Source organism: Porites lutea, chromosome 3 (genome assembly GCF_958299795.1).
Source record: "Porites lutea chromosome 3, jaPorLute2.1, whole genome shotgun sequence".
Classification (NCBI taxonomy): domain Eukaryota; kingdom Metazoa; phylum Cnidaria; class Anthozoa; order Scleractinia; family Poritidae; genus Porites; species Porites lutea.
The window spans coordinates 36,355,035-36,427,123 of record NC_133203.1 but is presented as its reverse complement, the minus strand read 5'-3'; the positions used below and the strand labels follow the sequence as shown (position 1 = coordinate 36,427,123).

Genomic DNA, 72,089 nt, shown 5'->3' with positions numbered 1-72,089 from the left:
AGAAAAGCTGTTTTTGTCTTGTTACACATTTTGATAAGGAATCTGAGTTCCTCTTTCTTGTTTTGTAGGCTTGCCAGGGATTAATGTTTTTGTGTCATTACCAGTGTCTGTGTTCTTTGTTTTTAACTCAAAGTAAGTCAGTAATAACTGACAGTATCAAAGAATTGCTCTCTAGAAAAGTAATTATCTCCTCGTCATGTCTGGAAGTTACCTGTAACAAAAAAGAACTGGAATGTTAACACATGCAAGGGCAATATGAAAAAAAAGAAATAGAACATGTAGAGCTCAGCTTCTCTTAACATATTTTCATACTGGCTTGTTGAGTCTGTTAAAGGTCGCAACTAATTGTCTGAGGCTAATTTCACAAGAGTGTGCAATTGAGATAAATGCATGGTATATAAAGTGAAAGAAACGTGGTTTGACATTAGCCAATTTACATTGCGTTGTTCGATGATATTTACACGCTCTTCTACCGCGAAATAAACCTTTGCATTTGGATTTGCAAGTCAAGATTATACCGAGTTTGACTGACACTTAATTGAACAACAGTTTCATTTTTAAGCAGGTAAGGTGTAGACCCGTATAAAGCCGGAATATGTAAAGGAAACTCAGCGAAAACTTTTTCGCATCTTTTTGTGGCGATATTCTCTCACGGCCCGTCAACTGATTAGGGGTTGCGAAGAAAAAATAAATTAAGACCAAAGGTTAAAGCCTGTCCGGTTACATCATTTTGTATGTTACCTAGAGTTCTAATAAATAGGTCATAAAATAGGATTTCACGAGAGCGAATTTGTTTCTCAATCGGTGGATAAAAAAGTGAAGCTATCAAATGAGAAGTATATAGAGTATCAAAATTATTAAATTAAAAGCTCATATAATTAGGAAAATTCCTTTACGAAAACAATGCTAGTGACATTAAATTGATCAGATAAAATTCTCAGAAAATATGTCGAATAAAAGCCTCAATGTTTGCTTTTGTTTTTGCGTAAAGGTAAATTTTTCGGCCCACAAAGCAAAGTTGAAAAAGCGACTAAATCTTAGTTTTTTTACATTGAACATGTTTATTAGCTTAATTTTCGTCCGTTTTAAAAGCTTTATAACCCAATCATAATTTTCGGGTTAAAATAGTACAAAATCATTTCAAAAACCATGTTCATTTAAAGTAGAGCCGGCAAACGTGAACATTTTGTAACTCAAAAGTCGGACCCAGCCAGGTTGTTTAAGCTTAGAATTATTTGCATTTTAGCGTCCTATAAATTTACCAGAATCGCCTCTCAGAGGCTTACTGTAGCAAAGCTTTTTGTAGTACACCCGTAGACAAGCAATGTAAGCCTTAAGACTTTGCTTGGATGAGATGTCCAAAAGAAAAATTAGTTTTGTGGACCTAAACACACATTCACAGACTGTTTATATTGAGTTGTTTACAACTTTGCATTGACACCTGCAGCATGTTCATTTTTTTAAAGCGAAATCCAAATCTGATTTTGGCATTTGATTAACGGATATTTTATTTTGTCTCCAAAAGTGATTGTAATATCCGTTTTATGTCTTTCAAACAACAGTCAAACTATGCAGCAAAAATAAGTAACTTCACCAGTACAGTGAAAAAATATGACCGTAGGTGCCAAAAATAATTATACTCGAGCTATAAAATTAGATCTGACTTTTTTTAGCTTTGGTCTCTATATTTTTGAAGTTTTCTCTAGTCTTCTTAGCAGCAGAAGAAGATTACAAGACATACAAACAGAAACAATCCGAAGTGAACGAGTTGACAACCACTTATGCCGAAGTTCTTAGCCACGCTCAACAGCAAGATAAACTGAATGCCAAGAGGATAATTCACGGGATTTGTTCGATATTCAGGCTTTTTCTTTACCAAATTAATACTAAATTTGTACTTACAGTCTCTCGCAGAATCCATTTCTTGTCCAGCATTCACCAACATCTAAACCATGCACCGCAGAACTTTTACACCGCAGAAAGAAAAAGACAAACAAGTGCGAAGAGACATGACGACATCGCGACGCCACAACTGCCACGCTACAACCAACTAGATTCATCGTCATCCGAAAACACTTCTGCGGAAATTCGGCCGATTTCGTGCGTGCTCGGGGTATCTTCGGATGACGCAGATGACGTTGCTCAAAGGACTATCAAGGAGTAAAACAGTTTGTGAGATTCGCATAGCCGACAAGAAGCGCACTGAAAAACTAAGCAAAATTTCTCTGAGAAGGCAGTCCAAATTCACCAAATCAGAACGTCTTTGCAGTATTAACGTCGTACTCTCGTACTGACTTGAACGACCTGGTAAGGTTAATTTTCACCAGTCTTTTAATGCTGTTGACCGGGAAACATTCCGACGCGATAAAACTTAAGCATGAATAAGTTTATACTGAGAAGATTTGTTATCTTATTGTTTAAGACGCTTTTCCGCGATCAAATTTAAATCAGTATCGGTTTGAAATAAAAGGATTAATCTTTGATTGCAAGTTAAGTATTCTATTTTATGCATGAATAATGTTGTTTTCTTGTGCTTTTTATTTATAAATCCAGTCTTCAGTTTTGCCAGTCGATCCTGTGACACACATTGTGACAAACATGACTTTTTTTGTTATAATCTGCATTTATTGCCAGGCATGAAACCTGTAACTTCAAGCTCCCTAAGATATATTTGGCGATTATATGTGATTCTCAGGATATGATGCTGAAGCGAACATCAAAATCAGTCTCGCTGGGCATGCCAATTTCTTGCCTGGCATGCCGGGCATGCCAAACCAACTGGCTTCACCATCGGCATGCCCGGCATGCCAAACCAGAGGAGCTAAGACTGGGAATGAATTATAAACCCGGCGAGAGATCTGGGACCTAAGTTTAGCTGGGTCAATTTTGGGCTGCGAGGGGATGAACCCATTTTTTCCATGCCTATGAGATGTTATTTCTAAGTACCAATGTTCCCTTGAATTTTGTCATGCCTAAATATATAAAATTTTCCCTCTCTCATTAATCCTCAGACTGGAGGCCATTTTTACGCTCGCTAGGCATGTTCAACTGAAAATCATGCCCATACCCTTATTCAAAACAAAATGCTATCAAATTTTAGTTTCCAAGCCGTTTCGGAAGAGAAATTTAAAAACATATATTATTTTTGCTGTGCCCTTTACCCCCTGGGGAAACTCCTATGCAAATGACGGGTTCTCTTCGTCTCGCATAGGAATAAAAATTACAGATTCATGCTCTCACTAAAGGTATTCACAAAGGTAGAAAGCTAAAGGAACCATGGGCTCATTTAAGCCTCGCACTCCATCAGTGCTCCGGTATTTTAAAACTAGTTAAACATAAGAGGAAAGAAATTGAAACATGGATGTGATGTCACCGGGGATTGAGCTCGGGCCCCCGCGAACCGAAGGCCCCACTCTAAACAAAAGTGCCATCACTGCTCTTAACCTTATCGTTTAGTGTTGTTCGTAAAGAAGGACATAAAGAAAGGCATATCACATAAAGCGTGAGCCAAACCCAGTTTGGGTTTAGGGATTTAATCTTCGTTTTCTGACGAGTAAACCCGTCATTTTCATACGAGAATGCCTTCGGTGCCCTTGAATGTCAACAAAACATGTGAAATTTTACCGGGGGCGTCCCTTATGTCTAGGTTTGTTCGACGCCAAAGAGTACGGTTTTGATCCCTTAAACATGTTGAGTGTGGTACCCGATCTTTCAGTTGTACGTAGACCTAGCTGGATCGAGTGCAAACAGCTTTAATGCAAAATGTATGTAAACGGTAAACTGATCCAGAAGCAAAGCGATGAAGAAGTAAACACAATAGTATAACAAATTAAAATATATATATATTTTAACAAATTTATTCAATATTTTCGGTTTGGAAGACAAAACTTCAGACGAAAAAGAAAACTGAAGGATCTAGTATATTGACCGTTTGGTTCTGAATTGGAATGTGCTTTCGAGTCTGGAACCAGAGTCTAATGTAGGGGTGTGTTGGTTTTAAAAAAATTCGTTTCTTGAGAACTATGATTCAGGTCTGATATTGGGTAAGGATAAAGGGACGAGAATCCCGCACAAGCCGCCCTTCCCCCCCCCCGCCCCGCCCAACTGCACCTAGAATTTCCTAGATTCGCGGTACTATCACACCTGGTACATAGTCTCCCCAAAACCGAATAAGATTTTAACATTTGTTGTGAACTTCTATTCGAACTCGTTGTGTTGAAAGGCTCCGTAGTCATCATGTCTTTCATCTAAACAAACGATTCGGAACGACAGTTCAATCGCAGTCATCAGCACGACTGTGCAACCAGAAGATCAATGACTTCTAAGAGGTCATTTGCAGTTTATTTACGATTGAGGATAAGGACACATTGTCATGTAAATGTAAAACTCTTAGATCAAATTTGGATGTCGTCTAATCTTTACGTTATTACGTTCGGAAGCCTTTAAGCAAATTTGCTGGCTATAAATCAAGTCTGCAAAGAGATCCAAACTGATGTGTAAGGAAAATAAAGCGATCAAATGGCACGAAACATAAGACGCAATTTTGTCTGTCGTGGTCGTAGTAGGCGCTAGTTTAGACTTTTTTCCAAGGGCATTCACCTACATTTAAACAAGTCTTGCATCAGGTCCCCCCGCCTTGCATTAATGTGTGAAAAGAATACATGAAAGTATAAGAAAAGAGAAAAAAGAGGGATTGCCGTAGAAATCTTCAGAATCAATTTCGGACGGCAGAGTAGAGTATAGGGAGGTGAAATTGGCTTCATGGTCCCCCCCCCCCCCCCCGCAAGTGCTCTCTATCTACTGTCACTTAGTAGCCTACGTGTAGCCGCACCCAAAGGAAAAGCGGGAGGAGAGAGTGTCTACACGTAGGCTATCACTTAAAAGAAAAATATTGCCCGGAGTTTACGAGTCAGCGCGGCAACCAATTTCATATTGGGTCAGAGAAATTGATACAAACTGTAAAAACTGCTGAAGACTGAGGCCTGGCTACAAAATCCCAAATTAAATCGCAGACAGTGTGATTTTTTGAGTGGACAATTATGCGGCTTTTCCCCTAGTACACCAAGTTTTAAAGTCTGCCTAGACCTGCACCAGTGAAAAATGGGCATTGGTGGGCCCGTGAACATGACTTTTGCTTCATGTTTTAACTTTGCTCGTGCCCTTTGTTCGTGTTCTGTGGCTGATTATACTTTGGAAAAAAATGATTTTTTCCGTTTTTTTGTTAACGTCTTTTACATTAGGAGGTCATGTAGGCGTTTGGTTGACTGTGACGTTTCGGACTGTCCACATAGCCTCTACGATATGCAAGCGTGCGTTTTCGTTGCGTTTGATCCACTTTCAAGAGCGTTTTCAAAAACGGTCATCGTATTGTGTGGACGGACTGGCCAAAACGCATCGAAATGAACGCTTTTTTCAACGAAGCGCAGAAGCGTGGACAGGGCCTTTCAACCCTTTGACGACAGATTGCTTCGGTCGTTTTCGTTCCATATTGAACGATGCCTATTTTCCTGCCTAGACCCATTTGGCTTTCAGTTTAGTAACAAGTTGGTAAGAAATAATGTCAGAAAAGATAATTCTTTACACCGATACCTAGTTTTGAATATTCTGCCCAATCCTTTGTAAGTTACACACACCAAAAGTTTTTGGGGAAAATCTCCACCGCCAATTTCGCTGTTTATCTACTACTCTTTGAAGTTTAAATTGGCCCCCTTACTGAATAGCTAGCCAGCCACAATTCCATGCAAAAGAAGGACGGTAAACTGGGCAACAAAACTGTTTTTAAAGAGGACCTTACGAAAAAATAACTTTTATAAGAAAACAAGTCCAAATTTTAGGTTATGCGATGCGCATGCACGAATAACAAATTACCTATCCGGATTAGGCGTAAAATATGCCCTTTTCGATTTTTAGCCATTTTTATGCTAATTAGCCGAAAACCAGTCCAAAAATAAAGAATGGACCGTCACCAAAGGGTTAAACTCCATATCTGATAATAATATGAAATAATATGAAAGTCTACATGCTCTGACAAAGAGTGCCAGTCTTTCAATTTTATTTCAGTAAAAGTTAAAGAAAAAATCAAATAAAATGAGTGAACAAATATCAAAAAGTTAATATTTCAACGAATTCTTATTCTCTTTTATTATCAACATCACATAGCCAGAAATAGACCATTTTACAGTTGCGGGATTAGAATCCTAGCCTTTGAGTGAACTGAGATGAGGCTGAGGTTGACTTTGTTTTGATACAAACCTCTTTCCTTTTCTTATGAAAATTATGCTTAAAAATATGCTAGTTAGCATATGGACAACATGATCTACCTAAGAAAGTGGGGAGGGTTGTATCAAAATATGGTCAACTCCAGGGTCCAGTTGCTCGAGGGCCGATAAACGCTTAGTAAACCCAGGGTTTTTTTTTTCAAATGTTGATCCCGGTGACTTTCTTTTTTGTTCAAAAGCATTTTCTCGAATAATTTTCTACGTTTTTTTAGAGCATCCTGTCATCAAATTGAAGACAATAAGAATGAAACTGAATTGGCTTTTTACACTTTCATATCACTAAGCCTGAGTTATCATAACCCAGCTTTGAACAACCCGGCCCAGCCTCATTTTCACTTGAAACTGTAAAATGGGCTATTCACCCATGGAGCGGTTGAAAGGAAATGGGATGGGTACATAAAAGGAGCTGTGTCACGAAATTCAGCCAAATTAGGAAATTACAAAGTGCCCGTTAAATTAAGAGAAACACCGCTTAAAACTTTAAAGAAAGGTTAAAATAACATAACAGAAACAACAGATGCCACGGATGGGCAAAACTGAAGAAGATTGAAACGGATTGAAATTCGGGTATTTGAAAACTATTCAGCCTAACAGTTTTTCAAAGTTGATCCCTGCTGCTTACAGCTTCAAAAATAATACTCAGGAGACATATTTGTTTGTCTCGGATGTCATTGACATGTAATTTCTTTGCCTACTTTAAGTTCCATAGCGATTAAGGACAAGTATATTGGCAAAATTATACAAAATGAACTGGACTGCCGTGACACATCCCCTTTAAGAGGTTGAACCAGTCCTAGGTGAATTGAGCAACTGGGCGTTGAACACGTAACTGAATTCCTTGTTTTTCTTCTTCAAAGTCGCACGTCATCTTACAGAAATACATTCCCTCATCGCCAGCTGTTAGGTTGTTAATTTCGAGAGAAAACTCGGCTTCCAGAAGTCTATTTCTACACTCACGTTTTCTATCACGCTTCTTAATTGTATACTTAGTATTGTTTTGGAGGGTGCTGTTTCCATATTCCCACGTCAACTCGACAGGACCAAACCAGCAGTGTGACCAGGACAATACAGAGCAATGTAAACTTGTGGAAGAGAACTCCTTGGCTCTGACCCTTTTGGAAATTGGTGAAATATAGCCCTCGGGACCTGAATACAGAATGCAGTTGTATTAGATTATTGTTACACCAAGTGGCAGAGCTTGAACGTTTTATCTTGTTTGTTATGCAATCTCAGCTAGTGACACCAACTGTGCCATCGGCCGACACATCTGGAGGCAAGAGTTCGTTGGAGTTTAAAGCCACTAAAGCCGTTCCGGACAGACCTAAGCATGCGGCCCCCTTTATTACCGACTCTTGCTGCGCCCCGCCTTTGTTTCTAACACCCCGCTTTTTAAACGCACCCTCTCAGGAGAGTCAGTGGATGCGTAAGGCAGGCAAGAGTCAAGGAGTTTATGCACCATTCTTTGATGGCTGAAAATTGAAAAATCGCCACAAGAACGCTACGTCAATTTTTTCCCGTGTAAATCAACCTTCCCAGCGGGAAAAATCCATGTCACCTACATTTAGAGAAAAATGTGATATTCTCTGATATGTCATTTGCCAGTGCTGGACTGAATGCATAAATAATAAAAAAGTAAGTAAATAGAAAAGTAAAAATAAAAAATAAATAAGTAGGTACATAAATATTTAATAGTACTAATAATGCAGACCTCCCCACAATATTTGTTTGGGCGCTCTGGTCACTATACCACTGAGAAACCCAAGAAGTGCCAAGTATTTTTCATTTGAACTTAAGCGAGGCTTCAGGTTCAAGGGCGGATAAAACATTTTTAGCGGAGTGCCGGTGCCCCAAGCTGAAAAAGTCTAAGATGGAATCGCACAAAAAGGTCGTTGGTGCATTTTTTTTTATCCTTGAGTCTAAACTTCGTTGTCAATGCTCAATTTTTTTATGACAGGATCATGTAACTCGTTCTTCACTAATATATTTTTCATGACAAAGTTGCGCATGCTTTTTTTTCTGCCGACTTTAGGCTGAATTGAATTTACCGCGGCAGGATTAGCTCAGTTGGTAAAGCGCTTGACTGCACAGCGGAAGGTCGCGGGTTCGATTCGGGACCGGACCAATACTCAGGGTCTTAAAATAACTGAGACATGAAGGTACTTGCTTTGCACTTCAAGCTGCTAGACCTTCACATGGCTCGGATGACCATGTAAAATGGCGGTCCCGTCTCCAGTAGGAGACGTTAATATAGTGTCCCTTATTAGTACTTTCGTGCTAAATACCTTGACACTCAAATAAAGTAAATATCTTTTTATTCTTGTGTGGCCTCGACCACACGTATCCGTTTTTGTTTGAAAGCGTAACGGAGATTTTTATTTCCTGCTTGGCTTACCCTCCGCACGTAACAGGCGAAACCGGTCACGGAAAACGCAACTTTTCAAAAACGCACTTCAGAGTGGAGGTTTTTGAAAACGCCGGCTTCTCGTTCACGTGTGGACGGACGAAAACGGAGGTCATTATAATACGATGATGATGTCATACATCAGGAGCCGATTTGTGCAGACTTCAGCATATAGCGTTATGCATGCTCCGTAAGGCATGCTATCGTATTTTCATCGTTTTAGCGTTTTTGTGTGAAAACTATGCGAATGCATTGCAGGTGGACGTGTATTATTATTTTGAAAAGGGAGAAAAATGGGGCTTTCTGTGCGCACATGCCCTTTCGCTTTTAAACCTTACAGCCGAAGGATTCAAAATCATTGATATCCGTATACCGTATATCATTGATGCCAACTGCTGATATACTGTTCATGTCAAGTGACAGTTTAATCGTTGTGTTAGAAATGGAAAGGATACCACACTTTTAAATGGTATAATAACGTTCATGCGAAAAAGTTTTGCGAATATATTGTATCGAATTTCCTTACTTCCATTGACACTCGAAAACGTCTTTGTCATGCATCCTTAAAATTTCGTTAATTTAACCCACAATGTTAGTATATAAAAAGTTTCTTATTAAAAAGAGTTTAGGCCACGCATAAAATGTTTATACTTTGACATGTGTTATACTGCGCAATTTAGCCAGATCCAACATTATCAGATTGCATAAATTCGGTGAGATATATCTGTGGACTCCAAGTTTGTACGTAGCCTGCTTAAACAGCCGACATTTTGCGACACCACGTCTGGTTTCCCCGCGAAATGACGTCTGAGAAACGAGGGCAGAAATTCCATACTGATGACGCGTCAGTCCCTAGATTCTGATTGGTTGAAGGAATTTTCCCACCCGGCACGACCAAGCAGAAGCACTGCTCAGATCTGGGTAGTGATGCGTCATCAGTTCGGAACTTCTGCGCTCGTTTCTCAGACGTCATTTCGCGGGAAAACCAGTGGTAGCGTCGCAGAATTTTGGGGTTTTCCTCTGGCTGGTTTTAATTATACCCACCGACTAATTTGTTATTCGGTTAAAGCCACCTGAAAGTTAATACTTACAGAGAACTATAACTTGTACTTTACAGCTTCTTGTATTGTTGTGACTTGTATTTGCCTTACAAGTGTAGAATCCAGCATGCTGCATGCGGACAAAGGAGAAGAAAAGCTTGCTACGAATATTACCATTGCTTAACCGTTCCTCTATTTGATATAGGTCATCCGTTCCATTAATAATTGGTTTATTATCTCTGAACCAGGAGACAATTTGCGCAGTAAAGGGACATTCGATTTGACCTGTATAATCCCTTCCAAACAACTGACGACTGTTGCATGCTTGTGAATGAGTACCTACAAGGGACAGAAAGACAGCTGTATAAGAGTCAATCAAGCATTTAGGCAGCAACGTGACCTGGCAAGAGGAAGCTGTCATTACACTCATTTTTAAAAGAATATTTTTAATAAGAATATCGAGGCTGAAATTTGCGTAATTTTAAGGATATTTTAAGAACAAACCCAAGGCCTTAAGATTTCGAAAATGATACAATTTTTCGTGTTGAAAATCTGTAAATACAATACAACCTTTTAGCTTAACCGTATAAAACTTGAGCGGCAAAACTAGCCAACAAAGCGATTAAAACCTGCACCAAGAGTAATCTATATCCCCAATACATTCTAAAACAGAAGTGTCTTAGCTTTAATTTTAAAACAATGCAAGGAAATTTTCAGCTAAAACCGGCAGAAAAATGGAGAATGTTTATCCTCGGCCGCGAAAAGACATAGAGCGTATGCGAATTAAAATGCCGCCACGAGGCAGTTTAGATCACCAGTGTCCAGATGTAGTTTATTCTAAAATGTATTCCGACTCAATCCGATAGACCCCAAAGTGGAAATAATGTAACCTTTCACTGTCTGATGTATTTGTTATTTTTGATTGATTATACCTTTTATCATTTGTTACTCAGCAGATTTTAATCATTTTTTTGTTCACGGATTTTAACAGGTCGTGCCACGTCATAATTATTTTTTTTGTATGTGAATTCGTGATTCCTGCAAATTATTCATATAACGACAGGTGCTGACCAGTTTAGATATTACAAATTACAAATAAAAGTGTTGGTGATAGCAATTATTTTTGTAGCTTCCAAAAATTTAAGAGAATGTAAGGCTTTGGACCAAACTGACTGAGAGAAAACCCCACAAAATGAACACATCTAACTTACTTGCGATAACGAGGCATGACAAAAAGCAAAGCAGCAAATATTTCGGGGAAAAGAGCCCAAAATTTTCTTCCAGGTATACTTGTTTCACCATGTTTGCTTCCTTCGAGAACGTTAACTGTCGTTAATTCACTCTGCTGAGGGATCTCCAAAGCCAAGTTCGCTCGTGTTCTGGCAAAACCCCGCAACACGAAGGTGTACCTTAGTCCTATTGGCCTTCATTTATATACAGTATTATTTGATGGACCCTCTGTTGGCGGGTATCCGCCCTTTATAAACACCAGACAACTGAGGATAACCACACTTTGTTAGATATAAAAATACCGTGATGAAATAGGAAGGGATTCCCGGCCCTCCAACTTCCCTTTATTGTTAGAATTGCGCCACCGCAATCAGCAAGATAACCATTGATATCCGCCCCATTTTTATTGGCTTCCTTTTGGTGCATTAATGCAATCATTAAATTACAAGAATTTGCTTTCCAAGCAACGAGCATAACCAGTGCAAGTATCTGCTCTAATCTGTCTTTCTAATTTGTACCTCGACATGATTTTTGTGGGCGCTGCTCCTGCTTTGGAGAACAATACCGTCAGATTGTTTGTATTCTACCGGAGGACGACATCGTTTTGAATTTATAAAAGATCTCTGAACTTTGCCAGTTGAAATGAAATGTCTTTGAACATTACTTTAGTATCAAATGATACCATGGTACGTGTTTATATTTGTAATAAGAAAGTTGGATAGTTTCTCTTTAAGTCTGTTTGGGATTGACATCGGCTACGGAAATAAGCTGGTACGTCTGCGCCAAGGAGACGAAATTAAGGCAAGATTCCAAGGGCACTCGGTCATCCCTCAAATTTATTTCGCAACAATGCTTTTATTATTATATTTTTGCTTGCATTGTTGATTGTTCATTAGAATCCTTCCTTCTGTTCTTTTTTTGCCCATGACAATAGAGTTGTCGACAATTTCGTTCAAAAATAATAACAAACATTACCACATAACATACAATGATCGTACATTTCTAAATTTAGTGTTTTCTACCATGGGGAAAGTGGAAGCACGTACTAAAAAACTGCTCTTAAACATTGAATTAGGCATGGAAATAAAAATAGTAATAAAAAGATTAGTATGACAAACCAGAATTACCGGATTCAAATCGTAAATCTAATAAGTTGTATAAACAGTTTAGATAAACATAAAAACGTAGGGCTGTAATTTATCGACATTTGAGAGTGAAGCAGCTTGAAGAACCTTTCAAAATATTGTCATTTATATCAAGTTCCTTTACTGTAAAACCAGCTTTGCCTTTTTTTCGTTCATCACCAACACTCCTCTGTAGTTAAATAAGATAATTACAATACTTTCTTGTCTTTATTAGATGCTCCACGACTGGCCTCCCCCGGACCCAAAATCAATGGAATAATTGTTCATTCAGTGTTTTTTTTTTTTAATCAACCCTTTTCTTCGCGAGGGCATGGTTAATTTCTTTATATCATCCATGGAGTGGGCAACCCACATGGAGTGATTAGAAATAAGAGCATAATTGTAACCGTGTGACTGTTCAGCAGAAGTAAAGTTCTCGTCGCTTCCTAATATCAGCTTAGTGGTTTTGTCATTCATGTGACTTGAAAATAACCCACAACATAATTAAATAGTTTAACTTCTGCAGACCCCATAGTGCAAACGCGTCCTGCATAAAGTAGATACCAGACCCTGCAGGTCTTGTATTTCACCATTCGCGTACTTCCCGAAATCGGCTGGACGAATGCTTCTGGGGCTTTCTCCACCCTCCATCGGAAACCCGCTCATATCTTAAACTCTACACCATCATACTTCAACAGTTCTTGTTTAATTTTTTGAGGGCAGGAATTATCTCTAGCCTGCGTAGCAGGCGTCGAAAGGGGTAGGGGGTAGGGGATAGGGAGGAAGGGAAAAAGGGGAGGGGGATTGCCACGCAGGCTAGAATTATCTCCTGCTCCGTCCGCGCTTGCCCAACCCTTATGTAAGTAAATCCTACTTACACAGTTTCCATTTTTAATTGGATTTGTTATTTCCTTGTACAACTCTAGAGATCCTGCATTTTAAACGTAACGAATTTTGTGATTTACCAATTAATGAAAAGTTCGAAGGGAAAAAAGGATTAAATTTGTTATTTTGCATTCCAGACTGGATTAAGATGATATCATTAGCAGTCCATAAACACTAGCTCCATGTGATACAAGAAGTATTACAAAGCCACAGGTTCAACTTCCTTACGTTGGTTTTAGGAAGTCACAGTGAAAATCGGCTTAAGCAGTTTGATATCTGCTCTGCATCATTGTATTGTGGTTTCAATTCTTTTTTGCTTACAACAAGAAGTTTACCAATAACGAATTCCTTGCGAAGACTAGGATATTTAAGATGCGTTATTTTTCTGTAGCCATACATGAAGTTTTTTTTTGTGCAGGATTTGAATTTTCACAAGAACGAGTATTTTATATGTGCGATTTAACGCCGATAGAACAGTGGTTGGGTTCCGAATAAATTAAAATAGGGAAAAAGGTGCTTACATTTATGGCCTTCAAGTACTGAAACCAGCTTTAGCAAAATGACATCTCTCTTATAACAAATGAGGCCTCTTTCTTGGATCACTGTTGTAGATGTGTTCACAGTTTTAGATCAAAGTAATTTATCCACAGACCCAAAGTTAGAATCTCCTTCGGTTCTAGTCTAACTTTGAGGGTGGATAACCACGAAGACCGCAGAGCATTTCATTTTCAAGAGGTTAAAGTGCACGTTTTATAAAGTTGGGCTGTATTAATGTGGGAAGACTGCTCTGGTAACTTCTCAGCTCCTTTCAAGACAATAGTAAAGATAAGTTATAAAGCTCGTAGCAGTCAGTAAGCTAAGGAAGGTATTGCTTACAATACAAGATTTCAGTATTTCGCAGACTCATATTGACCTAGCATCAAGCTACTGAATTAACTTGACTTAGTAGTTGAATAACCCATTTTAATCACCTATTTTCGCGGGACCATCAACTCTGCCGGCTTTACTGCTCACCTGCCATTGGTGTAAGTTTGTTTATTCCCCTGCCGGTTTAACTATAGCTATCATGATTTCCCTTCTTCGGCCAAGAGAGTCACTGAATAAATGCAAGACCACACACGCACTTAATTTGCCCGTTGCTGACTCCAATACCTGCCTTGAAGTGTTATCAAAGGTTTTCGTGGCTTCAAACCACTTCCTCGCCCTATAATAGTATTTGCCTCAAATACAATAGGCTCATTCCCCTTATTTATCAAAATATCACGAATTAATAGTTCGATTGTCTGAAGCAAAAATAACTCGTGATGGCTTTGTTTGACCCAGAAAGGTACAAGGTTACAGTATGATCGATTAAGTTCTTAGCTCGTACTGACTTGATTTAAAACGAGCCTGCTAAATTAGCGGAACTCGCGTTGTTATGAAAAGTCCATACACGTTGTTGTGACAGGGGCACCCAACGACAATTTTCGGAAGAATATCTGTTCGGAAGACGATTTGAGATATAGAATTTTCGAAACATTTGTTGCAAAATTTCTTGCTTGCCTGCCTCTCCTAGGATTTTCGAACATCTAAAAAATTGTATAATTGCCCATTTTTAACGGCTTTTTACCATAAAAAGGTCACCTAGAATTTTCGGGAGCCTCTTTTCTGGCTGAAATTTTCGAAAAGGTCAGTTTTGATCCCTATAATTTTCGGATCACTAGACGTTCGGCTAGGAAATCCGAACAGATGAAAAATTTTTAGGGGATAAAAATATGCCTATATCTACCGTTTAAATACTAAAATACGTTTAACAATGATATGTTTAAGTGGTTTTGAACTATATTCTCATTGGGTGCCCCTGTTATGATCAGGTCTGCAGTTGTCTTTCGACTTCTCGTTTTTGGGAGCATGAATCAACTCAACAAGGTTAGACTGTAGACGTCAGTAGGAAAGATTCCGGAGCATTTTTTTCTTGTTGATTGCTCAACAACCGGGAACGAACACTTCCGTAATGATTTATTTTGCTGATTCATAATTAGAGATTCTGGCATTTGCGTTCATAAGATAACAAAAAATCTAAAACAAAAACAATGTAGCACAGTTGAACTTGAGCTATTTTACAATTCAACTCAAAATCAATAATCAGTTTCGTCATCTAAATCTCTGTAAAAGACGATTAGCCTAAAACGACGCTTTCCGGAGTTAAAGAACGGGCGCAAAAAGGCGAAAAAGGCGAAAAAGGCGATTACAAAACTATCTTATTATGACAGGCTTCCAATAACTGACCTTTTTAAACCCACAGCCGAAAGAAAAATCCCACCTTTGTATAAAGAAAAAATATTTTCAAATCACCAACTTCCACCTAACATGACATAACGCTGCTATTGTGTTTATTTTAAAGCGATCAAGAAAAACTTCGCCCACATCAAAACCAGAAAGAGAAGAGAACGTAAAACAAAGAGACGAGCATTAAAACAGGAATTACAGCAAGTGCTTGGAAAGCAGGTGTAACTGAGTTGAAACGTTTTATTCCAGGCTTTTTCAAATATCCAAACGCGATAATTTATTGGGACTCTCTTTTCATGGCGTTGAGTAATAATGCTAAAAATAATTATGATGATTAAAACAAGTTTATTCTCAGATATGATACACGACTTCCTTGTAGAGACCCCAGGGTAACAAAGTCGTGGTCATCGAGGCGTGCGCAGCCGAACGAATACATTCTACCGACTTCCTTTTGTTAGACAATACACTAAGTTAGCAAAAAAACTAGACCGTCGTGGGGTAGCAATTCTGCGGTTCGAGGCGTGCTCAAACAACAAACAGTCAAAACCTGGGTTGTCAAAGATTTATTGGAAAATATTTAGCTAACTTCTAATTTTAAAATCCTGATGCAGCGCCTCTTTCAGGGCAAATGGTATGCGATCTGTATCCCTTATAAAAACAGACAAAACAAAAAAACAAAGAACAAATTCAGATGCTTCTATTTCTGAGATAGCACTTTGCTTGAATTTCAAACAAAGCGTTTGCTAACATCGAATGATGAGTGACGACTAAATTTATGGAGGCAGAGTCAGCATAAGGCTCATAAAAGATAGTAGTTTCAGCCCTAAATCAGTGGGGTTTAAAATAATTTTGCACATGCGTCACACATGCGTCATTTCTCTTGTGCCGCAATCTCGTACCTCGAGTCTTCGTCCCTTACTTCGCATGCTGGCTTGACGACCGGTGGTCAAGGGGAACGAAGACGCTGGTTACGAGAGTTTGCCTTGTGCCCTCACTGCACGACAACGACGTGAAATTTCCTGATATGACATTTCATGGATAGCGTCCAATTCTTCTTTCTCGTTCTGAACTTGGATACATTCTCAATATATCAATTCCAGGGATTTTGGCTACACTGGTCAAATTGGCTGAGTTGGAATAATTTGGATATGTGAAATCACTTTACAAGGAACTTAAGTAACTCTTTTCTTTCGCGACTACAAAACATAGCTGAAATGCGAACAAAATTAGTGAACTAAGATTTAAGACTTTAATTTGAAGTCATGTGACAACAAGTGCCTAAATTTAGTTCGATTTTATGGATAGGCCGAAATGGGAACAAAATTAGTCTACCTGAATAGACGGCGGTCACGTGCACGTGGTATACTTGCTACAAGTCGGCTTCACGAGTTTCTTAGCAAGCGGAGCGAGCTTCTTGCGAGCGACGAAGTCCGGCGCCATATTAAATCTGACTTAGGGCCCTTTTGAGAATCTAGTCACCTGGCAGCAAATGACTGAATATAGATTAAAGAGCGGATTTTTTAGCATATGCGTTTGCATACACACGTATGAAACAATGCAAATTTACAGCGGGAAATGCGAAAACTCAGTAAGCGCATGTTTTTTTCAAATCTATTCTATATAAATAAGGCCAAACATATGTTCATCCGAGTTCACAGGAATTTTTTAACGAAATATAGAGCAAGCAAGGTCAAGGTTTTTAAAAAGAACAATTTCATATGTACTGACAGGGGAATTTTGAGGTTTTACAGCGGGAAAATCTATTTTAATACGTTCCAACGCCTCTAGGCGTGGTCGCCGGTCGTATTGGACTCTTTGTTGATTAAACAGTTAGTCATTCAGTTCTAAAAAAAACTCAACCAAATTTTTCCAAGCGTTGTGGATTGAAATTTCCTTTGTTGAAAATAAAGCGTCATATATCATAAGAACACAATTCTTGTTTGATTTTTCTGAAATAGCATGTAAGATACGCATCACAAACGTTTTCCTCAGCGGGAAAAAACATAATATGTCTTTTGGGCAATAAGGAAGCAAGTAAGCTATCACCGTTGCTTGATATTCTTCAGACTTCAGACTAAGCTTCCTATATATTTGAGAGTGGACAAGATAATAGTGAGAATATAATGACCTCCTGCTGTCCCTCCCCCGCTTAATTTATTTCTAAATGATACATATTGTATCATATCTTGAACATTTGCTATTTGCATAGCCTGTATACAAACGTTGTTTTATTTTTCTTTTCTTCTTTTGGAAAACATCGGCGTGCGCGAGAGCGAGGCGAGCACGCCAGCGAAGCGAGCGAGTAAGAGCGAGCACGGATCGCGAGAAAGAAAAATAAATTCTACTTCCCCGACCCCTACCCCCTTGCGCTGGCGGTCAATAAATCCCTGCGGTTTATATTTTATCACGCGCGCTCGTCGGATTTTGAAGAGAAAATAGAGGGTCTGTGAAGAGGCTACTATTTGCCGGGCAGCTTTAAGAAACCTTTTTATAGTTAAGTTCTAAAGCCTGTGAAAGTTGCAGTCAAGGTTGAGGTTCGACTTCACGTTTCATAAAGAGTTTCTTTCGAATCTTATAATTTGTTTCGACGAGTCTGTTTAGTATCCTCATTTATAAGGTCACATCTCATTGAGTAGCCTGCGTGGCAGGCGATGTAGTACAGAAAGCCACATTATGCGAGATTGTCCTTAACTGGTCAAAGGCTCGATTTCTTAGTTTAAATCCAACATGGCGGATAAAAAAGAATTCGAGAGTTGCTTACTTTAAGCTGCCGAACACGATGGGAGATTCGTAGCTATAACTGAGGGATGAAAGCTTGAGCGATGCAGGCTGACTTTTAATAGCTGATGTAATTCAACTCTTTCGATTCTGAGTAAAATAAATAACGCTCAATTATTAACTCGTTTATTATTTCCTTTTTCGTAAAACAGGTAGCAGGCGTAGCAAGTTTTCAAAAATGTTCTACTGGCCTTGACGTTTTATGAAGCAGATACAAATATATGTATACAGTTTTTCCGCTCATTTTAATTTCTTAACAAATTTGTCGTCACTTAGTGAAAACTCTTTTTCCAAACTTTCGACAGAAACGAAACGGGTTTCATGCATCCGGTACATTCGAAACAACAACAACAACAACAACAAAACAAAACAAAACATTATTACCGCTTTATTTCTACTCGACTCAAGAGGTTTCAATTACGTCTGGCGAGGTTATGATGAGAAATGATCCCAACACTTAAGAAATTGAACACTGTAGACATAAAGGAATGCCACCTGTCCAGTTTTAACATTCAAATACAAGGCTAGGAAAGGAGGAATTCATGAAACCGAGGAATATTAGAACTGACCTTTAGTTTCTTGCATCAGTTTTTTGCCAAAACTGAATTACCATCGTAATATATGGACAAAAGACATTGAAATGTTTAATAACGATATCTTTTACAAACACGCAAAAACTTTAAATTTTAACGATATTATGGCTAACTGAAATGTTAAAAATGAAATCCAATATGGCAGTCAAGTAGAATGAACTCATGTGAGTTCCCACTTGAACCTTGTAGAGCTCGTCACACAGTTATTATCTGGGAGGCATACGATGACTGTGGATAAGCACGCACTTTATTCATGGCCGAAATATTATTAAGGAGGCGGGTATATGATCGCGTCCGGGAGGGTGTTGGTTGAAACCAGCAGTTACTCAAAAACCTATTGTATATGAAGCCTTAAAATCAGCATGTTATCTTTGAAAGAATGAACACCTTTCTATTTCTACATATTTCTAGTTATTTAGGTATTTTGTTATGGTGCAACACATATTTTTTAGAATTAATCTATCTCGGTCAGCAGAAGAGTTAAGCTCTGACTTGAAGTCGGCTTAAATTGTCACTGTTTTGTCAAAACTGACACCAATCGTTCATACGTGTGCTTCTTGAAAGCATATTCAGCTTACTGCCACAACGAAAGTAAGAACAGTGATTCAAGCTATGTTTATCGTTTCCACAAACTTCTTAAGCAGATATGGGTTTCTCTTGAATCTTCCCGATCAGCTTTTTTTCCCAGTGCTGTTTCTGCATTTGTTCGTCAAATTGCAACACATTTTTGTTTCTCAAAAGGAACGGCAATCGCTTTTTCTTTAGCTTGTTAATCAACACAATTATCAGCGAAGAGTCCCCCGTGTAAACCCTTTTCTCGACGGCCATGTGCAGCTCTTCTCGGCAAAAGTTGCTAGCGAGGTAGTTGTCTGACAAAACTATCAGCACTTGTCGACTGCCGTAGATGGTGTCCGCCATGTTTTGGATAAAAGGCTTTCCTAGCTCAAAGTCTCTGAAATGGATGGTGTAAGAGATGGAATGTTTCTCAAGAAGAGTAATCAGATTATTAGTGACCCAGGCAAGTCCTTTGAGCTGTAACTGATGAAAAGCTTGTCGCTCACGATTTCTTCTTGGTGATTACCTGTATTGTTAAAAATTAACATTAAAATATCATATGTACTGATCTTTTTTTATTGCATTCTCAAGGAATTCAATCTGCATTCAAACTGAACACTTTGTTACTGGTTGGGTTCCATATTACAAATTCAAGAACGGTCTGTGTTTCCATCAGTTGTTTATTATTTCTTAACTTCAAAGTTGAATCGAATTGTTTCCAATTTGAATTCAATAGCTTTTTTTGTTTTTGCCTATTAGCTTGCGTGGTCGATAGTAGGACTGAATGAGAAAAGGAAGGAAGAGAGGCGAAGGAAGAGTGGAGATCGGGAAGGAAAAGGGAATTCATTTCCTGTGCTTAGCATGTTTTCAGTGCGCTTTTCCCTTCCTTCCCTCGCAATTAACCTCCCACAGCAAATTTAGGAACTAAACCTTAAGGGGACAGTCTAGTTAAAAGCCTTGGTTTTCGTCTATTTCCGCCCTTTTTCTTCCAAATCAAGTCAAGTTTTCATTCAATTAAAAATGACTCAAAAGGGCCAAAGTCTATTTTACTAGTTTGAAAAGTTTTTGGGATGATTTTTCGAATGTTTTAAATGAATAAAAATTATTTGGGGCGGGGATAGGAACCCATCATTGGGCCTGAGAGTGGAAAAAGTTGGATTGGGGGTTGTTGAAATTTTTAAAAAAATGTATAAAGTGAATAATTTGTAGACAAACATCATAATTATTATTGTCTACCACCATAACAAGGTACCCCTAAGCTCAATAGCCGACTAACTGGTTAATGTAATGTTTTCATTCTCAATTGAATCATTACTGAAATCCACTCCCATTTTCCCCCAAAAACGACCAGACTGTACCTTGGGTGCCAGAGACTTTTCATACGCGGTTTCCGGTCTCGGTCAAGCGGCTTGTTGCTTCGGCCTTGGGCCGAAGATCTGTCGGCTTGCGGCCGACACTGAGGCATCTCGTCGCATGCGATAAAAAAAAGCTCTGGTACCCAGGGTAACGAGACTGCCCCGTTAATTCGTTGCATTCGATTGAAGAATTTGACAGAGCATGCGCAAGTTAAATGAACTTACAATTGTAACGCCCTTTTCTTGAACTGTTTCTCTTTTTCAGTGTACAAAACAACGCCAGAACGACAGCAAAGACAGAAAGTGCTACACAGGCAACAATCCAATCCTTCACAACGCCCACAGCTTTTCCACCTGTAATTTGAACAAAATAAGTGATAACAGAACGATGATGGGACGCACAAAGCGGTACTATTTTTTTGCGGGAGTTTATCTAATTTTGCAGATGGGTGATTGTTCTTCTATTTTTCGGGAACTGTCTGTGATCAGTTAAGTGTGTTTTTTTTTCATGGGGAGTTAATTTTTGAAATTTTTAACAGACTTGCGTGCAAAATTCCTCATGAGAAGCATAAGTTGCCAAGAACTACTACAGACGTTATTTTCCGCCCAATGTGGAAAAAAGCGGTAGTGATTTAAGGATAAAAATGCAGCTATATTTTTCGTTCTCTATGCCTTATGCTGCGATTTGCATGCAGGAGAGATCTCACAGCTTGCTCTTCCGTCTTTCACCATGCGTATGCATGCGACTAACACAACAATGCATCTTTTCTTGGGAGTAAAACCATACGTTTGCCTCCTTGGGTTACTCATTCAATCGTTGACTTAGCCTATACGTGTAATAATTTCAAGGTCAAAGGGAAATTGCTCAGCCACAGATTAGCATCTTTTCTTGGGAGTAAAACCATACGTTTGCCTCCTTGGGTCACTCATTTAATCGTTGACTTAGCCTATACGTGTAATAATTTCAAGGTCAAAGGGAAATTGCTCAGCCACAGATTAGCAGGTTCGGAGCGGCTAGCATGATGGTTAGCGAGCGGCATATTGAGCACCAGAAGTCGGGCTTTGTCAGTTCCGTTTTCTTTTGCGCGCTTTCTCATTTGACTTTGTCTTTGCTCAAATCTGCCTGAATATAGAAACCTTTAGATTCGAGGACGAGATTTAACTTCAAGTTTGTTCGCGTAGTATCTCAAAGTATTCACCCCAAAAAGGTTCATTGTACTTTTTCCACCAGAAAAGTTAATACGCCTTTTTCTATTGAAGGGGGTTAAGCCGTCTCTCAAGCGCACACTGATAAAATTTCTAAAATTTGATAACTTGTCTCCATTACTACGACATGCTCGCTAAAACTCGAAATAGAATGGCGACAGCTATCACATTTTCCCGCGAAAAAGACGGTGGTACACGCGTGCGCACTACTCAGTCGGTAATGGGAAAATCTGTTTCTCTTAGTCGTCCTCGTGTTAAAAGCTAAAGATATCTAATACAAGCCAGCACCGACTACAAGTAAAAGTATGAGTAAGGGGTTTGTAAGCACGAATTACTGGATGGCCGTGCGCTCTCAGATCAGTGCAAGCTCGTATTGAAATTGTCAGGGGCACCAAACGACTGTTTTCTGTAAAATATCTTTTCGGAGAAGCAATTATTGCCTAGAATGTTCTGTTGAGGAAGGCTAAAATTCCCAGATGACCGTTCCATTCATGTACAATTATCGAAGCTTATCTAATAAATTCCCTACGATCTTCTGAGGTGTAATTTTTCACTTTACACTCCCCAGGTTAGGCTTTTTTGTAGAAAAAAGAAAACCTATAATTTTCGGATTCAAAAATGTGATTGAAAGAGGAATCAGAGAAATTCTCACTTTCGTAATACGTTAAACTCCAGCTAAAATTTTCGGAAAATAATACCGACAAATCCAAATCCAAGATTTTTGTGTAAAAGAGCCACAATTTGGTCTCATGAAGAATTAATAGTTTCGCACTGTGCGAAAGTGTGTCGTGCAGTTACGATGCCATGGCAGCGAAATCACCACTATTTTAAATGAATTCAATCAAAGTTTAGAGGGAAAGAAAAATTTAATTGTCGTCGCTTGTGAAGAAAAAAACTTCCCACCATGAAATTTCTTGCAGCAACGGCAAAGAAATCCGACCGAAAAGCGTATGTCATCATGTACGTGCAGTCCGTACAGAGTAATGTTTTTCTTGTTAAAACCCATTGCTTGAATTTTTTTGACTTTTCTAAAGCTCCCTAATGAAACCAATTGGACGGATATAAGCTTCTTTTTAATGGCCTTCTTGATCAGTACTTATTCAATAAAGTGCAGTGCTACTGGGAAAGTCTCGACCAATATATTAACTTTAACACTTCATGCCGTTTTTATTATTTACGCCACTCCTTGAAAGTGCTTTACTTAAAATGTGACTCAAAGTTGAAAGATCCTCACTTTAATTAATAAATCTTAATTTAAGAACTAAACGAAACGAAAACTGAACTTCCTGAGGCTCTCCCTTTTCAATCGCTTTTTGGCTGGTTTATGTTATGGTCCGGTGACCGGACCAAGGACCTAGTACGCAAAATTTACTTTGGAATGTTCTCTAAAACTTTGGTTTTAAAATTCAACCTGTCGACCGAATTTGTTTGCAATTCGAAAGAACATTTCTTATACACCACGTACACTAAAACTATATCCAAGTAATTCAAGGCGCCATAAAAAGACAAAAATTAATTAAAGAACAAAATTCACCTACGTTCGCATGAACTTGACTTTCCAGCCTTTCCTAGCATCAGGAAAATCTCGACTCGAGTTTAAGAAGGCAAACAGATCAATTAACACTCGGAAAGTTTCGTTTGTATTGTAACCTTATTTTCTTCCCGAAAATTTCATCACAAATTAAAGTAAACCGGCCGGACCAGGGACCGCGGCCGAACTTAGGACCGCATACTAGCTGTACTGCTTTGATTGGCTGAATCAAATTTCCCACGCGGCACGACCAATCACTAAGAAGCACTACCTAGATCTAGGTTAAGTGACCCGTCATCGGTATAGAATTTTCTGCGCTCGTTTCTCAGACATGATTTATCGTGACGTCGCGAAACGTAGGCTGTTTCTCAGGCTAGCCCCTATCAAAACATGGCTCGATTCTAAAATTAATAATAGTATGATTTTTTATACTTACGACTTGAGGTAGCTTCTTCTTCTTCCGTTAATATCGTGTGAAGAGTTGACTCCTCTTTGTCTTTCTCTGTCAATTAAAACATCTAATTTATCAAATGAAAGCCAGACGTTTACGCTAGTTATCAAGCACTACTTCTAGCTGCCTGGAAGTTAAAATTAATTAGAGCGTCAAACTGAATTGAAGTAGTCTCAAAATTAAAGGATGATCTTAAACTGACTTTTAAGCCTCTTTTCAGGCGCGTCACTTTTGACAGAAATTCAAACAGTTCTTCTTTTTGCATATTACCGATTCTCTGAGAAAAGTTTCAAAGAAAAAATACTTTCCTGGTCAATTCTTCTTCAAAATTTTTATTATCGGTTTAAGTTGTGAAACAATTAGCATTAATGAATGAGGCTGAGTAGGATATGAAGAATTAAGCAGATCGAGGAGGGTGTTATCCGTCGAGGCCGTAGGCCAGGGTGGATAACACTCGCCGAGATCTCCATAATTCTTCATATGATACGAAAGCCGAATTTAATAATTGTTTTATTATTCATTCAAAATAATTCCTAGTTTAAAAACATAGCTAAAACATGCTTACCCCCCTCGGTGTTAAGTTTATCTTCGATAGTGCACGTTTAGGGTTGTTCAGCTCCGCAAATATTTTTCAAAAAGCAGATGTCGCCCTTCGAATTGTCTTCTTGCTGTTCTTGCATTGTTTTTACTATTATTTCGCCTAGTTCTTACTCTTGAAACGAATGAAATGTCCGCCATTTTTGTTTTCACAACCAAGACAACTCAACTTCGTCCCAAGGTCTTCTCGGTTAATGGTGCATTAACCTGCAAGGAAGCTTCACTTTTGACGTCATCGGTTGATTAATCGCAAATTTTTTCCAAATTTGGTCATCAGTAACTGGTTATGGTGAATTATGCGTGTGCTTTTAACCAATCAGAATCGGGAATAATTATTATTCATTCAAAATATTTCCCCGATTCTGATTGGGTAAAAGCACACGCATAATTCACCATAACCAGTTACTGATGACCAAATTTGGAAGAATTTTGTGAAAAGGAAATGACGTCAAAAATGCAGCCTTCTAAAGGTTCTTTGAGATTCGCCCCCCCTTTTTCTCAGGGTCTGGATGACCGCCCCCACCCCCCATATCTCAGGGTCTGGATAACCGCCCCCACCCCCCATATCTCAGGGTCTGGATGACCGCCCCCACCCCCCATATCTGAACGTCTGGATCCACCACTGTATTTTACGAATGCCGTGTTTAAGTTCAGGATGGAGGTTTTGGTTGTCGTCAAAAGGATTCAATAAAGTTAGAGCGGTTTTCATTTGAGTGTCGAAAAGTAATTGGTTTTGCACTTTCTACACGATGCGATTGGCTTAAAAGATTCGCGCCACCTTTTCATCCAATCAGAAGTAAAACCAAAGCCAATTGTGACGCGCTCACATGCATTTTCCCGCACTTTGCGTCAACCACATGTAATTACTTCGAGTTTTGATTGGTTCAATGTATTGTCTGTGTCCTTTGTGATTGGCCAGAGTAATTACTTTGCTTTTGGTTTTACGACACTCAAACCAAAACCAACTCTAACAGTTAAAAAACAAAACAAAACGGACTGACCAGTTAGGGGGTCATAGTATCCGCAATGACATTCTTTAGGATTTGATTTAAAAAGATTAAAAATGACCTCGGGCCCGAAAAGTTACCAAGACTTTCGACAAACGGGTCTGGAAAAAAGCGGTCATTTCGCGACGCCACCACTGTTTTCCCCGCGAAATGACGTCTGAGAAAAGAGCACTGAAATTCCACAGTAATGACGTGTAACTACCCAGATCTGGGCTGTGTTTCTGAAAATTTCCCGCGCGGCACGACTAATCAGAAGCACTACCCAGAACTGGGTAGTGACAGTGGTGGCGTCGCAAAATGTCGGCTGTTTCTCAGGGTAGTAGGGAGCGTAAGCAACAAGAAGGGCGACGGCTACGAACATGTCACTTAAATAGCGAATTCGCGCTGCCTTAAACTTTATCACCCTTTTTCCATCTTGTTTCATTCGTCAAATGTTGGCAAAGTTTTTTGGAGTTGAATTCTAAAGGACTGTATCAAAGTTCAGAAAAAATAAAAAAGAGAAAGTTGTTGTCTTGTCTTCCCGGCCTCGACAAAACCTGAAATCAGGCACTTTCATGTTGCAATCGTGCAACGAGGGCAAAGAAATATACAAAATAACTGTGACACACGTGCAAAGTTGTTGTTTTGCTTAATAAACTTATTGCTTTTTTGCCGTTTTCGATGCCGTCGCCGGCGTCGTTGCTTAAGCTCCCTTAACCACGAGGACGGGTTGTTTCAGCTCACTGAATAACTGAATATGTTACCTATGGTACCGTTGGGCTGCGCGCGTGCAACAGTTCTCAGCTCAATGGCGACTCTTTTGGGATTAGGCCCGTAGCGACAAGACATCTGACAGATGTAGATTCCATCATCTTCATGTGTCACGTTGATAATGTCAAGAGAGAACTCAGCTTCCAGACGTTCTTTACACTCCTTCTTTATATGGTGCTGCCTTATTGTATACTTAGTGCTGTTTTGGAGGTTTCTTTTAGAAATATAGTGCCATGATAACTTGACAGAACCTGGCCAACAGGTTGTCCAGGATAGTGCCGAGCAATGCAGGCTTACGTTGGAAAACTCAGTGGCAGTGATTATGTCGCGGTGAGGATAGCCTGTGCCAGGCTCTCAGATAGTACAGTGGGAACGTATTAAAACGAGCAAAGCGAAAATAAGACGCGCACGACTTGGGAAAGGGGACGGCGGCGGCGGGAAAAATGGGAGAGAGAGCCTGTTAGCATTTCTTTAACGACCCTCTTCCGCCCATTTTTGTCACGTCAGGATTCGGCTGTCAAAACTGTTAACACTTCAGTTAGCTACAATCATTCTCAAGTTTCTCGCGTGAGCATTGCACGCGACGCGAACTCCTTGTGCGATGTGTCATGTGTGGAAATTTATGTCTTCGAATTCGTTATCCTGTGAGAGCATCCGTTTTTTTTGCTCTAGTTTATAGCAATAAAAGGGGGCAGTAAGTTTTTTCTCTGATGGGTACTGAGGTTATGCTCTGGAAGGTTCTACATTGTCACTGGGCAAATGTGACTTTAGCCGCTTGTTTCACACTGAGAGGTCATGGCACACATATCGATTTACTACGGCGTTTGTTTCTGGTCGGCAGGATTTGCCCTCTGATGAGAGAGCATTTTCTTTGATCATGACCTCTAATTAGAAGCGTAAAGCTTTTTATTGCGGCTGAATAAGGGTTTTAATTTTCTCCAAAGTGCCTTCTGGATCTGACTAACTAAGTGATTTTCTTTAGTCCGTGAATTAATGTAATATTTTTCTGCAATGTTGTATCACGCTGGGCCCAGCTCGTTAGTTTTCTTTGCAGAATGTTAAATTATCACGGATAGTGATTTACAGATCCAGAATTATAAGAATGAAGTGCAGCTTAAACTTAAGCTACATCAACTAAGGAGAATTGCATTGTGACTTAGTAAACTCCAGCTTGATAGTGTTTCTCTGGAAATAGTGTGAGTCTTTTGACTGGAGCGCGTAGTTTCTCCCTTGGTAACAGCGGAATATTAAGCTTAACAGTCTTTGGACTGTTTTGTTATTGCCACTTTGTGATCAACCAGGACTCCGGATTACCGAAAATGATTTCGCACTTTTCTTCTCTCGCTTTCTTCGCGTCCTCCTTTCCCTCTTCACCGATGCCAAATAGTTGCGGCCGGACATCCAAGCTTTTTCAGTTGTTCCACTCGGTCTCGCATTATAGATATCAGCGGCGAAACGACTATTATCGCAGAGTTTTCTAGGATTAGAGCAGCTTTAGCCAAGCGTGGGAATAGCTGAAAGATTAATCTTTTGCGGCAACCGGTGGGCATAATACTGAAAACATCTTTACCGCGAGCCAAGTCGCAGACACTCGTCTAAAGCGCAAGACAACGCCGATTCATGAAGATCACACGCGAGATTCGCGTTAGCCATCTTGGTGATGACAAACTAATGACCACGCTACTAGGTGATGATGTTAACTGTCACAACTGACCAATCAGAGGGTATATCAGGAGCTGATATACCGGAACAGGCCGTTAAAAAAATGCGTACAGGCTCCGCCGCCCTGTCTCTCCCCAGCCCTCGCGCGTTTTTCGCATTTTTTATTACTGAACGACTTTCCACCACCATCTCGGAGCCTGGAACAGGCTACGGTGAGGAGTGATATAACCTTCCTCACCTGTGTAAAGAATTTAAGTGCAAATGTGTCACACTACAGAACATAAGAAGTAGTACAGTAAAACCCGTGACTAAGAAGTCAACCTAAACAGGATCTTACGGTAATTAGCACAGATTTAGGCTATGTGGGTTGTTAAATAGAATCTTATTTTCGGAAGAAAAATACACCGAAGCTAAGAGGATTTAGTGTTATATTCAGTTTATTCCTTATATAAAAATCTGCATACGATTACATTGCAGTTGGAGTGATAAGACTATGTCTCCAAAGAGGATTCTAAATGTTGACTTAATATCTTATTTGGGCAAGTGTAGAGAATTTTTTTTATAGCTTTTAGAAAATAAGAACCTGTTTCAAATTTTAGGCTAAACAAGTTCTTGTGAAGAAGGGGTCTAACTGGCAAATTTTAGGCTAACAGGTTCTTAGAAACCAAGTTCTTGGTCGCGGGTTTTTACTGTAAAGCTCAATCTTGTTTCCAGAGGCGTCGATCCTTTTGATTAGCAGCAAGGATACCACTGGACAAGGGTAATGAAGGCTTCGGGGACGAAATTGCAGGATAAGCACATATGCGCGACGTTTTTCCTCTTTGTGTTGGCGCATTACCTCTCATCCCACATGACAAGGGTTAATACACGCTCAGAGGTAATTGTGAAATCATTATCGCACTCAAAGTTGCCTGCATCATATTGCTGGCTTTTAAATCACCAAATGATTTCCAGGTTTGAGTTACAGGAGATTTTAGAACTGTTAAGCACTTACCCTAACACACGTTGCAAGTTCGACATGGTCATTCACCTCGAAGGGGAGGTAATTAATAAGTTTTATGCGCAGGGGAACTTCGCTTCGCGGTTTAACCCCGCGTACTTGCAGCAAGTATTACTGGAAGCGATGCTAACCGAAAAACAATATTATTTATTCAGGTCTTTGTGATGGGCCCTTTTTGCCTGAATGTCAGATTTGACTTCTGTTCCATATTCTTCAATTGAAATAATCCTTACCCCTCTATGGACCTGAAGTCTGAAAAAGCACTGGCACTACGCGGCCACTACGGGCAACAAGAGCCATGTAGGCAAGTTACCCCTCCCCCGCGTTTACTCGTTTTCAAACGAGTAAACAGTTTTATAAAAGCAGATAAAGATTTGAGCTTACCTTTTGAGCTTTTTGTTACCTAAATCGGCCCCTTGTATTTGAATAAGGGGAGTACTATAGTTTTAATACTTACGAACTCTATAGAGACTTAGGGTGTCTCTGTAAAAGGCACTCACTGATACAGCGTCCACATACTAAGCTCTTCAAGTTAAATTTGAATGAAATGTTCTTGATATTCTTGCGCATAAAGCCCGCAAATGCTAGAATCTTAACAAAATTGTGTCAGTATTTATCTTTTTTCAAGTCTCAGAGTCTTGAATTCATTAGTTGAATATAGCTCTCTTTAAATTATTTTTGATGACTTGGCAACAGCCTGTTCCAGGCTTTCAGATGGTAGAGTGAAGCGTTCAGATGGTGGGGAGCGCGTTAAACTGAAGACGCGGAAAACGAGGGGAACGAACGAGGGGAGACAGACTACCTAGCCTCATGCTCCCCTTGTTTTTTTTCTCGTCAATTTTCGCCTGCGCTATCTGATCGCCACTGACAGGCTAACCCGGTATTTAAAATACGCATTATTTAAATAACTCAAATCCTCTTAAAAGGCCACACTTACATTTAACTTGGACTGTAATTTTACGGCAGCTGCTGTTGCCTCCTTCATTTGCTTTGCAGGTATAGGAGCCGGCGTGTTCCATGCGCACAGTGAAGAAGTTTAGTGTGCTGTGAAGTTTACCATCGGCTGACTGTTCCTCTATTTGATAATGACCATCCGTCCCATTTAAAACCAGCTTATTATCCTTGAACCAGGAGACATTTTGCACTGAAGGCCAAGCATCAAATTCACATTTAAGTTTCCTTACAGTTTTCCCCCTAAAGAAAACCTGGAAACGTTTGGCGCACTCTTGTGTGGCAGCTGTGAGACACAAGCAAATAACTCATTGAGCTCCGTTACGCCCGTCTATTTATTTGTTCATTTATTTACTAGTAATTAACAGGATTTGCCTCTTCAGCAGTTCCGAATGATAACAATACAAAAATATACTATGTTTCCTCTTCAAAATATTTCGTCGTTTCTGATTGACTCCAATCAGCGGCTTATTCAATAACACACTGTCCTCAGCAGAGGCCTCTTTGTATCGTAGAGAGGGCTGGAGAGAGGGAAAAAGAAAGCGCGCGGGGGACGATGGGAATGGAAGAGGAGAAGCGAGGCCTTTTCCTGTTTCTCACGCCTTTTCCCTCCTCCCATCGTCCCCCGGGCGCTTTCTATTTTTCGATTATTGCTATTTTTATTCTCATACCCAGTGGAAGCCTCTGCGAAGGAGAGACTCTGTGCGCAGTTTTGTTCCCACAGAAAGAGCGAGAGAGAGCCCCTGCCAAAACTTGTCGATTCTTAGACTTCCGGTTTTGCAACACATGAGTATATCTTTGTAATGATGCACCAACGGAGTAATGCTATTATCGGGTCAAACGAAGGATATTCTCAAACGCTAAGCTAAGTTTTGCAAAGCTTACGTTGTCCGTTTCACACTAGTCTCACTGTGTAAATTTTTAAAACAAAATACCAACATGACTGACGATATATAATACTTAGCTCTGAAAATTTTCTAAAATAATTCTGAGTGTTTGAATACAAAATCGTCAGAGCAGAATAACAATGGGGGACACCATTTGCCAACATAATTTGCAGAGCGACAAGCTCGCTAGTTTTAAAAGAAATGAAAGTACAGTGAAGCCTCGCCTTACGGCCACCTCGGTAATACGGTCACCTCGTTATTTCGGCCACTTTATTTTGGCTGCCTGGCAAACGGCCATACATTTTCTTGTAAAAATACTCTCGTTAAGTGGTCACCCGTTAATATGGCCAAATTATTTTTTGGTTCCATAGGTGACCGTATTAACGGGGTTCCACTGAATACTCTCACATTTAGTATTTTAAACCGAGTCGCCCATGACAAGTTTCCTCATTAAATAATGTACATTATGCCACTTAAGAAAACAAAACGAAAGAAAACTCTCAACGTTAGGCCACGGTGTAATTAAAGCCTGAACTTCTGGGAATCCCATCAGAATGGAACGCTCTGTCCCAGAGCCTTTCTGGTTAATTTCTTTTCCACTCGTTAAGAGTAACGCGGGAAACGCTTTTTAATCAACATCACATAACAACATTGGCACATCAATTAGCAACAAGACAAAAACAGAGTAACTGAAAATGCACTTGCCACGCACGCTAATGAGGACAGTCTATTTAGCCGCAATTAAAGTTTGATGTGTGAAATTAAACTTGCGCATTATGGACTCTTCTTTGAGGCGACCAATTTCTGCACTGAAAAACCGGGGGGTACTTGGTGTAAGTTTAGCCCTATACAGTTGACGCAGGGGTTTAAAACACCAAACCTGAATAGGAAAAAATAAGGAAAATCAAACATCAGCAGAAGCCTTATAATGCTTTAAAAAGGCGGTTTCAGCACCGAGCTTTTCATAACACTACCCGCGATTAAAACAATGCCAGGTGATAAGTATTGCTTATCAGTACCAGCGTTTATTAAGGGTGATATCTGCGCTCATCGACACTCAGACGCACGAATCGAAAATATTCTCCCACCATGGGCTCCTGCCCACGATCTTAATTTTTTTTTTCACGAAAAAGAGAATAACTGCTTTGGGAATTTTCTAGTTTATTTCTCTAGTGGTTAATTAGGTACGTGAGCGGAATAAATAAACTAAGTGAACTTTAAATGGTTTTCACCTTGTTTTTATTAATGATGCTCTTTCAGTGATAAAGTTTGGCTTACACAATGCAAAGCGCCATATATTTCAAAATTTTGGGGGTAATCCGTATACAAATCCGGTTTAATGATTGATATACTGGATATCAAATTCTAATTAATTATCATGACTTGACTACAGAGACAATAATGACTGCAGATGTTTTACTTTGAATTAAAGTCAGGGCCTTTTATTGTGCAATTTGACTAAAAATTTTAGCCTTTTGTAGCAGAGTGGTTTCTCAAAGAGATCGCATGGAAAGCGGGCCTTAGTGGGACTAATATAAACAATTTTGGTTACTATCCTTCACACCTGCAAACAAGACAAAAAAAACATCAACAAATAAAACCCAAGTGAAAATTGATTAGCAATGGAAACATTTTTTGTGACTAAGTTTTATCAGTCATTGGGGGAAAAGAGTTCAAATAAATTGCTTCTTATATCTAGGCGTTTTATGCAAGATCGTCAAGATCCTCTTTTTCGTCAGTACGTAGCGAATTCAGTGTGCGTCAATTAAGAGATTTAACCAGCCCACAACGACTACACATTCGCAACCAGATGAATTGTTTATGATATATCATAATTAATTCTTATCAAAAATCTCCTGAACCTAGGTTTTAATAGCGACAGTGCCTAACGCTTAGTAACTATTTGATTACGTGAAATCTGTAAGACGGTTGACCTAAGAGATGCCTAAATAAAAATAGTCCTTCCTTTGTAGCGGCTAAATAATACTTTATTATGACGATGTAATGAGAAAGACAAAGCAATGAGCCACGAAGGTCTACCGCTTATGAATGGATTTCCTTTCATGTCCTTTGAACGCATCGGAAAGCGGGAAAGGCGTTGGTTATTCACTTTCCATACGATCTCGTAATTTGAGACGGTGAGCAAGACTGTGTCAAAAGTTTAAGAGGAAGCAGATGGGTCGGCTTTTCTTAAAATCCATGTTGGCCGGGAAAATGTCACAGATGTCATCCCACACGTATTGTAGGCTGTATGGATATTTTCACTAATTTACGCTGGAGAATCCACCAGTGATATATCTGGGCCCGACCAGAGGAAGGAATTGTAACTTCCATGCGTTACATGTAAAAATCATTCTGTTTTTCAAATATTCAAATGTGTTTTTATCCTTGTTCAAATTCAATTGCCCAAGTAGACTTCAGCCTACCTGACATTCATCTCAGATGTAATCTTGGATGAGCAGTCCTCATCCAAGATTACAGAAGATGGCCACAGTTCTCTGAGGTTATTTTACTGAAAACCTGCATGGAGTTCGTTTTGCTTACTTGTGATAAGAATTACTCAGTATCCATTTAAAGCCTAGGGTGGCGTCGTTTCCGCATTTTATATAAACGGCTTTTTATTCGGTATAGTTTTGATTACACGGTTGGCCTAACGTTCAACATATTGATTCTGCATGTGATTGAATGCTTCGTAATTTGAAGGCAGCGACACAGAAGTAATATGAACCCTTACAGGAAAAGTCAGTTGACCCTTGAAAATGTTTGCGGAACTTACCTTCGTTTAACTCTAGCACAAGGCAACAAACGATGATGTAAATTACAGTAAAGAGGTGGGCCATGTCTTCCCAAGAACTAAAGCCGGTAATTTGCGCAAATTCAGTCTGGCACCTGGTGTTTGAACCTTTGGTCATTCTCGACCAAATACATCATGCTTTTTTGTCCTCGCTCACAGCAACTGCTGCTTTGGTTGGTTGATTAGATAGTTTGGTCTTTAGTTTCGGCTGGATTGTAAATAAATGAAAAATTAAAGACTTAATTGGAACTTCCAAGAAAATTAAAATTTTGAAAATTACGAAGGTAGATATGTTACGAATTTGTCCTTTTTATTATATTTTTCACGTAAAATCAGTTACATGAATCATTTGCGCTTTGAGACTGGACAACCTTCATAGTACATTCATCAAACGCTGACAATTTTCTTGTGCTATATTTTTTTATTCTTTTTACATTGCTCTCGTGACTATTGACATCTAATACGCGACCCACTTGTACAGCATTCATTTCTGGCAGAGGAGTTAAAAGCCCCAAAATCTGCAAGTCCTTAATGAATGTTTTCCTTGTTACTTTTTCTATCGGCTTAATTTTGTCTTTGAAATTAATGTCCCATGTCCATGGGGAGCCCAAGCACATTATTTTACTGAGCTATGTGTTTTTATTGATTTGTGAGGTGAAATAACTATCGAAAAATACTGTTCTTACTGTTTTTCTTCTCATAATCCACGAAAAAAAAAAGCTGATAAATTAGCTGATCAGCAGCAGGTTCTTTGTCGTTTTATAAATTTTGAATCGTTATCTAACCTCGCTCTTTTAGCTTCTATTCTGGTCACTGCAACAGAGAGAAGTGGAATTTCTGGATCTCAAAAATCTTTTTTGACAGAGAAAGTCATTTGCTTTGTCAACGATGGAAGAAAAGTATGGGCTACCGTTTTGTTCCCCCCGGGGGGGGGGGGGGGACTCCCATATGAAACAGACGGGGATGCTCGTCGTCTCGCTTAGGGATGTAAATTTTGGATTTTGGTCTCGCTTAGGGTTTTCCGGGCAAAGTGCCAATATTTTAAGCCGCCCAGGTCTCGTTTAGGGTTCCGCGAAAAAACACAGAATTACGCGAAGAGAAACAGAAGTCAAATTTCCTTTTTAACTTTGTTTATTATGTCTTTATATCATTAAAACTCATTGCATGTCGTATTTGTGTGTTTTTAAGCGGTCTCTTTTACGGGTCAAAATTTGCTTAAGCCAAGCCCAGATTAGTCTCCTTTAGAGATCGCAAAAAGCTTGAGCCACGCCCAGATGGTCTCCTTTAGGGGTTAAATTCAAAATTTCCGACGAGCATCCCCGTCTGTTTCTTATGGGAGTCCCCCCCGGGTTTTGTTCCTGAGTACAATCATGCAAAGGGAAGTTTCACATGTCAATTTTTTTCTGCCATTTTTGCAGGACCACCGTTTGTTGACATAACGATTTCTGAAAATGAAGAAATGATCGTCGCAGTGAACGTAATTTATGCAATTGCGTTAAGAAGCCTGAAAAAAAATTCAGGACTTCAACGGGGTTTGAACCCGTGACCTCGCGATACCGGTGCGATGCTCTACCAACTGAGCTATGAAGCCACTGACGTTGGGAGCAGGTCAATTGTGGGTTCATATGTTCCCGTAAAAGAAATGAGTGTTAATGATTATATGAAATAAATCATATATGAACTGTGGAAATGAAATGAAAATGAAGAAATGATTGTCGCAGTGAACGCAATTTATGCAATTGCGCAAAGAAGCCTGAAAAAAAAATTCAGGACTTCAACGACTTCACCTCTCTATTCAAAAACCAACCACAAGTCATCAAAAAATCGCCCAGAGTGCTACATTTGTTATTCCAAATTTAGGATAGTATGGGAGTTTATACTACTACATGAGAAATTACTGCAATTTGATTGGCTTAGAGCAGTGGTATTTCAGCTTAATTTGAAATACCTACATGTGAAAATTACAAACCTTTTGTGGGTAGCAGTATAAACAAATAATAGCATGATTTGTACGTGACATTTGGCATAAATAGCACTCGTGATATTTCAAAATTGTCTCAAATTTCACTCGCCTTACGGCTCGTGAAATTACGTATAACAACTTTGAAATATCACTCGTGGTATTTATACCAAATATCACTACAAATCATGCTATTACCTATACTACTTCGAGGATGTTTTTGTACTCTGGGCGGGAACCACACTGTACAAGGCAATTGCATATTACATGCATTAAGACGGAATCCATAAGGAAATTGAGTAATTTTAATTTTCACTGGACAAAAACCTTGTACCAGAATAATTTAAACAACCTTGCATTGTTTTTTACATTTTTCAAGGGGCTATAGATGTAATTAGTTATCTGTAATAACGCCAAAGAAAATTTCTTATGAGAGCCGGAGAAAATAAATTAATGTCAAATTTCACAAAATGACGTCTTACACATGAAATCTTCAGAATTTTACCTGTGTTTTCATAATTCTTGTGAAATTTGAAGCTATTTGACATCTATTTTCTCGGGCTCCCATGCGAAATAGTCTTAGGTGTTACTACATATAACTAATAATATCCATAGCCCTAAGGCCTAGAAAAATGTAACTAAATGTAAACAAAGAATGCGATATTATTCACATTTTTCTGGCAAAAGGTTTTTCTCCACTGAAAACTAAAATTACTCAATTTCCTGATGGATTCCCTCTTAAGCTGTATGGCTGGAAGCTGTTGGCTACCACCATTTTTCGAAGTGTATTCTGCTGTCTCCAATGTTGAGCCTGTGTAAAATATCAGTTACATGTTTTATCATAGGTGGCGGACCGCAGATATAACAAGTTAGCTGACTTCTGTCCAGGGAAGACACGGCTTCTTTGAGACTCGAGTCGCTTATACGACCATGGTGACCTGAAAATGCATTAACAAAGCATCAGATTTTCACTGCTGATGTTGACATTAAAAGCTGTATACACAATGTCTTTTATTTTGCAGTGATAATCTGATTTGCCTGAAGCTAAAATTTCAAAATGATCCCACTTGAAGTTTCTTGACGCTGGGGTTTTGACAATGTTGGCAATAGCTGACTGGGACTGAAGTGTGGTCATTTTGCGGTCAAGTGTTCTGTCTTCTGATCACGGATTCGTCGCTTTGTTTTGCCAATAGGTTGATTTAGCAACAGAACGGGGACGTAAGTTGACGACGGCGCGGGCAGTTCAAACAACTGGCTTGACCAATGGTAGAGCGGCAAATTAAGCACCGGAAGTCGTGTTTAGTCCTTTCCGCGCGCTTTCCCGTCGCCAACTGACGTTCCCGTCCTGTTACTAAATCAGCCTAATGCAGAAATAGTTGCAATCCAGCAACAAACTTTGCAAATGATTTTGGATCTTTGATAGTGATTTAGGGGGTCTTTGTATGCGAAAAAAACAAGACTTAATGTGGTAAGTGTTTTGAAAGTTATCTTTAAACTAACACAAGAGTAGGTTGTAATGGTATATGCAGGATTTTAGGCGCTTTCATGACGTAGAAATTTGCTTACTTTGAAGACATAAGTAAGATAACAGGATAATTATCCTGTAATTATCCTTTAATTATGTGGATCTAGAAATAGATTTAAAACGGCATTTGCATGTCCACATCCCTTCCATGTCATGCCTGTCATTCAGAGCACTGAGAGCAAAGTAAAGAATTTAGCATTGTTAGCAACAGTCACCCAAAGTAGATTTTTGTACGTTTTTGGAAAGGTTTACATACATTGTATACTCTCTGCTGCAGGTCTTTGATTGTCACTTCCTGGCTTTGTGGTAAAATACTTGCAGACTATTGAAGGGTGTCTTTTAGAAATTTGCAAAAGGGAATTCTGCAATGAGTTAAAAGTACAGTGAGTATTACAAGGTAGAATTATCAACAAAGAACAGGACTTTAATAGTAATATACAGTACGAATACAGTACAAAAAAAGATATTTTTCAAAGCCAACAAACTCTTGAAAGTTATGCAGAGCTTTTTGAACCCATCTGCATCCCTTCATCAGTGATGTTTTCTGTTACCGTAAAATTCCGAAAATAAGCTCCTCCATGTATAAGCCCCTCCAAATATAAGCCCCCCCATCCGGTAATGCAAAAAACTGTCCGTTAAATCGCCCCTCTAAATATAAGCACCCAGGGGCTTGTACTTGGAAAATTGCAATCAAATACAAAGTAAAACAAAGCAAAAACGGTAAATTTACTTCCAACTATACGGCTAGCCCAATCAATTTTGAAATGCAAATTTCCCTCCGTAGATAAGCCCTCCGAATATAAGCCCCTCCAAAAATAAGCCCCTCAAAAAGGGCCTTTGAAAAATATAAGCCCCGAGGCTTATTTTCGCAATTTTATGGTATTTGCAGCCTTGTTTTGACGAGGCTGCAAATTGTTTCATAAACTGGGGGAAGGTGGTAGCCCTGAGCTCTTTCCATTCAACCAAAATTCCGGTTTGACATTTCGGAAATTTCACATGCCCAATAGAACGGTACATTCCGGTTACACAGACCCAACCCAAGCCACCGTGCATTTGGTTATTGTTCTTGTAAGCAGGATACAAAAGAGTGGTACTGGGGACAACAATTTTGTCAAATGGAAAGGGACATTTCGGTCCAACTGACCAAGATAACAGGACCGGTCAAAGTGGACCACCTTCAAAGCTGGTCGTGCATATTCTGGCCGGACCAAACTGAAATGGTCCATTCCATTTGATGTACCAACCAAATTTTCCGGAATTTTAGGTTGAATGGAAAGCGCCCCTGATCAGTGCACACAGTACAGTGCATCATCACAAAGGAATGCAGTTTCCACTGGTACAATGTTACAATGCTAACAATCATCTGTGAGGGGCTGTGCTACGTTACAGTAAAAATCTTCCACACAAGAATTTCGAAAGGTAGGGAATGAGAATTACTGTGATGGGGGTAAATTATATCAGCAGGGTCTTGAAGGGTATTTTCGAGATCCAGGATTTGACCAAAATACAGAGCGGAATTTGCAAAGACACAAAATTTCTAGATGGGATACATCATTTGACTGCTGCTCATGAAGTGGGATTTGCTAAAAATGTTGGCATGGAATATGGTATTAGTATGGGTAATAGCATGATTTGTAGTGATATTTGGCATAAATACCACGAGTGATATTTTCACATGTAGGTATTTCAAATTTAATTGAAATACCACCGCTTTAAGCCAATCAAATTTCAGAAATTATTTTCTCATGAGGTAGTATAAGGAAAGAAAACTGTATTCAGGATAAAGATAACAGAAGTTCAGGAGGTGGAATTTTCACGCACCAAGTAAGGGAATCCAAGACCATATCTGCCGACTCTCCCGGTTTTCCCGGGAGTCTCCAAGTTTTTCATCAAATCTCCCGATCTCCCAGTTAGCTCACCAAATCTCCCGGATAAAATGGACCTTTTGATTATTTCTGTGCTTTAGTTTGAAATTTAGTCAATTTTTTCACAAAATTCGAACTTTTTTTATTCATTGTACAGTTCCTGGGACATTTTTGCACATGTTAAGTCAATGACACAGATTAGTTCGTCATTACAATGATGAAAGCGCATTTTGATCCCATGTACGTCATGTAAGATGTCATATAATGTCCTAAGGCAATTTGTTGGTGTGGGGGGGGGGGAGTGGGGGTGTTGGTGCTCTTGACATTCGGGAGTGGGGGGGGGGGGGGGTGTAGTGCAAAATAGAGAGTCTCCAGATTTTAGATCTCCGGAGGTTGGCAGGTATGCAAGACAGTCTTGGATTCTGGATTCCATACCATGGATTCTGGATTCCAGGTACTATATTCAGGATTCTTTAACAGTGGAAATTGGATTCCGCATTCCAATCATCAGCGGGATTCTGGATTCCTTGACAGTATTCCGTAATACAAAGCCCAGGATTCAGGATTCCACAAGCAAAAATTTCCTGTATTCTGGACTCTGCAAGCAAAATTTTCTCAGATTCCGGAATCCGGATTTCCTTAAACGGGAATGTGGGATCAAGACACCCCAAAGAGACCCTCAAAACTTGAAATCCCAAGACTGATCAACATCAGTTTTCTCCCAACAATATCAATATATTATCCAAAAACAAGGTTATGAGAATCAATATGATGATCACCAAGGAGAAATACTTTGATTTAGTTTCTGTACCTTGTAAAGCAGCTCATCTTGGTTTTTTGCACTGAATAACAATATTGTTTTTGCAGTATAATTATGCTGGGGATCGCTGGTAATATCACCAACATGTTGCAGTATGGAATAAAGTGGGTTAATACCAACTCCGCCAGCAACTAGAAGCAAGTCCGGGCTTGGAGCTCCAGGTTCTGGATCAAAGAAAAAGTTACCACCAACTCTCATTTGAACCTTGCTGCCAGTGTTGCACTACAATTAAAAACAGACACATGTAAAAACATTTATAATATTATTGATTGAAAGTATCTGCAGTCCACATAACACAGATACAGTCATAAACAGTTTAAGGTTAGAAAATAATACAGTTAAATCTGAGGACGCCTTCCAAAAGTCAGAACTGGCCAGCCAGACCATAGCCGAGCCACTCATTTTCACAATGAAAAATGCTTTTTTCCAAGAGCTTTTTTGAAACACCTCTTCCTTCGTGCATGCTATTTGGGATCTGACTAAGAGTTTTGATTAAAAGTGTAATTCTCATAATGACTAGAATGGTCTAGCTGATCAGTTCTGAAAAACAGAAAGTGCTCTGAGTCTACTTCTACACAATGAACACTTCTACTTTGAGAGTGGTGTTAATATTTTTATTGGCTGACGTTTTCTAATAAATTAATGAAAATCAATTTTGATAATTTTACCGATACTTTAGCATAAAAAAGGCAAATGCTTATAATAAAACACAAACCTTGGTGTGTACCCAAAGAGCGGGAGGGTGATCACTGTATTTAACAGCCAGCTCAATGGTGCTTGTGTCTTTAAGTGTTTTGGGACTGGAGCAGATAGAAAAACCACCCACAGTTTCTACGCCAGGAATAAAAAAATCAACCCTGTACAAAGAAAAATAAAATAAAATAATTATAGCTGATGGTTGTTTTGAAAATTTTTGATCACTGGGGCGATGTTTTGATTTGTTTGTTGATAAACACAAGCGCGCCCTCTCATTGGTTGTAAAGTGTCGCGTGACCAGTTGGTCCTGTCCTTAAATTTAGGGATATTCCGGACTGGTAACATTCATAAAAACTACATCCGGGACCCGAGTGGTTTATTTTCCATAATCTCACATGTGAGGTTATCGATGGCGTAATTTTGGTAATTTCCCTCTATTATAAAAATCGATATCATTTTGTCTATATAATAAAAAGAACATTACACGGCGGCTTGAAGATATGAATTTTATTTTCTCGTGGCAAAAACAATATTTTACTCACTCGCTGCGCTCGTTCGTAAAGTATTGTTTTGCCACTCGAAAATAAAATTCATATCTTCGCGCCACCGTGTAATATCCTCTATATCTTCTTCTTTATATATTGGTCACTTTGATTCTCAGCTTGTGACTGTGTATAAATTGTATTATTATTCATTCAAAATATATTTCTAATTCTTCATAACCAACTGGTGCTTACTACATTCGGAAGATGCGAGCAATATACCATCGATTCGATGGTCTATTTGATTAAAAACGAGGCTGATTGAACGCATATTTGATTTTATAAAATAACTAAGATAGTAGGCGCGTTGTGATTTGTTAAAAACCTATGGTTTATTATACCGGTAAACTCATAGAAAACTTAAAGTCATTTTATAAAACCAATAGACCACACTTTCTATGAGTTTACCGGCGTGATAACCCACTTGGGATGTTGGGAGAACACTCGAAAAACTTGTATCAAATCACTCACCTTCAGCTTGTGATTTACAAGCTTTTCTCGTGTTCTCCCAACATCCCCGCGTGGGTTATCACGACGGTAAACCCCTAGGAAGTTGTGGTCTACTGCTTAAGGAAAAGAGGCTTCTAAGGTTACAGATCATCACCACGCCGCCGAGCTGTTTCTTCACCAGTGAACTAAAACAAATGGTGTTCACGGTTATCCGAAGACGAAATAGCTGATTTCTAAATAAATCTGAACGGAAGAAATACAAGAATACGTTAAATATATCGCTCGATGGATTTCATCTACTTTTTGAGGAGTACTCTGCAAGGAAAAACATCAGTTTTTGAAACCATACCGAGAAATAGGCCAAAGGTTTGAAGAAAGTCTACGAGGAGGTTATCTTTTTCAGAACTTATAAGAAACATTTTGAATGAATAATGAAACAATTATTGAATTGACTTTCGTAGGATGTGAAGAATTATGCAGATCTTCTCGATCTCCATAATTCTTCACATCCTACTCAGTCTCATTCAATAACAACGGCACTAACTATGCTACTGTTTCGGAGCGGAATTTTGAACCCGATTACAACGCAATTTCGTAATAACCAATGAACGAAGCAAGAACGTCCCAAAACAGTCCCAATGTGCAATTCGACACAACACTGGGCACCCAGTCTTACGCGGAACTTTAAAATGGCTGATTCGCAAACTAATTCGCCACTTTAGAAACGAGAAAGAAATGGAGCCGAAACTGCCTCGTACCCAGACGTCTCTCTTTCGCTGTGCACGCAAAGGAAGGCGGGAAGGAGACAATGGGCTTCGCCCGCCGTCTGTACCCTTCCCATCGTCCCTTGCGGTTCATCACCAGTCACTCGCGTTTCGCGCTCGCCTCCGCCATGCGAAAAACGAAGCCCCTGAGGAGGAGCTGGAGCCGAAGTGCGTCCCGCAATTGTTTCTGGGATTGTTATTCGGGACGCGCGGGTCAGCTATTGTTCAAGTTTTTTCCCTGTCCCTAGTAACAATCCCAGAAGTCTTTGCAAAACTCAATTGGTTCTTGAAACCGTCAATCCCTTTGAGATCAAGTTTAATAACGAACTTACAATTGTAACGTCCTATTCTTGCACGTCTTCTCTTTTTCAGTGTACAAAACAACGCCAGAATTACAGCAAAAACAGAAACGGCCACACAGGCAACAATCCAATCCTTCACGACAGCTGATGTACCTGTGATTTGAACAAGAGAGACAGAGTGACGATTAGAAGCATCGCGTTTACGGCAAACGGCAAACGTGGGATTTAACTTGAGCAATTTTCAAAATAAGAAATGAGCAGATAAAAACAGCTTAAAACAATTGTTATGGATAGAATTGGCGTGAATCTACCGATTTGTGATAATGAACAGTGAACGATAAGTAACTGGAAAACTTGGTCACGTGGAGCAAATTCACTTTTGCCGTTTCCCGTAAACGCGATGCTTAATCTCTCTATTAATCATGGAAATCACGCATTGTGCGCGCAACCCTCAGATTAGTAAGTTACCGTATTTATTCGATTAACCGCCCTGGGCGGGCGGGAGCTTGAGAGCGGGCGCTTATTCGAGCTTGGGCGCCTATTCGAATAAATACGGTACCTGTTAACAGATAGGTAGCTAATCTGAAGTTGTGCTGACAGACTGCTAGCAGATAGCCTAACTAATCTTTAGGTTGTGATTTCCAAAATCACTCCGTCTTCGTCAAAAACACTCCGTCTTCGGGGAAGTCTCTTATTAGTACTTATTCGCTTATTCGAGGCTGGGCGCTTATTAACTTTTTCTACCTTTAAGATGGGCGCTTATTCGAGGTGGGCGCTAATTCGAGGTTGGGAGATTATTCGAATAAATACGGTACCTGTTAACAGATAGGTAGCTAATCTGAAGTTGTGCTGACAGACTGCTAGCAGATAGCCTAACTAATCTTTAGGTTGTGATTTCCAAAATGAACTGTAGGCTCAAAGTTAATGAAGACAGACAGTGCGTACAATGTGTAATAACGATGCTGATTATTATATTTTTGTTTATACTTACTGTAAGTAGCGTGATCTTTGAATAACGTTATTGGACGTGTTGTTTCATGTTTCTGGCTAACATCTGGCACTGAAAGAATAACAAAAGCACCAAAAATAACAAATATCAAAAATTAACCTTATGCACAGAACCTGTTAAAGCCATTGGCCGTTCTTACACTAGGGAAGGATAATCCGTTTTCAAAATCTGTCAAACTCAACGCACAAACAGACGGTTAAGGTCAGACAGACTCGTTTTTATATTAACGGACAGGTTCACGGTTCAGCGCATTCTCATTTATTAAAATGTTGATTTTCTGCCGGGACATGCTGTATCGTCTATGCAAGCAATATGATCATGTCATAATGTTGTCAAAGAACCAATCTGCACACTCCCCTAGCTAGCAGTCACTTGCACTTGATCAACTTAAATGTTTGCAAATAGCTGTAAATTAATCAACCACGGAATAAAATCGTTGGATCTACAATAAACGTTGGTAGTGTTGGCATAATCCACTATTTTTTTTCTGCGATTTTAGTACTCTTCCATTCTAATCCAGGTTACTCTGAAGTACACTTCTACTTTGAAATACACTCTGAGATCGCTGAAATACATGTGAGTGGGATTATTAACCGATAGAATTAATAATAAATTGGAAAAAAGTATTTAATTAATCAGCATGCGCTTAATCGTGAGCCTGTCCCTTTAACATGGGACAGATTAGGTGTCTGACGCGAATTACTCAAAGGATAATTAACTCCTTTGAGACGGACCATCCGTCAAGAGAGTGGAAACTGCCATTCATAGCACGTATATCACCTACGCATGCAGAGTATGACATCACACTCGATATTAATCTCGTACAGTCAGACCGTACCTCCCACGCCAAAGCGAAAGGGAGAGCATAGTGAGATAAACCGCAGGAACGTTGTTAACAAACGATTCACCAATTCACCGTGCTCTTAACCTAGCTTTAGGTAGTTTTAGCATCGACGACGGCAGCGGAAACGTCACGTTTAAAATGAATTCGCGTTTCTTTTTTCAAACTTTGTCTCGTTTATTCCATTCCACCGAAAATGTCAAATTTCTTGGGGACCGCAATTCGGACAATTAAGTAGTCGTGTGGTGACGACAAAGAAATGTATAAAAAAGCGTGATGCACGTGCAGAGATTATAAAGTGGCTGTTTTGCTAATTAAAACTATTGCATTTTTAACGTTCTCATTGCCGTCGCCTTCGTCGTTGCTGAAGCTCCCTATTAACTTACACATGCACACGACATTAACAGTTCGGAAAAGCGGGAGTTTGAACTTAATTGCATGTATGTGTCGAAACGCACTGGTATGTCCTTAGACTAGATTAGAACATGAAGGCAGGGAAGGTACTCTCTAATAAGAGGTATGTGGGTTGGGAAACAATATTAGAGAGAATAAAGAAGTTAAGCAACACGTTTACGTTAAACGGGAAACGCGAATTTGTACCACGTGAACAAGTTTCCCCTTTACTTGTCGTTTACTGTTCATTATTTTTTCGCATACTGATAAGTAGTTTCACCCAATTTTTTATCCATAAGAATTCTTTTGAGCTGTTTTTATCTGCTCATATTCTATTTTGAGAAATTATCTACTTGAATCTCACGTTTGCGGTTTGCCTTACACGTGAAGCTTAATAGAGAGGATTCACGTTTACCGCAAACGGCAAACGTCAGACTCAAGTTGAGAATTTCCCAGAATAGAAAATAAGCAGATAAAAATAGTCCCAAATGATTCCTATAGTTAAATCTGGCATACAACTACTTATTTTTGTGTAAAAGCAATAGAGAGTAAACGGAAAATAAGGCAAAAACTTGGTCAGGTGGTACAAATTCACGTCTGCCGCTTGGCGTAATATAAACGCGAATCTTAATCTCTCTATTCTCACTATTAAAACGCGCAAACGTGAATTTGTATCACGTGACCAAGATTTCCCCTTAATTGTCTTTTACTGTTTGTTACTGCTACTCAAAAAAAAGCAGAAGCCATAAGGATTGTTCTAGACAGTTTTTATCTGCTTTTTTTCTATTCTGAAGAATTCTCAACTTGAATTTGACGTTTGCCGTTTAGCGTAAACGTGACTCTTAATCCAAGTATATGACTTACTATGGTCTAAAATTGGGTATAGACTTCGGCTGTTTACGTCTGCTCTCTTAAACCAGCGCGACTGGACTTGGGCAACCTCGCTCCCAGGTTTTCTCTCCTATCCGTAGGGTAGGAGAGAGAACCTGAGAACGAGGTTGTAGACTTGGGTACAAATAATAATTTTAGCAACAGGACTGAATGGAGTCCAATTCACTCTGTAGTCATACGACACTAGTAACTAACAACTTTCCGAATTGATGTTTTAACCAATGACACAGGAAGAGTTTTTGCACTTGTGACAGGTAACTAACCCACCTTGATCAAGTTTCAACAACTTATTATCTGATTGGTTAAGGACATATAATTCATAGGTGACTTAATATAACTACATTATAACTGATTTTCAGTTCATAAACATGATACGGTCAAAGCTCTCCTTGCGACCACCCTCGTAAGCGACCAGCTATAGTTACGACCACCTTTGTGAAATCCCGTCTGAACTGTGACTTGAACTTTGTAATGAAAAGAACTCGTATAAAGTGATCGCTCCCATAGGCCACCGCGACCACTTTTGGCTGGGATTACCCAACTGGACTTTTTCACTGCTTTTAAGCTCTCGTAAGCGACCACTCAGAGTCTTGTTCACATAAATCAACATTTTAATGAAACTGCACACTGCGGTAATGGTCTAAAGTTTAGCCGTGTCTACATATTAGACTAAAGACACTCATTAAACAGCATTAATTTCTTTTGTTTTTTCTTTAATCGAACTGGAGCCAATCACGATTATAAGCTCCATGTAAAATTTGCCATCCTAAACTGCTACAAATATTCTTTCTTTGTACGGATCGTTAATGTGTGGAATAACTTGGCTAAAGATTGTACACGCAGGATCGCTGACTTTATTTCGCAACAGATTAAGGAATATTTATATGAATATTGATTGATACGATTGTAAATATCTTCAATTATATATGATATGCAAATGATTATAGTTTTTAGGTTTTAAATATAATGTTTTAGATTCTGTATTTTACCTTTTTATCTTTTATTTTTGGGGAGTCTTTTATTTAGGGTTGACCTCTAGATATCCCCTTTCGAGAGATATTTTGTAATTTTAATTTTTCTCTCTTGAATAAAGTATCGTATTGTATTGTATTGTATTGTATTTAGGAATTATTAATGATTTTCTGAAGCTCTGGAAGGCGACCACACTCTGTTGTTTTATTGTTTTACTTCGTCGCTTACGAGAGCGAGCAATCAGCTCTCGTTACGACCACTTTTTTCGAACTTTCCGAGGTGGTCGCTTTCGAGAGCTTCGACTGTACCTTTTTTGAGCTGCGCGACCGTATGCAACCAAACAAAGGAACGTTTTTTTCCCGAATCGCAAGACATCTGACAAAAGTACTTTCCATCATCTTTATATGTCACGTTGATAATTTCCAGAGAAAACAGCAGTCGTCGTCGGTCTTTGCACTTGTTGTTTATATGATGCTCCCTAATTGTATACTTAATGGTATTGTTTTCGAGGGTCTCGTTTTCAAACTCCCATGTTAACTTGAAGGAATCTAAAAACCAGCAGTCTGCCCTGGACAATACCGAGCAATACAGGCTTACGTTGGAGGTTTCTGAGGCAGTGACCATGATGGGTGTTGCCTGGATATAGCCTTCCTCACCTGAGAACAAAAGTTCATTTTACCCTGTGAGCCCCAAAGTTCTCTAGTATGGTTTCTTTTTCATATATGTCTTGAAAAATTGGTTGAGAGAATTTGTTAGAAGATCAACGCATTTTCCCTTTGGCGATAATTTTGTTAATTCCTTTAATCTTTCAACTTCATTACATGTATTGATTTTTTTAAGCTTGAAACTTGAATATACGCAAAAATAGGAGTTGAGCAAACTAGTTTTTTGAAACACCGTGGACTTTTTTAACGTGCTTGTCGGTAATGGAAAAGTCCGCTTGTAGTTTGCATTACTCTTTCTCCCTTTGCTGTTGGTTTCACGCGTACCACTTGTAAAACATTTTGGAGAAACCAGTACTTTATTCCTGCTAATAACCAAGACTAGCGACTTCCGGAAATTCCAACTCCGTCCATGAGCCTTTTCCCTTTATCGAAATCTAGGAAGTGTGTTTAAGATCTCAAAATCAACCTCTATGTCCTTCCTGGTTTCACAGAATTTAGTTTCCATGACCACCTAAACTCATTTTTTGTGTGTGTTTAAATTGGCGACCTTTTCCATGATCCCCAAAACCACAGGGAGAACAGTCCTTTCAAATTCTTTTGATACTCGTGATGAAAGTTAGTGAAATTTGAAATACTTACATTGAACTATAACTTGTACTTTACAGCTTCTTGTATTGTTGTGACTTGTATTTGCCTTACAAGTGTAGAATCCAGCATGCTGCATGTGGACAAGGGAGAAGAATAGCTTGCTAAGAACATTACCATTGCATAACCGTTCCTCTATTTGATACAGATCATCCGTTCCATTAATAATTGATCTGTTATCTTTGAACCAGGAGACAATATGGGCAGGAAATGGGCATTTAAGTTCCTCACCCTTTTTGCCCTTTGTAAAAAAATTTGGACTATCGCACCGTGGTGACGGCCCTGCAATGAACAGTAAAGGATATTTAATTAGTGCGAGAAATATCCTTGATCAACCTAACCATTCTGATCTGCCACTAAACTGTTTTCTATTTATTAATATTGTTTTTATTATGATTATCATCATTTTTGTGAAAATGGTGATGATTAAAATTTGTTATAAATTTTAATTGTGTCAATAACAAAGTTCTCGAATCTGATTGGTTCTCAGTAGCACTTATTTATTGCTTTTAAATCATAACTATAACAAATTTCTCAAATCTGATTGGCTGTCAACTGTCCTGATTTTAGCACTAATAGGACAGTGTAGTAGGACAGTACGGGCCATCGCAAGCGCGCACTTAAATAACTATTTTCACGGCTAACCAAAAAAAAAAAAAAAAAAAAAACTCCCGGAATGTCTTTTTTTTTGGTTAAATTTAAAAAGCCTAAAACATCAAAACAATTGTTAAAGTTATGATTAATTGGTAACAGAACTGCGTGTCGTCCAATTCGTTCTGTACCGTCAGACTCATAACAGGCGAGTAGCAGGCAAAAAATGACCGGGAGGGGGGGGGGGGGCTGACCGAGTGGCCCACATTAACTCCCCCCCCTGCTTCGGTCCCTCGGTTAAAGCATACTTCTTGGTACATGTCAGATCACTACATTTGTCTACAATACCTTTTGTTCTTGTCTATAATTTTCCGTTTGTGTTGACTTTGACAAAATAGAGAAATTGTTTGGGATATCGCTCTCGGAAAATTTGCCAAATAATTGCTTTCGTTTTTCTTTCTCCCCCAACGAAGTCATTAGCTACGTCTACAAGGGTCAGAGCATCTGTTCTGCCCTTGTGAACACGCAACATCATGAGGTGGTTCAGGTGGGCTTGTCATTGGTGCATTTCGATCCATTTTGCTTCTGACTATTTTGATGCTTAATAAGCAGATATTTTAAAGTTGTTGGTTGTTTTTGGCAGAGCAAAAATACGATTTCGTTCATTTACACAATTCGAAATTGCACAGAAGAACAACCGTACATAGTCTTACTACGATCGACAATACTTTTAAACTTTAGCTTCTATTGACAGCTGCCCATTTTAGTAGAAAAATTCCACTTTTGTAGCAGAATTTGATTCAAGTCCGAAAATTTCTAGGGGGGCTCGAGCCCCCCTGCCCAATCGTATGATTACAGACCAAATTGGACTCCACTCAGTCCTAGAGCGGTTTTCATTTGAGTGTCCAAAAGTAATTGGTTTTGCACTTTCTACACGATGCGATTGGCTCAAAAAATTAGCGCCACCTTTTCATCCAATCAGAAGTAAAACCAAAGCCAATTGTGACGCGCTCGCATGCATTTTCCCCCGCTTTGCGTCAGCCACATGTGATTACTTCGAGTTTTGATTGGTTCAATGTATTGTCTGTGTCCTACGTGATTGGCCAGAGTAATTACTTTGGTTTTGGTTTTACGACACTCAAACGAAAACCACTCTATTACCAATATTAATTTGGCTGATACAGCACTAGAACTGTCCAATTTGACCTGTCCGATTGGAATCTCCTTCTTTAATCGGAAAGGTCAAATCGGACAGTTCAACAGCCAATGAAAATCGAGCAGCAGCGAATGTTGCTTGCCAATGTAGGCGAATCTTTGTTTACACTTAAGTCGTATACTAATGAGGAAAAATGTAAACAATGACGTCAGCAAAGATTCGTCTATAGGGTTTAAAGATTTTAGTCCATGGTAGCAAAGGGAAGTTTGATTGGAAGTTTACCACCAAGGCCTTCATTATAATTAACCTTAACCCTGTCTAAGGTAAAATACTCCTCTACGTGACCCTGTTTGCCTCGTTTCGCATACAGAACTATGTTTTTTTTTCTGAATTGACATCATAGAATAATATTTTGTTTAAAAAAAGTGCTCGTACCACACATGTAGACTGTAAAGTGTACACCGCCAAAGTTTACACCATGAACAAGACTTCTGGTTCATGAACACACCTTTTTGAAGAAGCTAAATAGTAAAATTTATTATATGCCCTGTTTACGACTTTAAACCCCCAAAACCACAACCTGTTCACTGACCCATACCCATGCCATTTAGGCCAAAAAAAGGGAGTGCCTCGTCGAACTCGATGCGGGTTGGAATATTGTTGCTATTCCGAGCTATTGTTCAAATGATGAACTACGTAACTTGTAAATTAAGAAACCTGTCCGTGTCTCGATATTTTGAGCCCGAAATGCACTTCCCTTGTTAATTCTTTTACTCCAATAGTAAGAAAGGTGTTTTTGAAAGATTCAAAGGGCAGGGAAATAAATCACGGCACCATGCAAAAGTTTCGCCCAAAAAGAGCGGTTTCATTTGAATGGTAACAACACAGGATTTTGTCCACAGACTCAAAAGTTAGAACTACATATAAAATAAGTAATACCATGATTGTGAAAGTACTGCTGCCGAAGAGGTACAGTGAAACCTCGATATAAGTCTAGGAATAAGTCTAGACTTACTTTGACAGGCCCTTCGCCCTTCGTTATATCGAGGTTCTACGGCCAAAAGATTTCATACACAGACTTAAAAGTTAAAACTACATAATAAATAAATAGTACTATGCGAAAGTATTGCTGAAGAGCTTTCGGTTTGAATGGTCACAGCATAGGTTAAAGTGACAATTCAGGGGCACCCAACGTCTATTTTTGGAAAATATCTGTTCGGAAGACGAGTTGATATCTAGAAGTTTCGGAACATGTTTGGATTTTCGAACATCTAAAAAATGGTATAATGTCCCATTTTTAACGGATTTTTACCCTAAAAAGGTCACCTAGAATTTTCGGAAGCTTTTTTTCTGGCTGAAATTTTCAAATAGGTAAGTTTTGACCCCTATAATTTTCGGATCACTAGACTTTCAGCTAGGAAATCCGAACAGATAAAAAAATTTTTAGGGGATAAAAATATGCCTATTTCTACAGTTTAAATACTGAAATATGTTCAACAATGCTATGTTTAAGTGGTTTTGAACTATATTCTCGATGTGTGCCCCTGACAATTGGCTAAAACACTCTTGCTTAACTGACACGCAAGGGTTTTAAAAACTCTTTTAGTTCCGCGGTGAATATATAGCCTAAGTAAAGTTATCAAATGTTCAAGCAGCTGCTCTTTATAACCAAATAATGCTAGTCTAATGCTTTTTGGAAAATGCAAAGTCTTTTAAAGTGAACTAATTTCCACGCGCCATGCCGGCCGAAAAGTAATTTTTAGCGAGGCACTTAGAAGATTAATTGAAATCCGATCATCAACCGTCTGAACATAACCGATGGCCAACTTAACTAAAGTCTTACAGTACCGTATTTCCTCGAATAAAAGCCTTCCCTCCATTAATCGCCTTCCTCGAATAATCGCCCCCTCAGACGTAAATATTTAAACCAATCGTCTCTCTCGAATAACCCCCCCCGCCCCGCGCAACACACACACACACCTTCTCGCTATCGTCATCTTCTCTTTCTCAGTATCCCCCCCCCCTGTCAAGTATAAGTAGAGTCTGATGCGGCAAAACTCATCAGTGACGATTCAAGCTCTGACTTCAAGGCTATTGACCTTGAAAACTAATCAAAGAACCAAATTTGGAGCTCTAAAAAAGCCCAGGTCTAGTTTATTTGATGTGATCATTTTTTAAATAAATGGAAAAATAAAACAAAATATTTAGGGAACGACTTCCGGTGAGCAATGTTTAAATAATCGCCTCCCTTCAATAATCGCTCCCTTTTTGTGCGAAAAAAAAAAGAAATAATTATTCGAGGAAAATTTCGGTGGTCAATGTCAACTGATAAATTGACCCAACAAAGATTATCGAGGCGGCTGCAGATGTCCTTTCTGAGTGATGTCGGATGTTTAGTCTACTTTCATTGTGATAATTTGAGACAAATGGTGAATTTGTTTTGATAAAGCAAGTATTTGTCTAATATGCCTTGACACTTAGAAATCAGAAAAAATTAATACATCTACGACAGTAGACGGTGAATAATATTCCTTTGCATCTACCTTTGAAATAGAAATCAGCCAAGATATTTCCTTTTTTCAAAAAGTTCGGCTACAGTTCCCAAGGTGGATATTGCAGTCAAGTTCCGTTTTTACCCTAGTTTTAAATTAATATGTTAAAAGCGAACGTGTGGATCAATTCGTAGCGCCAAAAATTTTTTGTTCCCACCCGTATCAAAACCTGAAGAGTTTGTGGGCACAAGAAAAAACGGGCGCGCGAGAAGAAGACACGTGTCGCGTTTCTCCCTCGCACGCGCCCGTTCTCTCTTTCGCCCACTACGCAGGCCGGCCAGAGTATGATAGCGTTTTGAAGTGAAAAAAAGTTGAGAAAAAAAATCCTAGATTAATATAGCTTAATCTTGTTTATCTTCCATGGTCTGCTGCTTAAACTTTTCCTCAAAATGCTTAAATAATGAAACTACTGCTCGTGTCGTTATTTAGAGTTCGGTGCCTTGCCTTGAATAAAGGATCGGGGGGGGGGGGGGGTGGGGGGGACTCGGCATATGAAAGGGGTGGGGATGCTCGTCGTCTCACTTAGGGTGTTCTGGGCAAAACGCCATCATATTTAGCCGTGAAGGTCTCGTTTAGGGTTGCACGCGAAAAAATATAAAAATATATATTTGATATGTATATATTTTTTTTTATCTCTTTTAGGGGTCAAAAAAAAGCTTGGGCCACGCCCAAATCGGTCTCCTTCAGGGGTTTAATTCAAAATTTCCGACGAGCATCCCCACCCCTTTAATATGCGGAGTCGCCCCCCCCCCCCAACCGGGTAAAGGATCACCAACTGCATGGAAAAAGCGCAAAGAGTGGAGCAGTTTACCATTGACCTTCTGGGTGTTGCCAACGCGCATTTTAGTAGCCAATGAATTTATATTTCCTTGACGCAAACCTACACAACTTTCAGCCGTCGACGGAAAAAAAGCAGATGAATACCTTGACTTGTGTTTGCTAAACGGAACTTTTATCAATTATGTTGTGCTGGGTTTTTTCGTTTCCGCCAAAGAGGTTACTTGCGATAATTTTCATCTGGAAAATTGCAGGGGACTCGAATGGTTCGGATGGTTCAAAGGTTTTTTCAGACGATGAAGGCAAACTTAACGCTACATTTCTAGGCTGGAGGCGTGGGAAGGACTACTAACTACAAAATAAATGGTAAATTGTGGAATCATGATGTGCGGTGTTAACAGCCAAGTGGGTTTTATCCCTCAAGGAAAGACAGTAGAGGGGGCGTGAGAAGGAAGCTGAGCGTCATCAGGCCAAAAAAATGGCAGTATTTGATTTCATCATTTGAAGCTAAGTTGCACGCAATCTCTCCATTGGGTAACATCTTGCGTGGCTCACTCGCGCGACACACCCCTACTAAGACTTCGACGAGTTTATTGAGTACATTTTCACGCGTTTCACTAGATCACCTGCCCTCTTAAGAGTTGGTTTCAAAAGTGAAGTGAGAGTGTGATGTGCTTTCTATGTGTGGAGGAAAAAACCAGCAATTTCCAGTGGAGCTTTTTGTTTTGCTGTGGAACTGATATTTATTTTCTGGTCTTTAAGATATTAGTATTTACCAAAAACCTCCAAGGTAGTCCATTAGTTACTACCGATCAGTCCACAGAGCAAAGTTAATAAGCTGCGCTTGGCTTTTCAGTCGCCGCGCTTCTCTGAAGAAAACAAATCAACTTACAATGTTGGAACTAAGACCTTACCTGCGCCGCTCAAATCGAGGAAGAGAACACAAACGATGAAACTCCTTACTGAGGAAAGATGCGTCATTGTGTAGCAGTACTTCTGAAGTCGCCGGCGGCAACTGCATAAATCTCCAGCAATTTGTCGGTAAGCCTTGCATCATTCTCGACTTAAGTTATGCACCTTTTACCTGGCTCTTAGTCTTTATGACTACCCGAACTTCTTTGGTTGATTTAATTCAATAGCTTGATCACGTCTCAGCAGGAGGACAGGACAAATTTACAATTTAAAGTATGATTGCCTTAGAATTTAAAATTTGAGAAATGATAATTTCGATTCAGCTGACGGTTTTTCACGTTGTCAACTCTTCAACAGTTTACTAACCGTCGGCACATGCTTTGCAATGTAGATATTCTTATTTTTTCATAAAGGTTACATGGCCCTGGAAACGACATTGTGACAACTCATATTTCAGATCAGACCTGATAATCATGAATAAATTACATTTAATCGGAAGAGAAATTTAAAAACATATATTTTTTTTTTGCTGTGCCCTTTACCCCCTGGGGAAATTCCTATGCAAATGACGGGGTTCTCCTCGTCTCGCACAGGAATAATAATTCAGTGAAAATTACAGATCCATGTTCTCACTAAGGATATTCACAAAGGTAGAAAGCTAAAGGAACCATGCGCTCATTTAAGCCTCTCACTCCATCAGTGCTCCGTTTAAGGGTATTTTAAAGCTAGTTAAAGATAAGAGGAAAGAAATTGAAACATGGATGTGATGTCACCGGGGATCGAGCTCGGGTCCTCGCGAACTGAAGGCCCCACTCTAATTAAAAGTGCCATCATTGCTCTTAACCTTATCGTTTAGTGTTGTTCGTAAAGAAGGACATAAAGAAAGGTATATTACATAAAGCGTCAGCCAAACCCAGTTTGGGTTTAGGGATTTAATCTTCGTTTTCTGACGAGCAAACCCGTCATTTTCATACGAGAATGCCTTCGGTGCCCTTGAATGTCAACGAAACATGTGAAATTTTACCGGGGGCGTCCCTTATGTCTAGGTTTGTTCGACGCCAAAGAGTACGGTTTTGATCCCTTAAACATGTTGAGTGTGGTACCCGATCTTTCAGTTGTAGACCTAGCTGGATCGAGTGCAAACAGCTTTTATGCAAAATGTATGTAAACGGTAAACTGATCCAGAAGCAAAGCGATGAAGAAGTAAACACAGTAGTATAACAAATTAAAATATATATATATTTTAACAAATTTATCCAATATTTTCGGTTTGGAAGACAAAACTTCAGTTGAGGAGATAAAAGGAAACGAAAAAGAAAACTGAAGGATCTAGTATATTGACCGTTTGGTTTTGAATTAGGGTTGTGCTTTCGAGTCTGGAACCAGAGTCTAATGTAAGGGTGTGTTGGTTTTAAAAAATTCGTTTCTTGAGAACTATGATTCAGGTGGGATATTGGGTAAGGATAAAGGGACGAGAATCCCGCACAAGTCGCCTTACCCCCCCCCCCCCCCCCCGCCCAACTGCACCTAGAATTTCCTAGATTCGCGGTACTATCACACCTGGTACATAGTCTCCCCAAAACCGAATAAGATTTTAACATTTGTTGTGAACTTGTATTCGAGCTCGTTGTGTTGAAAGGCTCCATAGTCATCATGTCTTTCATCTAAACAAACGATTCGGAACGACAGTTCAATCGCAGTCATCAGCACGACTCAGTGACGACTGTGCAACCAGAAGATCAATGACTTCTAAAAGATCATTTGCAGTTTATTTACGATTGCGAATAAGGACACATTGTCGTGTAAATGTAAAACTCTTAGATAAAATTTGGATGTCGTCTAATCTTTACTTTATTACGTTCGGAAGCCTTTAAGCAAATTTGCTGGCTATAAATCAAGTCTGCAAAGAGATCCAAACTGATGTGTAAGGAAAATAAAGCGATCAAATGGCACGAAACATAAGACGCAATTTTGTCTGTCGTGGTCGTAGTAGGCGCTAGTTTAGACTTTTTTCAAAGGTCATTCACCTACATTTAAACAAGTCTTGCATCAGGTCCCCCCGTCTTGCATTAATGTGTGAAAAGAATAAATGAAAGTATAAGAAAAGAGAAAAAAGAGGGATTGCTGTAGAAATCTTCAGAATCAATTTCAGTCGGCAGAGTAGAGTATAGGGAGGTAAAATTGGCTTCATCGTTTTCCCCACCCCCGCAAGTGCTCTCTATCTACTGTCACTTAGTAGCCTACGTGTAGCCGCACCCAAAGGAAAAGCGGGAGGAGAGTGTGTCTACACGTAGGCTATCACTTAAAAGAAAAATATTGCTCGGAGTTTACGAGTCAGCGCGGCAAGCAATTTCATATTGGGTCAGAGAAATTGATACAAACTGTAAAAACTGCTGAAGACTGAGGCCTGGCTAAAAAATCCCAAATTAAATCGCAGACAGTGTGATTTTTTGAGTGGACAATTATGCGGCTTTTCCCCTAGTACACCGAGTTTTAAAGTCTGCCTAGACCTGCACCAGTGAAAAATGGGCATTGGTGGGCCCGTGAACATGACTTTTGCTTCATGTTTTAACTTTGCTCGTGCCCTTTGTTCGTGTTCTGTGGCTGATTATACTTTGGAAAAAAATGATTTTTTCCGTGTTTTTGTTAACGTCTTTTACATTAGGAGGTCATGTAGGCGTTTGGTTGACTGTGCCGTTTTGGACTGTCCACATAGCCTCTACGATATGCAAGCGTGAGTTTTCGTTGCGTTTTGATCCACTCTCAAGAGCGTTTTCAAAAACGGTCAGCGTATTAGTGTGGACGGACTGGCCAAAACGCATCGAAATGAACGCTTTTTTCAACGAAGCGCAGTAGCGTGGACAGGGCCCTTTGACGACGGATTGCTTTGGTCGTTTTCTTTCCATATTGAACGATGCCTATTTTCCTTCCTAGACCCATTTGGCTTTCAGTTTAGTAACAAGTTGGTAAGAAATAATGTCAGCAAAGATAATTCTTTACACCAATACCTAGTTTTGAATATTCTGCCCAATCCTTTGTGAGTTACACTCACCAAAAATTTTTGGGGAAAATCTCCACCGCCAATTTCGCTCTTTATCTACTACTCTTTGAAGTTTAAATTGGTCCCCTTACTGAATAGCTAGCCAGCCACAATTCCATGCAAAAGAAGGACGGTAAACTGGGCAACAAAACTGTTTTTAAAGAAGACCTTACGAAAAAATAACTTTTATAAGAAAACAAGTCCAAATTTTCGGTTATGCGATGCGCATAGACGAATAACAAATTACATATCCGGATTAGGCGTAAAATATGCCCTTTTCGATTTTTAGCCATTTTTATGCTAATTAGCCGAAAACCAGTCCAAAAATAAAGAATGGGCCGTCACCAAGGGGTTAAACTCCATATTTGATAATAATATGAAATAATATGAAACTCTACATGCTCTGACAAAGAGTGCCGGTCTTTCAATTTTATTTCAGTAAAAGTTAAAAAAAAAATCAAATAAAATGAGTGAACAAATATCACAAAGTTAATATTTCAACGAATTCTAATTCTCATTTATTATCATCATCACATAGTCAGAAATAGACCATTTTACAGTTGCGGGATTAGAATCCTAGCCTTTGAGTGAAGATGAGGCTGAGGTTGACTTTGTTTTGATACAAACCTCTTTCCTTTTCTTATGAAAATTATGCTTAAAAATATGCTAGTTAGCATATGAACAACATGATCTACCTGAGAAAGTGGGGAGGGTTGTATCAAAATATGGCCAACTCCAGGACCCAGTTGCTCGAGGGCCGATTAACGCTTAGTAAACCCAGGGTTTTTTTTTTCAAATGTTGATCCCGGTAACTTTCTTTTTTGTTCAAAAGCATTTTCTCGAATAATTTTCTACGTTTTTTTAGAGCATCGTATCATCAAATTGTAGACAATAAGAATGAAACTGAATTAGCTTTTTACACTTTCATATCACTAAGCCTGAGTTATCATAACCCAGCTTTGAACAACCCGGCCCAGCCTCGTTTTCACTTGAAACTGTAAAATGGGCTACTCACCCATGGAGCGGTTGAAAGGAAATGGGATGGGTACATAAAAGGAGCTGTGTCACGAAATTCAGCCAAATTAGGAAATTACAAAATGCCCGTTAAATTAAGAGAAACACAAAAATAACCGCTTAAAACTTTAAAGGAAGGTTAAAATAACATAACAGAAACAACAGATGCCACGGATGGGCAAAACTGAAGAAGATTGAAACGGATTGAAATTCGGGTTTTTGAAAACTATTCAGCCTAACAGTTTTTCAAAGTTGATCCCTGCTGCTTACAGCTTCAAAAATAATACTCAGGAGACATATTTGTTTGTCTCGGATGTCATTGACATGTAATTTCTTTGCCTACTTTAAGTTCCATAGCGATTGAGGACGAGTAATTGGCAAAATTAAACAAAATGAACTGGACTGCCGTGACACAGCCCCTTTAAGAGGTTGAACCATTCCTAGGTGAATTGAGCAACTGGGCGTTGAACACGTAACTGAATTCCTTGTTTTTCTTCTTCAAAGTCGCACGTCATCTTACAGAAATACATTCCCTCATCGCCAGCTGTTAGGTTGTTAATTTCGAGAGAAAACTCGGCTTCCAGAAGTCTATTTCTACACTCACGTTTTTTATCACGCTTCTTAATTGTATACTTAGTATTGTTTTGGAGGGTGCTGTTTCCATATTCCCACGTCAACTCGACAGGACCAAACCAGCAGTGTGACCAGGACAATACAGAGCAATGTAAACTTGTGGAAGAGAACTCCTTGGCTCTGACCCTTTTGGAAATTGGTGAAATATAGCCCTCGGGACCTGAATACAGAATGCAGTTGTATTAGATTATTGTTACACCAAGTGGCAGAGCTTGAACGTTTTATCTTGTTTGTTATGCAATCTCAGCTAGTGACACCAACTGTGCCATCGGCCGACACATCTGGAGGCAAGAGTTCGTTGGAGTTTAAAGCCACTAAAGCCGTTCCGGACAGACCTAAGCATGCGGCCCCCTTTATTACCGACTCTTGCTGCGCCCCGCCTTTGTTTCTAACACCCCGCTTTTTAAACACACCCTCTCAGGAGAGTCAGTGGATGCGTAAGGCAGGCAAGAGTAAAGGAGTTTATGTACCATTCTTTGATGGCTAAAAATTGAAAAATCGCCACAAGAACGCTACGTCAATTTTTTCCCGTGTAAATCAACCTTCCCAGCGGGAAAAATCCGTGTCACCTACATTTAGAGAAAAATGTGATATTCTCCGATATGTCATTTGCTAGTGCTGGACTGAATGCATAAATAATAAATAAATAAGTAAATAGAAAAGTAAAAATAAAAAATAAATAAGTAGGTACATAAATATTTAATAGTACTAATAATGCAGACCTCCCCACAATATTTGTTTGGGCGCTCTAGTCACTATACCACTGAGAAACCCAAGAAGTGCCAAGTATTTTTCATTTGAACTTAAGCGAGGCTTCAGGTTCAAGGGCGGATTAAACATTTTTAGCGGAGTGCCGGTGCCCCAAGCTGAAAGAGTCTAAGATGGAATCGCACAAAAAGGTCGCTGGTGCATTTTTTTTTATCCTTGAGTCTAAACTTCGTTGTCAATGCTCAATTTTTTTATGACAGGATCATGTAACTCGTTCTTCACTAATATATTTTTCATGACAAAGTTGCGCATGCTTTTTTTTCTGCCGACTTTAGGCTGAATTGAATTTACCGCGGCAGGATTAGCTCAGTTGGTAAAGCGCTTGACAGCACAGCGGAAGGTCGCGGGTTCGATTCGGGACCGGACCAATACTCAGGGTCTTAAAATAACTGAGACATGAAGGTACTTGCTTTGCACTTCAAGCTGCTAGACCTTCACATGGCTCGGATGACCATGTAAAATGGCGGTCCCGTCTCCAGTAGGAGACGTTAATATAGTGTCCCTTATTAGTACTTTCGTGCTAAATACCTTGACACTCAAATAAAGTAAATATTTTTTTATTCTTGTGTGGCCTCGAGCACACGTATCCGTTTTTGTTTGAAAGCGTAACGGAGATTTTTATTTCCTGCTTGGCTTACCCTCCGCGCGTAACAGGCGAAACCGGTCACGGAAAACGCAACTTTTCAAAAACGCACTTCAGAGTGGAGGTTTTTGAAAACGCCGGCTTCTCGTTCACGTGTGGACGGACGAAAACGAAGGTCATTAGAATAAGATGATGATGTCATACATCAGGAGCCGATTTGTGCAGACTTCAGCATATAGCGTTATGCATGCTCCGTAAGGCATGCTATCGTATTTTCATCGTTTTAGCGTTTTTGTGTGAAAACTATGCGAATGCACTGCAGGTGGACGTGTATTATTATTTTGAAAAGGGAGAAAAATGGGGCTTTCTGTGCGCACATGCCCTTTCGCTTTTAAACCTTACAGCCGAAGGATTCAAAATTATTGATATCCGTATACCGTATTTCATTAATGCCAACTGCTGATATACTGTTCATGTCAAGTGACAGTTTAATCGTTGTGTTAGAAATGGAAAGGATACCACACTTTTAAATGGTACAATAACGTTCATGCGAAAAAGTTTTGCGAATATATTGTATCGAATTTCCTTACTTCGACTGACACTCGAAAACGTCTTTGTCATGCATCCTTAAAATTTCGTTAATTTAACCCACAATGTTAGTATATAAAAAAGTTTCTTATTAAAAAGAGTTTAGGCCACGCATAAAATGTTTATACTTTGACATGTGTTATACTGCGCAATTTAGCCAGATCCAACATTATCAGATTGCATAAATTCGGTGAGATATATCTGTGGACTCCAAGTTTGTACGTAGCCTGCTTAAACAGCCGACATTTTGCGACACCACGTCTGGTTTCCCCGCGAAATGACGTCTGAGAAACGAGGGCAGAAATTCCATACTGATGACGCGTCAGTCCCTAGATCTGGGTAGTGATTCTGATTGGTTGAAGGAATTTTCCCACCCGGCATGACCAATCAGAAGCACTGCTCAGATCTGGGTAGTGATGCGTCATCAGTTCGGAACTTCTGCGCTCGTTTCTCAGACGTCATTTCGCGGGAAAACCAGTGGTAGCGTCGCAGAATTTTGGGGTTTTCCTCTGGCTGGTTTTAATTATACCCACCAACTAATTTGTTATTCGGTTAAAGCCACCTGAAAGTTAATACTTACAGAGAACTTTAACTTGTACTTTACAGCTCCTTGTATTGTTGTGACTTGTATTTGCCTTACAAGTGTAGAATCCAGCATGCTGCATGCGGACAAAGGAGAAGAAAAGCTTGCTACGAATATTACCATTGCTTAACCGTTCCTCTATTTGATATAGGTCATCCGTTCCATTAATAATTGGTTTATTATCTCTGAACCAGGAGACAATTTGCGCAGTAAAGGGACATTCGATTTGACCTGTATAATCCCTTCCAAACAACTGACGACTGTTGCATACTTGTGAATGAGTACCTACAAGGGACAGAAAGACAGCTGTATAAGAGTCAATCAAGCATTTAGGCAGCAACGTGACCTGGCAAGAGGAAGCTGTCATTACACTCATTTTTAAAAGAATATTTTTAATAAGAATATCGAGGCTGAAATTTGCGTAATTTTAAGGATATTTTAAGAACAAACCCAAGGCCTTAAGATTTCGAAAATGATACAATTTTTCGTGTTGAAAATCTGTAAATACAATACAACCTTTTAGCTTAACCGTATAAAACTTGAGCGGCAAAACTAAGCGATTAAAACCTGCACCAAGAGTAATCTATATCCCCAATACAACCTAAAACAGAAGTGTCTTAGCTTTAATTTTAAAACAATGCAAGGAAATTTTCAGCTAAAACCGGCAGAAAAATGGAGAATGTTTATCCTCGGCCGCGAAAAGACATAGAGCGTATGCGAATTAAAATGCCGCCACGAGGCAGTTTAGATCACCAGTGTCCAGATGTAGTTTATTCTAAAATGTATTCCGACTCAATCCGATAGACCCCAAAGTGGAAATAATGTAACCTTTCACTGTCTGATGTATTTGTTATTTTTGATTGATTATACCTTTTATCATTTGTTACTCAGCAGATTTTAATCATTTTTTTGTTCACGGATTTTAACAGGTCGTGCCACGTCATAATTATTTTTTTTGTATGTGAATTCGTGATTCCTGCAAATTATTCATATAACGACAGGTGCTGACCAGTTTAGGTATTACAAATTACAAATAAAAGTTTTGGTGATAGCAATTATTTTTGTAGCTTCCAAAAATTTAAGAGAATGTAAGGCTTTGGACCAAACTGACTGAGAGAAAACCCCACAAAATGAACACATCTAACTTACTTGCGATAACGAGGCATGACAAAAAGCAAAGCAGCAAATATTTCGGGGAAAAGAGCCCAAAATTTTCTTCCAGGTATACTTGTTTCACCATGTTTGCTTCCTTCGAGAACGTTAACTGTCGTTAATTCACTCTGCTGAGGGATCTCCAAAGCCAAGTTCGCTCGTGTTCTGGCAAAACCCCGCAACACGAAGGTGTACCTTAGTCCTATTGGCCTTCATTTATATACAGTATTATTTGATGGACCCTCTGTTGGCGGGTATCCGCCTTTATAAACACCAGACAACTGAGGATAACCACACTTTGTTAGATATAAAAATACCGTGATGAAATAGGAAGGGATTCCCGGCCCTCCAACTTCCCTTTATTGTTAGAATTGCGCCACCGCAATCAGCAAGATAACCATTGATATCCGCCCCATTTTTATTGGCTTCCTTTTGGTGCATTAATGCAATCATTAAATTACAAGAATTTGCTTTCCAAGCAACGAGCATAACCAGTGCAAGTATCTGCTCTAATCTGTCTTTCTAATTTGTACCTCGACATGATTTTTGTGGGCGCTGCTCCTGCTTTGGAGAACAATACCGTCAGATTGTTTGTATTCTACCGGAGGACGACATCGTTTTGAATTTATAAAAGATCTCTGAACTTTGCCTATTGAAATGAAATGTCTTTGAACATTACTTTAGTATCAAATGATACCATGGTATGTGTTTATATTTGTAATAAGAAAGCTGGAAAGTTTCTCTTTAAGTCTGTTTGGGATTGACATCGGCTACGGAAATAAGCTGGTACGTCTGCGCCAAGGAGACGAAATTCAAGATTCCAAGGGCACTCGGTCATCCCTCAAATTTATTTCGTAACAATCCTTTCATTATTATTTTTTTGCTTGCATTGTTGATTGTTCATTAGAATCCTTCCTTCTGTTCTTTTTTTGCCCATGACAATAGAGTTGTCGACAATTTCGTTCAAAAAGAATAACAAACATTACCACACAACATACAATGATCGTACATTTCTAAATTAAGTGTTTTCTACTATGGGGAAAGTGGAAGCACGTACTACAAAACTGCTCTTAAACATTGAATTATTAGGCATGAAAATAAAAATAGTAATAAAAAGATTAGTCTGACAAACCAGAATTACCGGATTCAAATCGTAAATCTAATAAGTTGTATAAACAGCTTAGATAAACATAAAAACGTAGGGCTGTAATTTATCGACATTTGAGAGTGAAGCAGCTTGAAGAACCTTTCAAAATATTGTCATTTATATCAAGTTCCTTTACTGTAAAACCAGCTTTGCCTTTTTTTCGTTCATCACCAACACTCCTCTGTAGTTAAATAAGATAATTACAGTACTTTCTTGTCTTTATTAGATGCTCCACGACTGGCCTCCCCCGGACCCAAAATCAATGGAATAATTGTTCATTCAGTGTTTTTTTTTTTTAATCAACCCTTTTCTTCGCGAGGGCATGGTTAATTTCTTTATATCATCCATGGAGTGGGCAACCCACATGGAGTGATTGGAAATAAGAGCATAATTGTAACCGTGTGACTGTTCAGCAGAAGTAAAGTTCTCGTCGCTTCCTAATATCAGCTTAGTGGTTTTGTCATTCATGTCACTTGAAAATAACCCACAACATAATTAAATAGTTTAACTTCTGCAGACCCCATAGTGCAAACGCGTCCTGCATAAAGTAGATACCAGACCCTGCAGGTCTTGTATTTCACCATTCGCGTACTTCCCGAAATCGGCTGGACGAATGCTTCTGGGGCTTTCTCCACCCTCCATCGGAAACCCGCTCATATCTTAAACTCTACACCATCATACTTCAACAGTTCTTGTTTAATTTTTTGAGGGCAGGAATTATCTCTAGCCTGCGTAGCAGGCGTCGAAAGGGGTAGGGGGTAGGGGATAGGGAGGAAGGGAAAAAGGGGAGGGGGATTGCCACGCAGGCTAGAATTATCTCCTGCTCCGTCCGCGCTTGCCCAACCCTTATGTAAGTAAATCCTACTTACACAGTTTCCATTTTTAATTGGATTTGTTATTTCCTTGTACAACTCTAGAGATCCTGCATTTTAAACGTAACGAATTTTGTGATTTACCAATTAATGAAAAGTTCGAAGGGAAAAAAGGATTAAATTTGTTATTTTGCATTCCAGACTGGATTAGGATGATATCATTAGCAGTCCATAAACACTAGCTCCATGTGATACAAGAAGTATTACAAAGCCACAGGTTCAACTTCCTTACGTTGGTTTTAGGAAGTCACAGTGAAAATCGGGTTAAGCAGTTTGATATCTGCTCTGCATCATTGTATTGTGGTTTCAATTCTTTTTTGCTTACAACAAGAAGTTTGCCAATAACGAATTCCTTGCGAAGACTAGGAGATTTAAGATGCGTTATTTTTCTGTAGCCATACACGAAGTTTTTTTTTGTGCAGGATTTGAATTTTCACAAGAACGAGTATTTTATATGTGCAATTTAACGCCGATAGAACAGTGGTTGGGTTCCGAGTAAATTAAAATAGGGAAAAAGGTGCTTACATTTATGGCCTTCAAGTACTGAAACCAGCTTTAGCAAAATGACATCTCTCTTATAACAAATGAGGCCTCTTTCTTGGATCACTGTTGTAGATGTGTTCACAGTTTTAGATCAAAGTAATTTATCCACAGACCCAAAGTTAGAATCTCCTTCGGTTCTAGTCTAACTTTGAGGGTGGATAACCACGAAGACCGCAGAGCATTTCATTTTCAAGAGGTTAAAGTGCACGTTTTATAAAGTTGGGCTGTATTAATGTAGGAAGACTGCTCTGGTAACTTCTCAGCTCCTTTCAAGACAATAGTAAAGATAAGTTATAAAGCTCGTAGCAGTCAGTAAGCTAAGGAAGGTATTGCTTACAATACAAGATTTCAGTATTTCGCAGACTCATATTGACCTAGCATCAAGCTACTGAATTAACTTGACTTAGTAGTTGAATAACCCATTTTAATCGCCTATTTTCGCGGGACCATCAACTCTGCCGGCTTTACTGCTCACCTGCCATTGGTGTAAGTTTGTTTATTCCTCTGCCGGTTTAACTATAGCTATCATGATTTCCCTTCTTCGGCCAAGAGAGTCACTGAATAAATGCAAGACCACACACGCACTTAAAATGCCCGTTGCTGACTCCAATACCTGCCTTGAAGTGTTATCAAAGGTTTTCGTGGCTTCAAACCACTTCCTCGCCCTATAATAGTATTTGCCTCAAATACAATTGGCTCATTCCGCTTATTTATAAAAATATCACGAATTAATAGTTCGTATGTCTGAAGCAAAAATAACTCGTGATGGCTTTGTTTGACCCAGAAAGGTACAAGGTTACAGTATGATCGATTAAGTTCTTAGCTCGTACTGACTTGATTTAAAACGAGCCTGCTAAATTAGCGGAACTCGCGTTGTTATGAAAAGTCCATACACGTTGTTATGACAGGGGCACCCAACGACAATTTTCGGAAGAATATCTGTTCGGAAGACGATTTGAGATCTAGAATTTTCGAAACATTTGTTGCAAAATTTCTTGCTTGCCTGCCTCTCCTAGGATTTTCGAACATCTAAAAAATTGTATAATTGCCCATTTTTAACGGCTTTTTACCATAGAAAGGTCACCTAGAATTTTCGGGAGCCTCTTTTCTGGCTGAAATTTTCGGAAAGGTCAGTTTTGATCCCTATAATTTTCGGATCACTAGACGTTCGGCTAGGAAATCCGAACAGATGAAAAATTTTTAGGGGATAAAAATATGCCTATATCTACCGTTTAAATACTAAAATACGTTTAACAATGATATGTTTAAGTGGTTTTGAACTATATTCTCGTTGGGTGCCCCTGTTATGATCAGGTCTGCAGTTGTCTTTCGACTTCTCGTTTTTGGGAGCATGAATCAACTCAACAAGGTTAGACTGTAGACGTCAGTAGGAAAGATTCCGGAGCATTTTTTTCTTGTTGATTGCTCAACAACCGGGAACGAACACTTCCGTAATGATTTATTTTGCTGATTCATAATTAGAGATTCTGGCATTTGCGTTCATAAGATAACAAAAAATCTAAAACAAAAATAATGTAGCACAGTTGAACTTGAGCTATTTTACAATTCAACTCAAAATCAATAATCAGTTTCGTCATCTAAATCTCTGTAAAAGACGATTAGCCTAAAACGACGCTTTCCGGTGTTAAAGAACGGGCGCAAAAAGGCGATTACAAAACTATCTTATTATGACAGGCTTCCAATAACTGACCTTTTTAAACCCACAGCTGAAAGAAAAATCCCACCTTTGTATAAAGAAAAAATATTTTCAAATCACCAACTTCCACCTAATATGACATAACGCTGCTATTGTGTTTATTATAAAGCGATCAAGAAAAACTTCGCCCACATCAGCTCACATCAAAACCAGAAAGAGAAGAAAACTTAAAACAAAGAGACGAGCATTGGAACAGGAATTACAGCAAGTGCTTGGAAAGCAGGTGTAACTGAGTTGAAACGTTTTATTCTAGGCTTTTTCAAATATCCAAACGCAATAATTTATTGGGACTCTCTTTTCATGGCGTTGAGTAATAATGCTAAAAATAATTATGATGATTAAAACAAGTTTATTCTCAGATATGATACACGACTTCCTTGTAGAGACCCCAGGGTAACAAAGTCGCGGTCATCGAGGCGTGCGCAGCCGAACGAATACATTCTACCGACTTCCTTTTGTTAGACAATACACTAAGTTAGCAAAAAAACTAGACCGTCGTGGGGTAGCAATTCTGCGGTTCGAGGCGTGCTCAAACAACAAACAGTCAAAACCTGGGTTGTCAAAGATTTATTGGAAAATATTTAGCTAACTTCTAATTTTAAAATCCTGATGCAGCGCCTTTTTCAGGGCAAATGGTATGCGATCTGTATCCCTTATAAAAACAGACAAAACAAAAAAACAAAGAACAAATTCAGATGCTTCTATTTCTGAGATAGCACTTTGCTTGAATTTCAAACAAAGCGTTTGCTAACATCGAATGATGAGTGACGACTAAATTTATGGAGGCAGAGTCAGCATAAGGCTCATAAAAGATAGTAGTTTCAGCCCTAAATCAGTGGGGTTTAAAATAATTTTGCACATGCGTCACACATGCGTCATTTCTCTTGTGCCGCAATCTCGTACCTCGAGTCTTCGTCCCTTACTTCGCATGCTGGCTTGACGACCGGTGGTCAAGGGGAACGAAGACGCTGGATACGAGAGTTTGCCTTGTGCCCTCACTGCACGACAACGACCTGAAATTTCCTGATATGACATTTCATGGATAGCGTACAATTCTTCTTTCTCGTTCTGAACTTGGATACATTCTCAATATATCAATTCCAGGGATTTTGGCTACACTGGTCAAATTGGCTGAGTTGGAATAATTTGGATATGTGAAATCACTTTACAAGGAACTTAAGTAACTCTTTTCTTTCGCGACTACAAAACATAGCTGAAATGCGAACAAAATTAGTGAACTAAGATTTAAGACTTTAATTTGAAGTCATGTGACAACAAGTGCCTAAATTTAGTTCGATTTTATGGATAGGCCGAAATGGGAACAAAATTAGTCTACCTGAATAGACGGCGGTCACGTGCACGTGGTATACTTGCTACAAGTCGGCTTCACGAGTTTCTTAGCAAGCGGAGCGAGCTTCTTGCGAGCGACGAAGTCCGGCGCCATATTAAATCTGACTTAGGGCCCTTTTGAGAATCTAGTCACCTGGCAGCAAATGACTGAATATAGATTAAAGAGCGGATTTTTTAGCATATGCGTTTGCATACACACGTATGAAACAATGCAAATTTACAGCGGGAAATGCGAAAACTCAGTAAGCGCATGTTTTTTTCAAATCTATTCTATATAAATAAGGCCAAACATATGTTCATCCGAGTTCACAGGAATTTTTTAACGAAATATAGAGCAAGCAAGGTCAAGGTTTTTAAAAAGAACAATTTCATATGTACTGACAGGGGAATTTTGAGGTTTTACAGCGGGAAAATCTATTTTAATACGTTCCAACGCCTCCAGGCGTGGTCGCCGGTCGTATTGGACTCTTTGTTGATTAAACAGTTAGTCATTCAGTTCTAAAAAAAACTCAACCAAATTTTTCCAAGCGTTGTGGATTGAAATTTCCTTTGTTGAAAATAAAGCGTCATATATCATAAGAACACAATTCTTGTTTGATTTTTCTGAAATAGCATGTAAGATACGCATCACAAACGTTTTCCTCAGCGGGAAAAAACATAATATGTCTTTTGGGCAATAAGGAAGCAAGTAAGCTATCACCGTTGCTTGATATTCTTCAGACTTCAGACTAAGCTTCCTATATATTTGAGAGTGGACAAGATAATAGTGAGAATATAATGACCTCCTGCTGTCCCTCCCCCGCTTAATTTATTTCTAAATCATACATATTGTATCATATCTTGAACATTTGCTATTTGCATAGCCTGTATACAAACGTTGTTTTATTTTTCTTTTCTTCTTTTGGAAAACATCGGCGTGCGCGAGAGCGAGGCGAGCACGCCAGCGAAGCGAGCGAGTAAGAGCGAGCACGGATCGCGAGAAAGAAAAATAAATTCTACTTCCCCGACCCCTACCCCCTTGCGCTGGCGGTCAATAAATCCCTGCGGTTTATATTTTATCACGCGCGCTCGTCGGATTTTGAAGAGAAAATAGAGGGTCTGTGAAGAGGCTACTATTTGCCGGGCAGCTTTAAGAAACCTTTTTACTTTAGTTAAGTTCTAAAGCCTGTGAAAGTTGCAGTCAAGGTTGAGGTTCGACTTCACGTTTCATAAAGAGTTTCTTTCGAATCTTATAATTTGTTTCGACGAGTCTGTTTAGTATCCTCATTTATAAGGTCACATCTCATTGAGTAGCCTGCGTGGCAGGCGATGTAGTACAGAAAGCCACATTATGCGAGATTGTCCTTAACTGGTCAAAGGCTCGATTTCTTAGTTTAAATCCAACATGGCGGATAAAAAAGAATTCGAGAGTTGCTTACTTTAAGCTGTCGAACACGATGGGAGATTCGTAGCTATAACTGAGGGATGAAAGCTTGAGCGATGCAGGCTGACTTTTAATAGCTGATGTAATTCAACTCTTTCGATTCTGAGTATAATAAATAACGCTCAATTATTAACTCGTTTATTATTTCCTTTTTCGTAAAACAGGTAGCAGGCGTAGCAAGTTTTCAAAAATGTTCTACTGGCCTTGACGTTTTATGAAGCAGATACAAATATATGTATACAGTTTTTCCGCTCATTTTAATTTCTTAACAAATTTGTCGTCACTTAGTGAAAACTCTTTTTCCAAACTTTCGACCGAAACGAAACGGGTTTCATGCATCCGGTACATTCGAAACAACAACAACAACAACAACAAAACAAAACAAAACATTATTACCGCTTTATTTCTACTCGACTCAAGAGGTTTCAATTACGTCTGGCGAGGTTATGATGAGAAATGATCCCAACACTTAAGAAATTGAACACTGTAGACATAAAGGAATGCCACCTGTCCAGTTTTAACATTCAAATACAAGGCTAGGAAAGGAGGAATTCATGAAACCGAGGAATATTAGAACTGACCTTTAGTTTCTTGCATCAGTTTTTTGCCAAAACTGAATTACCATCGTAATATATGGACAAAAGACATTGAAATGTTTAATAACGATATCTTTTACAAACACGCAAAAACTTTAAATTTTAACGATATTATGGCTAACTGAAATGTTAAAAATGAAATCCAATATGGCAGTCAAGTAAAATGAACTCATGTGAGTTCCCACTTGAACCTTGTAGAGCTCGTCACACAGTTATTATCTGGGAGGCATAGGATGACTGTGGATAAGCACGCACTTTATTCATGGCCGAAATATTATTAAGGAGGCGGGTATATGATCGCGTCCGGGAGGGTGTTGGTTCAAACCAGCAGTTACTCAAAAACCTATTGTATATGAAGCCTTAAAATCAGCATGTTATCTTTGAAAGAATGAACACCTTTCTATTTCTACATATTTCTAGTTATTTAGGTATTTTGTTATGGTGCAACACATATTTTTTAGAATTAATCTATCCCGGTCAGCAGAAGAGTTAAGCTCTGACTTGAAGTCGGCTTAAATTGTCACTGTTTTGTCAAAACTGACAGCAATCGTTCATACGTGTGCTTCTTGAAAGCATATTCAGCTTATTACCACAACGAAAGTAAGAACAGTGATTCAAGCTATGTTTATCGTTTCCACAAACTTCTTAAGCAGATATGGGTTTCTCTTGAATCTTCCCGATCAGCTTTTTTTCCCAGTGCTGTTTCTGCATTTGTTCGTCAAATTGCAACACATCTTTGTTTCTCAAAAGGAACGGCAATCGCTTTTTCTTTAGCTTGTTAATCAACACAATTATCAGCGAAGAGTCCCCCGTGTAAACCCTTTTCTCGACGGCCATGTGCAGCTCTTCTCGGCAAAAGTTGCTAGCGAGGTAGTTGTCTGACAAAACTATCAGCACTTGTCGACTGCCGTAGATGGTGTCCGCCATGTTTTGGATAAAAGGCTTTCCTAGCTCAAAGTCTCTGAAATGGATGGTGTAAGAGATGGAATGTTTCTCAAGAAGAGTAATCAGATTATTAGTGACCCAGGCAAAGTCCTTTGAGCTGTAACTGATGAAAAGCTTGTCGCTCACGATTTCTTCTTGGTGATTACCTGTATTGTTAAAAATTAACATTAAAATATCATATGTACTGATCTTTTTTTATTGCATTCTCAAGGAATTCAATCTGCATTCAAACTGAACACTTTGTTACTGGTTGGGTTCCATATTACAGATTCAAGAACGGTCTGTGTTTCCGTCAGTTGTTTATTATTTCTTAACTTCAAAGTTGAATCGAATTGTTTCCAATTTGAATTCAATAGCTTTTTTTGTTTTTGCCTATTAGCTTGCGTGGTCGATAGTAGGACTGAATGAGAAAAGGAAGGAAGAGAGGCGAAGGAAGAGTGGAGATCGGGAAGGAAAAGGGAATTCATTTCCTGTGCTTAGCGTGTTTTCAGTGCGCTTTTCCCTTCCTTCCCTCGCAATTAACCTCCCACAGCAAATTTAGGAACTAAACCTTAAGGGGACAGTCTAGTTAAAAGCCTTGGTTTTCGTCTATTTCCGCCCTTTTTCTTCCAAATCAAGTCAAGTTTTCATTCAATTAAAAATGACTCAAAAGGGCCAGAGTCTATTTTACTAGTTTGAAAAGTTTTTGGGATGATTTTTCGAATGTTTTAAATGAATAAAAATTATTTGGGGCGGGGATAGGAACCCATCATTGGGCCTGAGAGTGGAAAATGTTGGATTGGGGGTTGTTGAAATTTTTAAAAAAATGTATAAAGTGAATAATTTGTAGACAAACATCATAATTATTATTGTCTACCACCATAACAAGGTACCCCTAAGCTCAATAGCCGACTAACTGGTTAATGTAATGTTTTCATTCTCAATTGAATCATTACTGAAATCCACTCCCATTTTCCCCCAAAAACGACCAGACTGTACCTTGGGTGCCAGAGACTTTTCATACGCGGTTTCCGGTCTCGGTCAAGCGGCTTGTTGCTTCGGCCTTGGGCCGAAGATCTGTCGGCTTGCGGCCGACACTGAGGCATCTCGTCGCATGCGATAAAAAAAAGCTCTGGTACCCAGGGTAACGAGACTGCCCCGTTAATTCGTTGCATTCGATTGAAGAATTTGACAGAGCATGCGCAAGTTAAATGAACTTACAATTGTAACGCCCTTTTCTTGAACTGTTTCTCTTTTTCAGTGTACAAAACAACGCCAGAACGACAGCAAAGACAGAAAGTGCTACACAGGCAACAATCCAATCCTTCACAACGCCCACAGCTTTTCCACCTGTAATTTGAACAAAATAAGTGATAACAGAACGATGATGGGACGCACAAAGCGGTACTATTTTTTTGCGGGAGTTTATCTAATTTTGCAGATGGGTGATTGTTCTTCTATTTTTCGGGAACTGTCTGTGATCAG

At 39.2% G+C, this 72,089-nt stretch overlaps 3 protein-coding genes across 3 annotated transcripts; all 3 read right to left on the bottom strand.

Annotated features, from left to right (window-relative positions):
• Positions 1-7,056: 7,056 nt before the first annotated feature.
• LOC140929678 (cell adhesion molecule Dscam2-like) lies at positions 7,057-11,099 on the bottom strand. Its single transcript, XM_073379407.1, has 3 exons — positions 10,931-11,099; positions 9,771-10,058; positions 7,057-7,424 (listed from the first exon to the last, which is right to left on the bottom strand). Exons 1-3 carry the CDS (start codon positions 11,019-11,021, stop codon positions 7,072-7,074), a joined length of 732 nt encoding a protein of 243 aa, XP_073235508.1. The 5' UTR covers positions 11,022-11,099; the 3' UTR covers positions 7,057-7,071.
• A 24,867-nt stretch (positions 11,100-35,966) lies between these two features.
• On the bottom strand, positions 35,967-41,022 carry LOC140932221 (oxidoreductase NAD-binding domain-containing protein 1-like). The gene is made up of 5 exons (XM_073381855.1): positions 40,937-41,022; positions 40,229-40,370; positions 39,505-39,735; positions 37,085-37,190; positions 35,967-36,241 (listed from the first exon to the last, which is right to left on the bottom strand). Exons 1-5 carry the CDS (start codon positions 41,020-41,022, stop codon positions 36,069-36,071), a joined length of 738 nt encoding a protein of 245 aa, XP_073237956.1. The 3' UTR covers positions 35,967-36,068.
• Positions 41,023-57,206: 16,184 nt separating this feature from the next.
• On the bottom strand, positions 57,207-62,206 carry LOC140929677 (cell adhesion molecule Dscam2-like). The gene is made up of 3 exons (XM_073379406.1): positions 62,030-62,206; positions 60,878-61,165; positions 57,207-58,518 (listed from the first exon to the last, which is right to left on the bottom strand). The coding sequence occupies exons 1-3, from the start codon at positions 62,118-62,120 to the stop codon at positions 58,166-58,168; spliced, it is 732 nt and encodes a 243-aa protein (XP_073235507.1). The 5' UTR covers positions 62,121-62,206; the 3' UTR covers positions 57,207-58,165.
• Positions 62,207-72,089: the final 9,883 nt, after the last annotated feature.

Excerpts from the sequence above, each read along its gene's own strand:
- LOC140929678 (XM_073379407.1), bottom strand. The coding sequence starts at position 11,021 with ATGGTGAAACAAGTATACCTGGAAGAAAATTTTGGGCTCTTTTCCCCG. Across the intron at positions 10,059-10,930 it reads GTCATGCCTCGTTATCGCAA|GTACTCATTCACAAGCATGC; the intron begins GTAAGTTAGATG and ends TGTCCCTTGTAG. Across the intron at positions 7,425-9,770 it reads AGTACAAGTTATAGTTCTCT|GTCCCGAGGGCTATATTTCA; the intron begins GTAAGTATTAAC and ends TTCTGTATTCAG.
- LOC140932221 (XM_073381855.1), bottom strand. The coding sequence starts at position 41,022 with ATGCGTTCAATCAGCCTCGTTTTTAATCAAATAGACCATCGAATCGAT. Across the intron at positions 39,736-40,228 it reads CTCTTTGGGTACACACCAAG|TGCAACACTGGCAGCAAGGT; the intron begins GTTTGTGTTTTA and ends TTTTAATTGTAG. Across the intron at positions 36,242-37,084 it reads TGCAGCAGAGAGTATACAAT|GTCACCATGGTCGTATAAGC; the intron begins GTATGTAAACCT and ends ATGCATTTTCAG.
- LOC140929677 (XM_073379406.1), bottom strand. The coding sequence starts at position 62,120 with ATGGTGAAACAAGTATACCTGGAAGAAAATTTTGGGCTCTTTTCCCCG. Across the intron at positions 61,166-62,029 it reads GTCATGCCTCGTTATCGCAA|GTACTCATTCACAAGTATGC; the intron begins GTAAGTTAGATG and ends TGTCCCTTGTAG. Across the intron at positions 58,519-60,877 it reads AGTACAAGTTAAAGTTCTCT|GTCCCGAGGGCTATATTTCA; the intron begins GTAAGTATTAAC and ends TTCTGTATTCAG.